This window comes from Puma concolor, chromosome A1 (assembly GCF_028749965.1).
Source record: "Puma concolor isolate L17-30 chromosome A1, mPumCon1.1.hap2, whole genome shotgun sequence".
Lineage (NCBI taxonomy): Eukaryota > Metazoa > Chordata > Mammalia > Carnivora > Felidae > Puma > Puma concolor.
Window position 1 is genome coordinate 102521534 of NC_141667.1, and position 72089 is coordinate 102593622.

At 44.1% G+C, this 72089-nt stretch overlaps 1 protein-coding gene and 1 pseudogene across 1 annotated transcript; both read left to right on the forward strand.

Annotated features, from left to right (window-relative positions):
- Positions 1-15830: 15830 nt before the first annotated feature.
- FOXD1 (forkhead box D1) lies at positions 15831-30858 on the forward strand. Its single transcript, XM_086698968.1, is given in 5 exon segments — positions 15831-15930; positions 20490-20835; positions 25051-25102; positions 25572-26849; positions 26851-30858. Coding segments are annotated over 2 exon segments (1431 nt in total). The 5' UTR covers positions 15831-15930; positions 20490-20835; positions 25051-25102; positions 25572-26051; the 3' UTR covers positions 27484-30858.
- Positions 15859-16162, forward strand: LOC112861002 (small ribosomal subunit protein eS27 pseudogene; annotated as a pseudogene).
- Positions 30859-72089: the final 41231 nt, after the last annotated feature.

The window sequence follows — 72089 nt, forward strand, 5'->3', positions numbered from 1 at the left end:
CAGTTTTCACTTTCAGTATGGCATTTAATAAATTACATGAGATCCTCAGCACTTGATTATAAAATAAGCCTTGTGTTAGATTACTTGCCCACCTGTAAGCTAATGTAAGTCTGAGCACATTTAAGGTAGGCTAGACTAAGTAACCTAGGATGTTCCGTAGGTTAGGTGTGTTCAGTGCATTTTTGACTTATGATATTTTCAACTTATGGTGAAATTGTAACTGGGACATAACCTTACTGGAAGTTGAAGATGTCTGTCATTCAGTACATGGCATTAGAACAAACTGGCTATTCGTTTGAAGGAGAGTTAAGTCTAGAATCCTTTTCCATACCTGACCAAAAAATTTTCACATGGATTTAATGTAAAAAGTGAGACATACAAATTATATATAATAAGGTATGAGTATATATTTTAAAAATCGTAGCATGGGGAACATCTCTCTAAAAATGACCCTGAACGAAGAAACCGTAGATGTGACCACATACAACCCCAGTGCTGCAAAAACCAGTCAAAATACAAATTGGGACAAAGTCTTTGCTTATGTATGGGAAAAGATGAATGTCTTAGTAAATAAAGGTCCTCATATATCAGTAAGAACCAGGCCCCAAAAGAAATTGGGTGAAGAAGGTGAAAGGGCAGGGCGCCTGGTTGGCTCAGTCAGTTAAGCATCTGACTCTTGATTTCGACTTAGGTCAGGATCTCACAGTTCGTGAGTATGAGCCCAGAGTCAGGCTCTCCCTCTCTCTGCCTCTCCCCCAGTCACATGCATTCTGTCTCTGGCTCTCTGTCTCTCAAAGGAAATAAACTTAGAAAAAAATGAAAGGGCAATTTGCAAAGGAAAAAAAATCAAATATTTTTTGGATATACGTGTTCAACCTCAACAGCGACTAAGGACATGCCAATTAAAATAACGAGATTTTTAGTTTTACTATTTTAATGGTGAAGACTTTAAAAAGAATATGGTGCTCAATACTGGCAGGGCTCTGGGGAAGCAGGCACTCTCGTGTCAAATGGGTTGTTCAGGCGCAGGTGGGAATTAGGATGGGGTGTGAGAGAAGGGGTGGAACAGTCATTGGTGGAGAGCACAGTGCCCGAAGAGGTTGGGTATGTTATTAGTCCTACCTGGCCTAGCTAGAGAGTTGATGAAAGTTCTCTTGGGGTAGGAAGGTGGACAGCAGGAGAACAAGGGAAAAACAGATCCCAGAAGGTTCTAGGAAAGAGTGATTTCTGATGCCATTACAGCTACATTTCCCTTCATAAATTCTTCTTTGCTCATGCCTTTGATTTTTACAGAGCATCCCAACAACTCATTACCCAGCACACATTTATACTGGTTTCTTTTAAAAAATTGTGTTACTTACTTACTTACTTATTTATTTAGAGTGAGCATGGGGGAGGGCCAGAGAGAGAGGGGGAGAGAGAATTCCAAGCAGGCTCCAGACTCTGAGCCTGACACAGGGCTCAATCTCACCATGAAATCGTGACCTGAGCCGAAACCAAAAGTCAGATGCTTAACCCCCTGAGCCGTGCAGGTACCCCTAAAATTTGTGTTTATTTTCAACATTTACATCAAGAAGTGTAATGCAGTGATAGAAAGAAGCCAGGACTGACATTTAAGTGTTGTGCAGATAGCACAGGCACCCCTTGTGGGCAGGGCAGGGTAACAGTGAGAGCTTCCAATCTCAATTTACTAGCTGTGGGGTTTCAGGAACATCATTCAGTCTCTCAATTTCTTTCCTATATGTTTGTATTTCTGTAAGAGTAATACCACTTAACTTTTTTTAAATTTTTTTTTTCAACGTTTATTTATTTTTGGGACAGAGAGAGACAGAGCATGAACGGGGGAGGGGCAGAGAGAGAGGGAGACACAGAATCGGAAACAGGCTCCAGGCTCTGAGCCATCAGCCCAGAGCCTGACGCGGGGCTCGAACTCACGGACCGCGAGATCGTGACCTGGCTGAAGTCGGACGCTTAACCGACTGCGCCACCCAGGCGCCCCATAATACCACTTAACTTTACAATGTTATTGGAAGGAAACTTATGTATGTAAAATCCTTAGAGTATGTGCTCAATGAAAGTAGGTTCTCTTCTTTGCTAAGAACAGCAGCAAAGGGGTCAGTTAGTTACAGGTGTCACTACTCATTTCATATGTGGTCTTTTTTCCATCCCAAACAAGCTTTGAGGCCTCATACTGCCTGAGGGTCTTGCTAACCCTTGATAAAGGGTTTTGGGCAAAAATAAATTAATTAATTTAAAAAATGAGCTGCTTCCTATTTTGTTGTTCTCCAGGCTGAGAGGAGGGCTGTGGCTCCTGGTGCAGCATTGATGGGTTCAGTCCAGCAGGGCCGCCCTCCATCTTCCTGGCTGCACAGGCTCATGTGCTATGGCTTGCATAACAACTGGAGATTATATGACCCCATCTGGTGAGGAAATGGAGAACAGAAGGCAGGCAAACAGGAGCCCCGAAGAGCCTTCTAAGTTACTTCAATCAAATTGGAAGGGCAGTCATCTACTAAATGCAAATGACTATTCGAATTTGGGAATTACCTGTGACCGTCATAGTAAGAACGCAAAACCACATGTTAAGGCTCTTCTAATGTTGAAAAAATTGTTGTGTCACACCCCCATAAGTCAGGGACCGTGTGTACATACTTCCCTCATTGATTTAAGCTATCGTCTTTATTATACACTAATTTTTTTCCAGTTTCTTTCTGGACCTTCTGGACCAAAAGGTCAGGAATGGAAGCCCACAGTCAGCAGGGGCATGGTGGAGGTTCGATGGTTCCATCTCACACTGAGACACATGGCATTGAGTCAGGTGGCTCCTGGCATGGCTGTTGCTATGTTGCTCTTGTCTTTTGAGAGGTACTGTGGTGTGTTTAAAAAAAGAAAAAGAAAAAAAAGATTGAGTGGTACCCGGGTGGCTCAGTCAGTTGTACGTCCAACTCTTGATTTCTGCTCAGGTCATGATCCCAGGGTCGTGTGATCGAGTCCCGTGTCAGGCTCCATGCTGAGCATGGAGCCTGCTTGAGATTCTCTCTCTCCCCTTCTGCCCCTCTCCCCCACTTATGCACTTGTGAGTTCTCGGTCTTAAAAAAAGTAATCGACATCAGAAATGGAAAATCAAGATCTTAATCACCCCACTGCTATCTTCCTGGTCAGAGGTGCCCAAACCTTAACCTGCCTCAAAATCACCTGGTAGGCTTGTTGGAGGCACAGGTTCAAGAGCCCCGCCCTCAGAATTCCTGGGGTATTCAATCCCTGACACTGTTTAAACTTTAGGAAAATCTGGAAAACGGGACAGGAAGGAAGGAAGGGCTAAAGGAATGAAGGCAACCCGCCCAGGCCTCACACCCAGATATTCTGACTTAATTGGTTCAGGGTAAGGTCCTGGCAGGAATATGTTTTACGAGCTCCCCATGCGACTCTAATTTGCAACCAGGTCTGAGACCTGCTGGTCTACATCAGTGGTTGTCAAATTTGCCTGCACCCTGGGAGCATTTGGGAAGTTTTAAAAAAAATACTGATACTTCTGTCTCATTTTCAAAGATTCTGATTTGGAATGGGCTGCAGCTTGGGCAGACAGAGTTTTTAAATCTTCTCAGGTGATCCTACTATGTCTAATATGCAGGTAAATCTATTCTGGATTTAACAAGTCAGATTGATGGCTTGGTCCTCCTCTCCAGACATTCTCTACCACACAGATTCTCAAAACGTATTCCCTCAGCCAGCATGAGCACCACCTGAGAACTTTTTAGAACTGCAGTCTTTAGGCCACACCTCAGACGCCCTGAATCAGTAATTGAGTTGTAACAAGCAGCAATCTGTGTTGTAACAAGCCCTCCTGGGACTTGGATGGACCCTGAACTCAGAGAAACACTGCTGTGTTATCCTGGCTGTTATCTGAAGGTTCTGTTTGCCATCCTCCCAGAGACCATCCAGCCTAAGAAGCAAGGACTTCAGTCCTCTGAATGTTGGGCAATACCAAATCCCCAGTTTCTAGATGAGCAATGCCAAAATTCTTGGTGTGACTGAGTTTTTATATAATCTGTGAAGTTTTTGTTGGCTGGAAATTGATGCCATCAAGTTGGGAGTGTCACTAACAGGCTGCAGCTGCAATCTTGGTCAAAGTTCTAAGCAAAGAAGAGCTAACTGGAGGCAGGCAACGTAAAGCAAACATTGATCCCTGTTGTCTGGGATGTGAAATAAGATCATGAAATATGAGGGGAGAGGATGGAACTCAAGGGTCTGTGCTAGGAGGAACCAGGAGAGCCCTGGTTTGGGAGTCTTTCCTTAAATGCTAATGCCCTTAAACGTCTTTATAGGGACTTGCTTGCTTGCCAAGGAAAAGAGCCTGTGTGTATACTGTGTTAAATACTGAAAGAATTGATCATGTCAGAGCCAGGCAGAGTAGCACACACACAGCAGCCTAACTGAACACAGTAACATCAAGGAGTTTGTACAAAGGAGACTTGACCTGCTTGACAAAGGACTTCTTTGTGTACTCCCATAAAACCAGTTTATTCTGATTCAATTCAGCCCCGGGTTAGATGCTGGGAATTCTAAGGTGGAAATGACATCGAACCTGCCTTCAAGTGGATCATACTCTCGCAGGGGAGAAAGGCAAGCAAGTATATTTCTACACTGTGCTGATTGCTGTTTGTGAACGCGGTGCAGCGGAAATGCAGAGAAGGATTAACACTGGATGAGGGTTGGCTTCATGGTCAGGGAAGCCTTCATGGAAGCAGACACTGGAGCTGGATTTTGGAGGGAAAATAGGTTGTTTGGCAGTCAAGGTGGGTGGAGGGTTTCAACCTGGGCAGGGTCTGAGGTGGGGGCTGGGGGGGAAGCAACCCACTGAGTATTGTTAGGGGGTAAATCATGAGATGGGGAGTGGCAGAGGATGTGACGGTGACTTGAGCAGAGGTGACAGCTTTTTAGGCTAAGCTTAAGGAACTTGAATCTGATCACACTGATCTGTGGTTGGCAGACCTAGCTGATGACCAGAATTACCTGGGGAACTTGGACTAATTCAGTAGGTCTGAGTGGGCCCTGTGATGTGTGCTGCCCAGGTGGGCAGGGAGGGAGAGGCTGACCAGGAGAAAAGAGGCTAGGAAGAGCAAAGTGGCAAGAGTGGGTAGTTCTGGAAAAGCAATTTGGAGATTAGCCCAGTGGATTGTGGAGTAACTGGGCGTCTTCCCCACTTTCAAAAGGAATGTTTAGATTTTCGAGACTGGTTTTTGTGCAATCTTTATTCAATACTTGTTGCAGAACATTTGCTGATGTGCATTGGGCCAGTAAGTGTTATCACCGCCAGTCTGGGTTTGTCAGAAGCCCCACCTGATTTTTTGCACTGTAGGTCAATTCACGTAGTAACAATAGTGGCAACAAATGAGGCGTGATAAGATTTACGGTTATAGTAGGCACTTATTAATATGTGTTTCCTAAAACTTGATAAAAATGCATGTTTAAATTTACTTTAAAATTACTACAAAATAAAATGGATAGGCATGAATTCCTCTGAGTGAAGACAAGATTGGTCAAGGGTGAACTATAGGCACTAATACTGAGTGTCTACTACAAATAAGCACATCAGTAAAGGAGCTTAAAGTGGAACAAATCCTTGAGCCAGAAATAATAATTTGCCGGAAATTCTGTTGGGAAGCACTAGTTTTTGAAGCACATGCCTTCATTGCCTTGGAAAAGTCAAGCCACAGATTTTCCAGGTGTCTTCTTTGGAACCAAACACTTGGCATTTGAGCTCTCTGACTGCCATAAAAATATGAAACACATGAAAATAGCTCTCCCCCAAATCATTGTTTTATTATGTCGTGAGCTGACTTACATGAAACGAATAACATAAACCATCATAGATTCTCATCATTAAGCATTATGTATCATGATGTGTTAGACTGTATTTTCCAAAGATGGTAGTAATAGTATCTCCCACACACACGTTTTATGGGGTGACTTTGGCACTCTGCCCATTGAGAGTTGGGGTCTATATTCCTCTTACAAACTAAATTGTGTTTCCCTCAAAATTCCTATGTTGAGGTCCTAATCCTCAGCACCTCAGAATGTGGTCTTATTTGGAGATGGAGGTCATCAAGTTAAAGTCATTAGGGTGGGTCCTAATCCAGTATGACTAGTGTCATAAAAAGGAGGAAATTTGGGCACAGGGGCGCACAAAGAGGGAAAGCAATGTGAAGAGACACAGAAGACGCCCATGTACAAGCCAAGGAGGGAGGCCTAGAAGAGATCTTTCTCTCACAACCTGGAGAGGGAAACAACCCTGCTGATACCTTGTGGACATCTAGTTTCCAGAACTGTGAGACAATACATTTCTGTTGTTTGAGTTCCAGTCTGTGATGCTTTCTTATGGAAGCCCTAACAAAGCAATACAGTTCTCCTTGAATCTGGGGGACTTGTGACTACTTATATAGCTTCATAGGCTAGATTACAGAAGGCAATAAAGCCTCCATTGGTTCTCTTGGAGACTGGTCAGCTGTGAGGATGTTCAGGCCACTTGGAAAGGTCACATGGTGGTGTTCTAACTGCCAATCCCAGCTGACAGCTAGCATCAGCTGCTAGAAATGTTAAATAAACGTGCTTCCAAATGATTCCTGTCCCCAGCCCTGGGTCACCCCAGCTTTCAAATTTTCCGACTGAGTCCCTGGATATTGTAGTAGAGACCTATGAACCCCTGTATGAATTTCTGACTTGCACATGTCCTGCGTATAATAAAAGGTTGTTTCAAGCTAATGAATTTTGTGGTAATTTGCTACATAGTAGTTGGCAACGTGTCTTTAAAATTATCTTTTTTCACAAAATGTTTGTACCTTATGTGGCTGGTATTTTATTGAAACCATTAGGTACCTTAGATTCTTCATGATGGTCACCACTTCTCTTGACCCTTCATGACATTAGGCTCAGATATTAGGAGCAGTAGGTGGCCCTGCCATAAGTCAATTTAATAGACCACGAATGAATGAGTTTCAGACGAACTGAACAGGACAGACAACAGTGGCTCAGGGGTGAGGGTAGGAATTTTGGAACAACTTCTGAGGTGAGTAAGAGTTTACTAGCAAGGTTAATGCGGTTTGCCTGGAGCAGAGAAGGAATCTTTGAATCCCAAAGGGCAACACTTTCCTCATCTGGGGCACAGAATCCAGGAAAAAATAAAGCAAAAGTGCCAACCTGTTGTGGGGGGCAGGAAGTATTGGCTGTTCCAGAAAAAGGAATTGGGAAGCAGACTGAGGCAGCTTGTGAAATCTCAACTGAACTAGGCAGCACTGGTAACCCACAAGTTACGTGTCTGAATACCTCATAATCAGGGTCAGAAAGGGAGGCATGGACCAACCCGCACTAAAGAGCTGTGTTTATTCAGGCTCAAGGTATCAAACATAAGGAAAATGCAGTTTGTAAATCTGCCCAATTATTTCCTGGCTTGCTCTTCTTCTCAGTTTTGTGCTTTGCTTTTCATTGTTTTTTTTTTTTAATGTTTGTTTATTTATTTTGAGAGAGTGCACACATGCATGCTTGTGAGTGGGGGAGGGGTAAAGAGAGGGGGCAAGAGAGAAGCCAAAGCAGGCTCCAGCTGTCAGCACAGAGCACAAAATGGGGCTCGAACTCATGAACCATGAGATCATGGCTTAAACCGAAATCAAGTCAGACACTTAACCAACTGGGCCACCCAGGCACTCCAACCTTTCATTATTTTTTGATAAAATTCATTTTGAGCAATTCTAAATTTTGTTAGGGACTGGAATTAAAAAAAAAAAAACAGCTTTATTGAGGAATAGTGGACATCCAATATAATCACATATTTAAAATGTACAGTTTGATATATAACCATTACCATAATCAAGATAGTGAACGTACCTTATTCCCAAAAGTTTCGTGGTCCTGTTAAGTCCCTGCCTGTGTCCTTTCAAGTCCTCCTAAGGGCTGGGGGAGTTTTATTCCCCACACTTAAGCCTTGCTTGGGAAGAATATTGCCCCTAGTGGTAATGGCCACCATGCTTGCTGAAGAAGTCTTCCAGATAACAAGAAAGAGGTTCTGTTTAATGGTGTGTGAGTGGGTGCGTGTGGGTGGGTGTGGGTGTGTTACAAGCCCTTTTTTGACTTCCCTGGAAAGACCTCATGAGGTTGTGGTTCTGTTACCTGAAAACTTCCTGAGTATAGTTTTTCTTTCAAGCACGTGCTCGCCCACACTGATAGGCATTGTGCAGGAGACACAAGGGATGAATTCCCACCTCATACCTGTTAGGATGACTATTAAAATAACAAGTGTTGGTGAGCATGTGGAAAAATTGGAACCCTTGTGCACTGTTGGTGAGATTTTAAAATGGTATAGCCATTATGGAACACAGTATGGCAGTTCCTTAAAAAACTAAAATCAGAATTACCATTTAATCTAGCAATTCGACCTCAGAGTATATTCCCAAAAGAATTCAGAGACTCAAAGATATATCTGTATACCTACATTCATGGCAGCATTATTCACAGTAGCCAAAGTGTGGAAGCACCCCAAGTGTCCGTCCACAGATGAGTTGATAAACAAAATGTGGTACATACACGCGATGGAATATTGCTCAGCCTTAAAAAGGAAAGACATTCTGATATATCCTACAACATGGGTGAATCTTGAGGATAGGCTAAGGGAAAAAAAGCTAGGCACAAAAGGACAAATATTGTATAATTCTACTTATGAGATACCTGGGGTAATAAAATGTACAGAGCGAGTAGAACAAGTGGTTACCAGGGGCTGGGGGAGGGAGGAAATGGGAAGTACTGTTAAATGGATGCAGAGTCTCAGTTTTGCAAGACAAAAAGAGTTCTGTGGGTGGATGGTGATAACCTTGACGCAACAATGTGAATGTTCTGCATGCACCCCCCCCCCCCAGCTGTACTCTTGAAATTGGTTAGGATGGTAAATTTTATGTTTATGTGTGTTTCACTGTAATTTTTTATTTAAAAAACGAGAGAAAAAGGAAAATTTTGTGTAGAATTTTTGGCCTGATCCGAAGGTTATGGTGAATTTGCTTTGTATTTTTGTCCTTTTCCTACTTTGAAACTAATACATGCAACAGGGGACTTCAGCCATAATGGTAATGTTTTCTTTTCTAAAATTTTTTTTTCAACGTTTTTTATTTATTTTTGGGACAGAGAGAGACAGAGCATGAACGGGGGAGGGGCAGAGAGAGAGGGAGACACAGCATCGGAAACAGGCTCCAGGCTCCGAGCCATCAGCCCAGAGCCTGACGCGGGGCTCGAACTCACAGACCGCGAGATCGTGACCTGGCTGAAGTCGGACGCTTAACCGACTGCGCCACCCAGGCGCCCCAATGTTTTCTTTTCTAAATCAAGCAGTGGATACTTGGGTGTTTTGTATTTTCAAAAAATATACATTTTGGGGGCACCTGGGTGGCTCAGTCGGTTAAGAATCGATTCTGTTTAAAAAAATTTTTTTTAATGTTTATTTATTCTTGAAGGAGACAGAGACAGTGGTGGGGGGGGGGGGGGAGGAGCAGAGAGAGAGAGGGAGACAGAATCCGAAGCAGGCTGCAGGCTCCGAGCTGTCAGCACAGAGCTTGATGCAGGACTCGAACTCACAAACCATGAGATCATGACCCAAGCCGATGTCGGATGCTCAACCAACTGAGCCACCCAGGTGCCCCAAGAATCTGACTCTTAATTTCAACTCAGGGCATGATTTCATGGTTCATGAGATGAAGCCCTGAGTCGGGGTCTGTGCTGACAGCTGGAGCCTGTTTGGGATTCTCTCTCTCCCTCTCTCTGCTCCTCTCCTCCCACCTGCCAAAATAAATCACTATTACGTTTAAAAAATATATACCTTTTTCATTTACCTAAAATACTTCATAATAAAAACTTTAGAAAGTGAAAATATCCATTCAACAATATTTTGGGGGTGCTTTCTCTGTGCCTGGCTCTGCTTTATCATTGGGATATAGCTGTAAACAAAGATGATACAATTCCTGCCTCCACAGAGCTCACATTCCTGTGGGGGGATTGTTTGCATAAAGCACCTTGAATATAAATGATTATTTCTTTAGAATGGATCCTTAGAAGTGGAATCACGGAGCAAACAACAGTATAGACACCCCGAGGCTGCTTCTACATCCTGCCAATTGCCCTTCAGTCCCATCAGCAAACCTCGGGAGTGCCTGTTTCCTCATTCCTTGCCAGCCTTACGTAACTTTTTTGCCCATTTGGTGGAAAAATAATATCTGCCTAATTTGAATTTCTTTAATTACTAGCCGTTAAATTATAAACAAGATGAAACAGTTTTCAAATGTTTATTGCCTATTTTTCTTTTAAGTTTATTTTTGAGAACGAGAGAGAGAGAGAGAGAGAGAGAGAGAATCCCAAGCTGGCTACCCACTGTCAGCACAGAGCCCAACTGGGGGCTTGATCTCAGGAACCGGTGAGATCATGACCTGAGCTGAAATCAAGAGTCAGATGCTTAATTGACTGAGCCACCCAGGCGTCCTCCTCCTCTACCTACTTCTAAATAACCCCTAGTTTAATTTACCTAGAATTTACTTTGGTATATGGGCAAAATACCTAATTTTTTTTTTTTTTTTTTTTTTTTTGCACTCGAGAGAAGTTAATCAGGCTATCCTATACCATTTACTGAATAACTCCTTCCTTTCCTCTCTAACCTGTGGTACCACATGTGAGTCATATACTAAGACTGTGTTCACAGTTTAGGGCTTGTTTGTGGACATAACAGTTTGCACCATTGCTTTACTCTGATGTGAGATCCCCATTATTTTGATTATTGCAGCTACTTAGTAATATCTGTTAAGACAAGCTTCAGTGCCACTCTTCTTTGCCAAAACTTCCTTGATCATTCTCACTCATTTATTCTTTGGTATAGTCTGAATGAAGTTTTAAAAAGCCATGATAATTTTTATTAAAATTGCATTAAACTCATAAATGTATCCAAGAAAAATTAACTTCCGTACAATAGTCATTATCCCCATCTAACTAATTACAGTTTTTTACAGCAGAGCCATTGATTTATCTGTATTTGTTTCATATCAGCAAAGCCTTGCGAAACATAGCATGGCCGGAAATGTGTTAAACACTGTATATGGATACAAAAATGGCTACTATATATCTTCTAAAATAGGTCACCTGTATCTCACCCAAGTCAGAACACTATGGATGCAACAGAACATGCAGAAGAGGGGCACCTGGGTGGCTTAGTCAGTTATGCATCTGACTCTTGATTTCGGCTCAGGTCACGATCTCACTGTGCATGGGTTTGAGCCCTGCATCAGGCTGTACACTGACAGTGTGGAGCCTGCTTGGCATTGTCTCTCCCTCTCTTTCTGCTTGGGATTCTCTCTTTTTCCTCCTCTCTCTGTCCCTCCTTGCTCACTTGTGCATGCATGCTCGCGTGCTCTCAAAAATAAACATTTATTTTATTTTTTGTAAGTTTGTTTATTTTGAGAGAGAGAGAGAGAGAGAGAGAGAGAGCAAGAGGAGCAGAGAGAGGAGAGAGATAGTATCCCAAGCAGGCTCCACACTGTCAGTGCAGAGCCTGATATGGGGCTTGAACCCATGAACTGTGAGATCATGACCTGAGCCAAAATTAAGAGTCAGATGCTTAACCAACTGAGCCACCCATGTGCCCCTACATAAATAAAAATTAAGAAAAAAAAGATTCAGAAGAGATGAATTTAAAAGATACAATTTGGCACATTTTGACATGTATACATCAGTGAAATTATCACCACAGTCAAGACAGTGAACATATTCATTACTCCCAGATTTTCCTGTGTCCCTGTGTAATCCCTGCTTCCATTCCCCCCACCATCTCTAGGCAGCTGCTGATATGCTTTATGTCACTCTAGATTTGTTTGCATTTTTTTTTAGAGTTTCGTGTACATGGAGTCATACAGAATGTAATTCATTTTTGTCTGGCTGCCTTCATTTGTCGTAATGATTTGGAAATGCATCCATGTTGTTGCATGTATCGTTAGTTCATTCCTTTTTATTGATGAGTAGTATTCCACTGTATAGATGTGCCACAGTTTGTTTTTTCATTTACCTGGTGATGGGCATTCGGTTTTGGGCTATTGCTGATAAAGCTGCTGGGAACATTCATATACAAGTCTTTAAATAGCTGTATACTTTTGTTTCTCTTGGGTACATAGCTAGAAGTGGAATCATTGGGTCATGTAGCAGGTGTACATTTGACTTAAAAAAATTATTTATTTAAATTCAAGTTAGTTAACATACTGTGTTGTACTGGTTTCAGGGGTAGAACCCAGTGATTCGTCACTTACATATAACACCCAGTGTGCATCCCAACAAGTGCCCTTCTTAATGCCCATCCCCCATTTAGCCCCCTCCCCTCACTCACTTCCTCTCGAGCAACCCTCAGTTTGTTCTCTGTATTTAAGAGTCTCTTATGGTTTGCCTCTCTCTCTGTTTTTATCTTATTTTGTTTTTCCTTCCCTTCCCCTGTGTTCATCTGTTGTGTTTCTTAAATTCCACAAATGAGTGAAATCATAGGATATTTGTCTTTCTCTGACTGGCTTATTTCACTTAGCGTAATACCCTATAGTTCCAACCACGTTGTTGCAAATGGCAAGATGTCGTTCTTTTTGATTGCCAAGTAATATTCCATTTAAAGATCCTGCCAAATTGTTTTTCAAAGTAGTTGTACCATTATACTTTCTCACCAGATATTCTAAAGAAATTCAGTACATATCCTGTCAACAAACAGTGCTGGGACAATTGGAGATACATACGTAAACAAAACAAAACAAAATAGAAATAAGCCTCTAATTGCATGCCACATACAACCATTTACACCACATGGATCACTGACCTAAATGTAAAGCCCAAAACTATAAAAGTGCGAGGAGGAACTACTTTAAAATATTGAAATTGAGTCCAGTTCCACTGAGAATGTGGCATTTGAGCCAGGCCTTGTAGCAGGTAAAACTGAAAGGACTTGGTAGCAAAGCGGACATTAAGAAGTGACGAAGGATAGGCGCCTGGGTGGCTCATTTGGTGGTTAAGCATCGCACTTTGGCTCAGGTCATGATCTCATGGTTCATGAGTTTGAGCCCCCATATCTGTGCTGACAGCTCAGAGCCTGGAGCCTGCTTTGGATTCTGTGTGTCCCTCTCTCTCTCTGTCCCTCCTCCACTCATGTGCGTGCTCTCTCTCTCTCTCTCTCTCTCAAAAATAAATAAATGTTAAAAAAAAAGTGAGGAAGGAGTCCATGGTAACTGGATGTCTTGACCCATTCTTGCTGGCACAATGGCAAGATGCTTAACAAAGAAGTGATTGGGCATACATAGAAGTAGGGGGTTCCAGAGTCAGAAAAGAACATTTGAGTTCCCAGCCCACAGTTCAGGTAGATATGTCCAGCAGACAGCTAGAAGCAAGACCCAGCAGAACATGAGAAGACTAGGAAGGGGATAGGAATTTTCAAATGACTTGATGATAGCAACAGATAATGCCATGAGGGTAGATGGTCTCACCAAGGCATAGAATATCGAATGGGGTAGAGTTGTAGACACAGTCTTGGAGAACGCCAACATTTAGGTGATGACAGAAGGTAAAAGAATTAAAAAAAAAAAAAAAAAGCTAAGATGGAGGGATATAAAAAAAGCCGCAAAAGGACCAAATGGGTGATTATCCTTAACGTCTGCATACAGGTTGTAATCAATATGTCAGGAAGTCATGTAGGCTCCATCTTCAGAATACATCCAGAATCGAGATACTTCTCACCACCTCTCTGCTGCTACCCACCTGGTTTATGCTATGCTGCCATTGGGTCTCACCCGCATTGCTGCAATGGCTTCCTAACGTGTCTTTCTGTTTCTTCCCTTGCTTGATACAGGATTTTCTTTTTCTTTTCCTTTTTCTTTCTTTCTTTCTTTTTCTTCTTTTTTTTTTTTTTTTTTTTTTTTTTTTTAAGAGAGAGAGAGCCAGGGGAAGAGAGGACCAGAGGAAAAGAGGGAGAGGGAGAGAGGGAGGGAATCCTAAGCATGCTCCATGCTCAGTGTGAAACCAGAAGCGGGGCTTGATCCCACAATCCCTGAGATCATGACCTTAGCCAAAATCAAGAGTTGGACGCTCAGCCGATGGAGTCACCCAGGCTGATACGGGGTATTCTTTTTTTTTTTTTATGTTTATTTATTCTTGGGAGAGAGAGAGAGTAGGGGAGGGGCAGAGAGAGAGGGGGCCACACAGAATCCGAAGCAGGCTCCAGGCTCCGAGCTGTCAGCAAAGAGCCTGATATGGGACTGGAACTCACAAACCGCGAGATCATGACCTGAGCTGACGTCAGCACAGAGCCCGATGTGGGACGCTTAACTGACAGAGCCACCCAGGTACCCCCTGATACAGGATATTCTTAACAGAGCAACCGGATGAATCCTTTACAGGATTTAAGGATGAATTCTAGCAGGTGACTGCCCTGTCAACAGCTCCTTGTTTCATTTAGAGTAAGAACCCAAGTCTTTATAATGGCTACCTACATGATCGCCTCCTCCCATCCCATACCCCTTTGACCTCATTTCCTATTCTATGATTTTGGTCCACTCCCCCCCCCCTTGCTCACTCCACTAGATTGCTCTGGCCTACTTGCCACTCCTTAAATATGACCAGGTATGTTCCTGCCTCAGGGCCTTTGCCCTAATCATTCCTTCTGCTTGGAATTCTCCTCCCCTAAATACCCAACTGTATCATTATTCCGGTCTTTGTTCACTGTTTTCCCCACAACATCTATTAACTTCTAGCATACTAGAGAAGTCATTCATTAATTCATGTATTCATTTTGTTTATTTCTTATGGTCTGTCTCTCTCCTGCTAAAATTACAAAGCGCCTCGAGCTAGAATTGTGTCCTTTCCAGCTGCTTTTGGGAGACTTCCTCACACTGATCTTCGAACCCAATCCATACTTCAGCTGTCTCCATTCTGCTATTTATTCCATCTGTTTGTTCTTTATTTCATCTATTGCATTCTTCATACTTAATGTTTCCACTAGGGTTTTTCGAAAATTATTTATCTTTCTTGCTTGATCTTACTAATAATTTCCCTTTTCTCCTTAAGATATCTATCCTGTTTATTTAAAATTCTTAGTGTCTGAGGGTGCCTGGGTGGCTCATTCGGTTAGGTGTCCGACTTTGGCTCAGGTCATGATCTCACGGTTCGTGTGTTCGAGCCCCACATCGGGCTCTGTGCTGACAGCTCAGAGCCTGGAACCTGCTTTGAATTCTGTGTCTCCCTCTCTCTCTCCCCCTCCCCCACTCATGCTCTGTCTCTCTCTGTCTCTCAAAGATAAATAAGCATTAAAAAATTTTTTAAATTCTTAGTGTCTGTTCCAATAGTTATGCGTCAGATGATATAAACTGTTTAGACTATAGTCTTTCTTTTACACTAATTATGCTCCTCAGGTCACAGCTCAGCAATTTGGAGATTGCTCATTGTGAAAAATGAGGAAAAGATAGAAAAGTACAGTATAAATACCAAAATAAAAATCACCATAATCCCACCTCTCAGAAATAACCAACTGACCTTTTATTGTATTTCCTTCCAGTCACACTATTTACATGTATAGCATATTTAAAAATTGGTAAGATATTATGTGTAATTTTCTATCTGAACTTTTCCTTTACCATTAGTCTTAAGACCTTTTCAAGTTATTAAGATTGTTTGCAGACCTAATGTTTTTATTGAAGTGTAATTAACAAACGGTGTTATATTAGTTTCAGGTGTGCACTTCAACAATCCTATACATTACTCAATGCTCATCAAGATAAGTGTATTCTGCCTTTCACGAAGGGACATCTTCCCCACGAAAACATGCCTCTCTCCAAGGACCTCCTCCACCCCTCCCCAGGAGAGGAGGAGAGGAAGCGGAAGAAGAAGTGCCTGGTGCGTAGCCCCAATTCCTACTTCATGGATGTGAAATGCTCATAAAATCGCGATTGTCTTTAGCCCATGCACAAACTGTAGTTTTGTGTGTTGGCTGCTCCACTTTCCATTGCCAGCCTACGGGAGGAAAAGCAAGACTTACAGAAGGATGCTCCTTCAGACGGAAGTAGCACTAATAACCCCCAGAATCAAGATGATGGGAAACCATCCCAATAAAAACATTTAAGTTTTATTTTTAAGTAAAATCTCTACCCTGAAGGTGGGGCTAGAACTCACAACCCCAAGATCAAGGGTCACGTGCTTCACAGACCAAGACAGCCTGGCACCCCCCATTAAACACATTTTGGATTAGAAAAAGAAAAGTATGTGCTCTTAATCCCTTTTATCTCTTTCACTCATTCTCCCATCCACCTCCCCTCTGGCAACCAAAGTTTATTCTCTCTATTTTTGAATCTGTGTTTTGTTTCTTAAAATCCACGTATAAGCGAAATCATATGGTATTTATCTTTCTCTGACTGACTTATTTCACTTAGCGTTATATGCTCGAGGTCCTTCCATCTTGTTACAAATGGCAGGATTTCATTCTTTTTTATGGTTGAGTATTATTCCATTGTACATATATACCACATCTCCTTTATCCACTCATCTATGGATAGACAGTTGGGTTGCTTCCATATCTTGGCTATTGTAAATAATGCTGCAATAAAAATAGTGTGTATATGTCTTTTTGAATTAGCATTTTCATTTTCTTTGAGTAAATACCTGGTAGTGGAATTACTGGATAATATAGTATTTCTATTTTTAATGTTTTGAAGAACTTTCATACTGTTTTCCACAGCGGCTGCACCAAATTGCATTCCCACCAGTTGTACACAAGGGTTCCTTTTCCTCCACATCCTCATCATCCTCATTTGTTGTTTCTTGTCATTTGGATTCTAGCCATTCTGAAAGGTTGTAAGGTGATACCTCATTGTGGTTTTAATTTGAATTTTCCTAATGATGAGAGATGTTAAGTATCTTTTCATGTGTCTGTTGGCCATCTGTATGTCTTCTTTGGGAAAATGTCTGTTCAGGTCCTCTGCCCATTTTTTAATTGTGTGTTTTTCTGATATCCACTTGTATAAGTTCTTTATTTATTTTGGATATTAACCCCTTATTGGATATATCATTTGGAAATGTCTTCTCCCATTCAGTAGGTTGCCTTTTTTGTTTTATTAATAGTTTCCTTCACTGTGCAAAAGCTTTTTATTTTTGTGTAGTCCCAGTAGTTTAATTTTGCTTTTGTTTCCTTTGCCTGTGGAGACATATCTAGAAAAATCTTTCTCCAGCTGATGTCAAAGAAATTACCACCCATGTTTCCTTCTAGGAGTTTTATGGCTTCAGGTTTCACATTTGGTGGTCTTTAATCCATTTTGAGTTTATTTCTGTGTAAGAAAGTGGTCTAGTTTCTGTTCACTTTTCCCAGAAACAAATGTTGAAGAGAATGTCTTTCTCCTGTTGTATATCCTAGCCTCTTTTGTCTTAGATTAATTAATTATATAAGCATGGCTTTATTTCTGGGTTCTCTATTGACCTAGGTGTCTATTTTCTTGCCAGCACCATACTGTTTTGATTACTACAGCTTTGTACTTCTTTCTCAAGATTGTTTTGGCTATTCAGGGTCTTCGGTGGTTCCATACAAATTTTAGTATTACTTGTTCTAGTTTCTGTGAAAAATGTTGGTGTTTTGATAGGGATTGCAATAAATGGCTTTGGGTAGTATGGACATTTAATTCTTCCAACCCATGAACATGGACTATCTTTCTATTTGTTTGTGTCATCTTCAATTTCTTTAATCAATGTTTTATAGTTTTTGGATTATAGGTCTTTCACTTCCTTAGTTAAGTTTATTCCTAGGTAGTTTTTTTTTTTGGTATTTTGTTATTTTTGATGCAATTGTAAATTTAAAAATTATTTTTATTTATTTAATTTATTTAATTTTAATTTTTATTTTTTAAAAAAAAATTTTTTTTTTAACGTTTATTTATTTTTTTGGGACAGAGAGAGACAGAGCATGAATGGGGGAGGGGCAGACAGAGAGGGAGACACAGAATCGGAAACAGGCTCCAGGCTCTGAGCCATCAGCCCAGAGCCTGACGCGGGGCTCGAACTCACGGACCGCGAGATCGTGACCTGGCTGAAGTCGGACGCTTAACCGACTGCGCCACCCAGGCGCCCCTAATTTTTATTTTTAAGAGAGAAAGAGTGCAAGCAGGGGAGGGGCAGAGGGAGGGAATCTTAAGCAGGCTCCACGTTCAGTGAGGAGCCCCACATGGGGCTCTATCTTAAGACCTTAAGATCATGACCTGAGCCAAAATCAAGAGTCAGATGCTTAACTGACCGAGCCACCCAGGTGCCCCAATTTTTGGTATAATTGTAAATGGGATTGTTTCCTTAATTTCTCTTTCTGCTGCTTCATTATTAGTGTGTCCAAATGTAATGGATTTCTGTATATTAATTTTGTATCCTGCGACTTTCCTGAATTCATGTATTAGTTCTAGTAGTTTTGGGTGTTTTTTTTTTTTTTGGTAGTCTTTAGGGGGTTTTATATATAGTATCATGTTATCTGCAAAGAGTGAAAGTTTTACTTCTTCCTTATCAATTTGGACGCCTTTCATTTCTTTTTCTTGCCTGATTGCTCTGATTAGGACTTCCAGTCACAGACCTAATTTTTAATGATTGCAAATGATGCCATTTTAAGGATATATAGTAAAACGTTGAACTCTTGAGCATTTAGCATGTTCCCAATTTTTTTCCCTTAAAAAAATCACTACAACAAACAATTTTGTACCTAAATCTTTGTTTATATTTCTGGTTGTTTTCTTAGGATGGAGCCCTAGAATGAATGATAACAGAGAGAATGGGCACTGAAGATACAACTGCCAAATTGTTTGCTAGAAGTTTTGTGTCACTACACTTTACACAGGAAGTGTATGATTGAGTTCTTACCATTACACCCATCATGTTCATGCTCTTTGCTAATTTGATCGAGGAAAATGGCATTTCACCTTTTTCCAATTTGCATGTCTTTTATTGCCAGTGGTCATTATTTTTCTTTACTCTTCTGTAGATTTTGGGTTCAGATCCTTTCTCAGTTTTTTCTGCTCTAGAAAGTTAGCCAATCAGAGCTTTCTAGTAAAGACAACTTGCTCACATGTTCCTCTAGTGGGAACTTTTAAGACCATCTTCTGCACAGGGGTCTATGTTTGTATTCCACGGCAACTAACCCCCCACCGCCACATTGGTGCCAGACTGTGGTGTGTGTCAGGTGAAGGGTTGCCCCTGAGGGTGGATATTGAGATCTTTTGGTGTGTTTGCATATGTAAAGCAGAGGGATGATAGTTCAGTCTTGGTTTAAGCCTGGACACCAAGCAATAGAGTGTATGTGTGTGCACGTGCATGTGTGTGTGTGCACGCGCGTGTGTGCGATAGCTACGGTTGGTCACTATGTATTTTAAACACACAAAAAATTGCAATAAGTGACAAGGCTTTCTGATGGTTTTATAAAGGATCCTTTTTATTTTCAATGCTGCATCCCTAAAATCACTTTAAAGAGCCCTATTCTTCCCAAGCAGAGAGATTTCTCTTCACAGAGAGCCCCTGGGTGAACTACAAATAAAAAATAATAATAAATGCATTCTTTCTAGATATGGTAATACTATTTTTAAATTCTTATGTAGAATTAAAAATAATATGTCTATTTCCAAGAAATTAACTTATTAAACAATGTAAGTAAACATGAGAACATTACAGAGCTACAAACATATTCTCTTTTTTTAAATGTTTATTTATTTTTGAGAGGGAGACAGAAACCAAAGCAGGCTTCAGGCTCTGAGCTGTCAGCACAGAGCTGGTCACAGGGTTTGGACTCGCGAACCGCGAGATCATGACCTCAGCTGAAGTCAGCCACTTAATCCATTGAGCCACCCAGGTGATGCTATGAACATGTTCTCTTCAGAGTGTTGTATTGAAGGTAACCCCCCAAAGGAGGAGTCCTCTCTGGAATGGAGATGTGTGTATTTTGCAGTTAAATTCCTGATAAAAATATCTTCTGAACTTTTCATTTTGGGATACAAAATTTAAACGTGCCGCCTCAAGCCACTGAGATCAGAGCTAAATAAGTCTCTGTGCTGGTGTGTGTTGGGGCAGGAGGGCTAGTCCAGGTTACCTGCGGTAATGAAAATTCCTGAGTCAGTATAAATAATTTTGCTGTTATAAAACAGAGATTTAGACCTTTGCTGACATTCTGAATTCTTGAGGATTTCTGAATCTTGCTCAGGACATGAAATGCTTGTTTAAGGAGCTGTTGTCCAAGCATAAGACTGCTTAATAAGACCCAGAAGGCCACTAAAATATCTTCTTCACAAAGGACTCTAACTTCCAACTACACTGCGTGAAGACCCCCATTTGAAACTGGATTACGACATTTTATCAAATGTTTTTTGTTAAAATGTACCTACCCTTAGGAGAGGTACTAACTACTCTCAGCCGGTAACACCTTGCCTTGAACTTATTTTCAGACTACATAACTGGCTCCAAAGAAGCAGATTTAGGGGGTGCAAAGAGTCTGGCCCATGGAGTCCTATGTTGGGAGAGGCTTCTGGAACTGCGACATGAAGATGGAGGGCTCCACTCTGCCTTCGTGGCCTCTGTAACAACTAGAGGCAACTATCCATGCCTGTTTCCGCAGCCATCATATGGTACCCACTTCACCAGTTGTTGTGACCTTGACATTAGCTCAGTGGCATGTATGAACCAACCCTCATGGAAGGAATATTAAACCACTAGAGAATGCTGAAGTGGAAGGACCTGGACAGCCAGAGAAACATTTCAAGGTCATCTGGGGCCTCCAAGGCTTTAAGACAGGTAAGAAGGCAGGAAAGGGATATAAAATGTAAGTGGGGGGTGGGGGGGGGGGTGGCGCGCGCGCGCATCAGGGGGAAATATTCACAATTCTGGTGGAGTCTTAACTCTTACTTTTTTTTTTTTAAAACTCTTTAAAATTGAAGATAATGTGCAGAGTGTGAATCTGAAAGTCTCAACGTTGGGGTGCCTGGGTGGCTCAGTCGGTTAAGCATCCGACTTTTAATTTCAGTTCAGGTCATGATCTTGCAGTTCATGGGTTCAAGCTCATCGCTGGGCTCTGTGGTGACAGAATATCTGCTTGGGATTCTCTATCTCCCTCTCTCTCTGCCCCTCCCCCGCTAGAGTAAATAAATAAACTTAAAAAAAGAAATCTTAAAAAAAAGAACGTCTCAAAATCGTGAGCAAGGTGAGGTTACAAATGTAGAAGGGTGTGGGAAGACTGTTGCTGTGACTTCACTAATGTGTGTGCTTTCTTAGGACAATGGGGTTCCTTTGAGGATTTCTGGGGTGAAAAAGGTGTAGGAAAATGACAAACCTTTATTGAATGCCCACTGCATGCATGGTGTTACAAAGAGCTAGGTGCATGGAGGTTTGAAAAGGAACAGAAAAGGAGAAAAATAACCCAATGTCCGTTGGCAGATGAATGGATAAGCAAAATGTGTATATATAGAAAAGAGTATTATTCAGCCTTAAAAAGGAATGACATTTTGATACATGCTACCACATGGATGAACTTTGAAGATACTGTAAGTGAAATAAGCCAGTCACAAAAGACAAACGCTGTATTTTTCTATTTTGTGAGACAGCCAGAATACTCAAATTCATAGAGAAAGTGGAATCATGGTTGCCAGGGGCTGGGGTTTGGGTGGGAGGAATGGAGTTCCTGTTTAAAAAAAATTTTTTAACGTTTATTTACGTTTGAGACAGAGAGAGACAGAACATGAATGGGGGAGGGGCAGAGAGAGGGAGACACAGAATCCGAAACAGGCTCCAGGCTCGGAGCTGTCCGCACAGAGCCGGATGCGGGGCTCGAACTCACGGACCGCGAGATCATGACCTGAGCCGAAGTCGGCCACTTAACCGACTGAGCCACCCAAGCGCCCCTGGAGTTACTGTTTAATGGGTACAGAGTTTCAGTTTGGGATGATGGAAAAATTCTGGAAATGGATAATATGATTGTTGCCTCAACGTGACTTAATGCCTCTGAATTGTATAAAGTGGTAAATTTTTACTACTGTGCTATGCCACCCATGTGATGTTTGTGTATATATTCATGTTATACATTACTTAATACATATAAGGCTCTGAGCCTAGTCACAAGAAAAAAAAAGTTAAAAAGTAAAAATAAAGGGTAAATTTTATGCTATGTATATTTTAACACACACTGGAAAACAATTTTAAAAAAACAAGTAAAAAAGACCAACGAGGAATAGAGTGCCCTTTGGCCTCCAGACGTTTGAGATTCCAGAAAAGGAAGATGCGTAGAGCCAGGGGGAAGGACAGTGTCCGGTTAAAGAACGGCTCCCAGGCACCGCTGTTGTGGCCGGGGGACTGAGAAACCACTTGTCATTGGGCCTAACAATTGCCCATCTACCTGGCTCCCCCACGGGACCCCTCACACCATGGACTCCAGTTTTATTCTTTCTCTCCAGAACCAGAGCTCTAGGCACAAAGTGGTATCTCAGTACAGACTTGTGGAATGATTCCAGGAGACACGCAGCCCCAAGCGTCCGCCGAGTTGGGAAACACGTTCGTATACACATTCATGGGTGAACTCTTGGGATGCTCTGGGGCAGAGAGAGCTGGAGTCCAAGCTCAACTCCCCAAATGGGGAGTTTGCTCCCCCAGGTCTCTGCTAGCCTTCACCCACCAAAGGAGGTTCTGTGAGGGGACCGAGGGCAAGGCGCCGAGCCCCCCCGACCCCCCCCCCCCCCAGTGGAAGGTCCCGCCACCTCCCCGATTCCTGCTGCCGCACAATCCCAATAACTGCTCTCTCGGGGGGGGGGGGGGGGGGGGGGGGGGGGGGGAACTTGTGGAGCGCCCAAACCATCCAAGTGAAAACAGCAGAAACCTGCGGTTCAGGGAAAGGCCTCTGCTCCTGCTCCGCCGCTCCCGAGAAGGAGAGGTGGGGCCTCAAGAAACAAAAACCCTGGCCGTCCGACGGCCAGTGGGAGGGAAGGCCCGGAGCCCACTAGCCACACTCCCAAAACGCCTGCTGCCTCCCAGCTCGGGATCCGGGCCTGCGGCGCGGTCAGCAGGGCGCTGCGCCGCCGCCAGGGGGCAGCCCTTCCCCACGTGGGCACTACCCGGCCAGGCGGGCGCCCCGCGCGTTCAGCTTGCACGCCAGCGGAGCACACGAGAGGGAGATCGCCGCGTCGCCCCCAGCCCGCCTCACAGACTAGTTTCTCGTCCCTTGTGCCAGCTTGAGAGCGTGGCGGTGGATATTCCCCAGCCGGGGCTGAGAGCTGGGAGCACGTTTGGGAGGGACGCCCGGGGGGAGGGGACGAGGCGCGCAAAGGAGGACCACGCGCGAAATGAAACACTTGGGTTTCCGCGCTCTGGGAATTTCAAGAGCCGGGAGCTACAGGCCGCGTACAAAAGTGTAGCTTCACTAAAGCAAACAAAGCAAGTGACACGTCCAAATCTGGGGCTCGAGTATAAAGCTCACCCAAATCTCTGTTAACACTGTCCCCGCAGCAATCCTCCTGGGTTGATCTTCAGCTCTGACCTTCTCTAAATCCTAACACTTATCCTTGAGTGGCCAGAAGATAATTTGCCACGTTTTTCAAACGTTTCCAGGGAAGATCCCTTTAACCCTTCGGGGAGGGAGCTTTGGACAAAGGTACAAACGGAACGCAAAGTCAATCTCAGCGCCCTCCTTGGCCAGACAAGTTCAGCATAGGGGAATGGAGGCTGATCACCTAAAGTAACTAATGGTCTGCGAACAAATTCCTCCCCTCCGTTTTACCTTCAAATACCTCGCCACACACCAATCCTCAGTCTAGTGCAAATCATGGTGTTTATTTAGCTATTGACTGGGTACTTATAAAACTTAAACTTCCTAATGTAAAAGTGAACGCCTTGGTAAGGAATCCTGGCTACATCAACAAAGCAATGTGATGCCTGATTAATAGTGCTGATTAATGTTGGCTCAGGTTAATGCTGAGCGCCTTACAATAATTAAATGGTTCAGTCATTTTTCAAACGAGACTCAATGGAAAATAATTTATTTACAATTTGAGGCGTTCTCGTAGATCTGTCAAAGATCTATGATGGACTTTATGGGTCATTTGTAAGTGTAACTGGTGGTTAGCTCTCTTAGGCAACAAAAACTCGATTTTAAAATAAGTCTTAGGTGGGGGGACAGTTTATTTTTGAGACTCTGTGATGGATAAGGGGAGTAATAAAACGTTTGAAAATGTGAAAAACCTGGTGGATAAAATGATATACACAAAGGTAGCTGATGAGTGTTCCTACAAAAAGCCATTGATTTTTGATAGTTTTTGTCAAGTGGTTATTTTAATCAGAAAGCTGTAATTTGGAGGCAGGTCCCTACTTTGAAATAGAAGTGTTTTAGGAAATGCAAATATCGAAAATGTATGGCTATGTGAGTGTGAATTCCACAAGCTATTGGGATTCTTACACCAGCCACAATGATTAGAGTTGATGACAAAGATGGGAATACTCAAAACAATGTCATATTTAAATTATTTCCACTACCTTGTGACCTGAAAAGGAAAATTGGATTGAAAAGAACTTGCATCTTATTTTAAAATATTATTTCGTTTCTTTTTCACCAGTAGCTATTGGAAATATTTAGATTTTCCAGAGACATTTCTAAAGCTGGTTTGAAAGTTTTAATTAATATAGTTCCTATTAAGCCTGAGTATGTGTATATGTTGTAGTTATTTAAGTATTTTGAGATTACTGTGAAGTGTTGATTAGAATGTTCCTCTTACTAAGAACTATAGAGTCCCTTACCCATTATGAAAGAGCTTTTTATGAGTTGCTCCTAGGGTGCAGTTTTTAAAAATGTATTTTGTTTTTCACTAACATTTTCTATTTCTTTTCTGCATTCAATGATTACTTTCTTTATTCCCATGAAATTTGTCAGATCCTCTCATTAGAGGGGCTTAGTTTAGCTGTCAAGTTTCTAGGGCATTCAGTTGCAGATAAGTGACTAAAACGCCAGCCTAACCACATTTTTATTAACAGATGGCGGAAAACAAACGTCTTTGGAGAAGAACCGAAGGGGACAGGTTAAAAGGTCAGTAAACAATTATTATTGTGCTTAAACTGGGGGGGTTTCTCTACAGATTCGATGGGGGAGCTGCTGGCCCAATCTGGGGGAGATGGGACAACCCAACAGATCTCAGAGCCATTCCCCAGGGACCACCTCGGACGATTGGGGGAGGGGAGTTACCTCTGGGCTGGACGTCTCCTACAGGCCATCTGACTGGTCAAACTGTCGCGTCACGGGAGTGCTTGTGAAGTTAGGATTGAGGGCTAATTGAAGGGAAGGAGCCTGGGAATTCCAACTCGTTCAGTGGCCCTAGGTCCAGAGCACCGCGGGCCAGCACGTAATTCGGGTCCCAACCCCTTTGACAAGGAGTAGTAAAGAATGGTGGGGTCCTCTCTCCTCCCCCCATGTTCTCAGTTGCTACTCCCTCCTACGGGCAAACTTTCTCTCCCGAGCAGGGCTGATTTCCTAGGCTTTCTTTCCCTTCCCTCGGTAGCGCTCTGACGTGCACACCATGTGACAGGCCTCCTGCTATAAGCCGAGGAAAGGTCCGCCCTCTCCTGGACTCAGCCCTCGCCTCGCCGAGCTCGGTCCCTAGACTCTCACCCGTCCCGCACCGTCCCGGGCGCCCGACACTCTGACTTGCTCGCCCGGGGCCTCGCCACCCCCTCCTCACTGATCGTGCGAGGCCCCGCTCCGCAAGGGGAAGGTCAAGTCCCCCCGCCTGGGACCGGTGCGCGCGGAGTCCAGCGAGTGCAGAGACCTTGCGGCTCTCGCGGCGGCGCAGGAGTTACAAAGTCGCCGCGCAAAAAGCCTCTGCCGCAGCCCGGCAGCTCCCGCGCAGCTCCAGCGGCGGCGGCGCCCCCAGCGTGGCGCCCCCGTGCCGGGCCCGCCGCCCGGGACCCGGGCTGGGGCGCGGCGGGAGCCCGGAGCCCGGCGCCCCTATGCGCCGCCTCGCCGCCGCCGCGCTACAGCTATGACCCTGAGCACGGAGATGTCCGATGCCTCCGGCCTCGCGGAGGAGACAGACATCGACGTGGTAGGGGAGGGCGAGGACGAAGACGACGAGGAAGAGGACGACGACGAGGGCAGCGGCGGCGTGTCCCGCCTGGCGGTCCCCGCGCAGCGGCGGCGGCGGCGGCGCTCCTACGCCGGAGAGGACGAGCTGGAGGACCTGGAGGAGGAGGACGACGACGACGATGACATCCTGCTGGCCCCGCGCTCAGTGGCCTCCCCGGCGCCCCCGGGCCCAGCCCCAGTGGCGGGGGCCGGGGCCGGCGGGGGCGGCGGCGCGGGCTCGGGCGCGGGCGGCGGCGGCGGCGGCGGCGGGACCGCGGGCGGCGGCGCCAAGAACCCCCTGGTGAAGCCGCCCTACTCGTACATCGCGCTCATCACCATGGCCATCCTGCAGAGCCCCAAGAAGCGGCTGACGCTGAGCGAGATCTGCGAGTTCATCAGCGGCCGCTTCCCCTACTACCGGGAGAAGTTCCCCGCCTGGCAGAACAGCATCCGCCACAACCTCTCGCTCAACGACTGCTTCGTCAAGATCCCCCGCGAGCCCGGCAACCCCGGCAAAGGCAACTACTGGACGCTGGACCCCGAGTCCGCCGACATGTTCGACAACGGCAGCTTCCTGCGCCGGAGGAAGCGCTTCAAGCGGCAGCCGCTGCTCCCGCCCAACGCCGCGGCCGCCGAGTCGCTGCTGCTGCGCAGCGCAGGGGGCGCGGCGGGCGCGGGCGACCCCGCGGCGGCCGCGGCGCTCTTCCCGCCCGCGCCCCCCGCCGCCCCCGCACGCCTACGGCTACGGCCCCTACGGCTGCGGCTACGGCCTGCAGCTGCCGCCCTACGCGCCGCCCTCGGCCCTCTTCGCCGCCGCCGCGGCCGCGGCCGCCGCCGCCGCCTTCCACCCGCACTCGCCCCCGCCGCCCCCGCCGCCCCCGCCGCCGCACGGCGCGGCCGCGGAGCTGGCCCGGACCGCCTTCGGCTACCGGCCGCACCCGCTCGGCGCCGCCCTGCCCGCCCCCCTGCAGGCCTCGGCTGCCAAGGCCGGCGGCCCGGGCGCCTCGGCGCTGGCGCGCTCGCCCTTCTCCATCGAGAGCATCATCGGAGGCAGCCTGGGCCCGGCCGCCGCCGCCGCCGCCGCGCAAGCAGCCGTCGCCGTGCAGGCCTCGCCTTCACCCTCTGCGGGGACCCCGTCCGCGCCCGCGCCGGGATCCGGCGGCGGCGGCGGCGGCGGCTGCGCCGCTCAGGCGGCCGTAGGCCCGGCCGCCGCGCTCACCCGCTCCCTCGTGGCCGCCGCGGCCGCCGCCGCCTCCTCGGTCTCCTCGTCCGCCGCGCTGGGGACTCTGCACCAAGGGACTGCCCTGTCCAGTGTCGAGAACTTTACTGCTAGGATTTCAAATTGTTAATAACGCTATGTTAGCGCGCTTGGGAAAGAGAAGGTAGGAATCCCGGCTCTTTTTTTTTTTTTCTTCTTTCATCTTGCTGGTTTGGCGTTTGGTACACCTCTCCCGGCGCGGCCCCTCCCGACCTCGCGCCCCCATTTTCGCCGCTTGGGACTCTCAGACAAGACTGAGTTTGGCAGCAGCGGGGACGCGCTTTTTGGCTCTGCGGGTCCCTCTATTTATGCAAAGTCGCCCTATGCTGCAGGCCCCGACCCGGGGTGCGGAGGAAGAGGGTACTGGTGGGGGCACTCCCTTGGCCTAGGCACAAGGGGCTTCCTTGACTTGTGGGAAACGTTTTTCTAAAAAATCTAAGCCTTTTTGAGGTCTAGAGATTCTCAGGTCCAGGCGTTAAAAATATCAGTAATGTTCAAAAGAATGATACACAAACAGTAAAGGTCCTGAAGAGTGCCAGCGAAGCAATAGTTTTTATTTGAGGACACTTGTCTGGTGTACTTTTTCATGAAAAGGAAAAAAAAAAATGATTAACATGTTTACACAAGGAAAAAAAGTCAAAATTATCATTTCTTATTTTAACCTGTGTTTTGTATCATAATAGACATGCGGATTTTTTATTTTGTACTTACTGCGTATTCTTTACAAGGAGTATTGTAAATTTTACTGGCAATTATTATTGTACTATTCTAATGTAAGATTTTTACACTTTTTCAGAAATAAAATGCTTAATTTTCAAAGAAAATCCACCAAAAAGTTGGCTTCAGTCGTCCCCTGCTTAGTTTATTTTCTCTTTTGTTAAGGAAATTTCTATGGGAGTTATGTAGGAACCCAATATAGAATAGGACATTTTATTTTCAAAGAGAATTTAACAAAAGCATCATGCCATGATTTTTCAGTTATACTTCCTAGGTCAAAGCTATTGCAAGAAACCAGAAACTACTTCTAAATGATTACAAGTTGAAGAAGTTACTTTGGTATACATTTTCAAATCTCATTCCATTCCATTTTGAAGAGCATTGAGGCTATTTAAAATTAATGCCACAGTTACCCTCAGATAATTTTATGGAACTTTAAATTTGTCAGTTTCCCACTTCCTTTGATTTCCACTCGCTTTTGAGCACAATATTGCATATATCTGTAAAAGCTCTGCAACACATTATATTGTAATGAAAGCAACACAAGCAAATAGGTAACTTTTAGTTAAAAATTTTTAGAGATGATCAACACTTAAGTAGCTTTGAAGTCCTGAATATTTACACATATAAAATAAATTGTATTTGAAAGCTCTAGGGTTTAAAGCCACCACTCTCCTGACAGAAGGGATTCCAGGAATTGAATAAAGAAATTTTTATTCTAAAAGGCAAACTTAACATTGAAATTCTAATTTAAATGTGTAACTTAAGGTATGTAAGAGAAATCTTCAATTTTAGGGTAGTACACACTAAGAATAAAAATGAAAATGTATCAGGTGTTTATTGAAGTATTTATACCATTTTCATGATTTAGGCTATCTTTTTTCAAACTTTAAGTGTTTTCAATAACTACTTGTTGCAAGCAATTTCTAGTTCTTTGAAAAAACGTGAGTCTCTAGTTTTGATGACTATAGATGTTATTGTGGGCTCCAAATAAAAGCAAAGCATATGTAATATGTAATTTAAATAATATTAGTGAGTTGCAGAGGAGGTTGAATATGCTTATTAAATTATTTTTCAAAAAATCTGGACAGGTATATACCTGAAGATCTGCACAACTAACCAATCAAGTTAACGAAGACTGACTTATAGGCCAATGTTTTTGCAGTGACATTCACTCTTGATGCCCTGTCCTCTTGTCCCCTTTTAGGGAGGGGAAAAAATGGACTCTCACGGCCTCAAAAATTAAGTTCTGGGTTTTTTCCTATCAAATATTTGGAATAGATTAAATAAGAGTTTAAACATACCCTCATAGTTTACTACTAAGTATATAGATACAAACTGAAATATTGTTAGATCAAAATCTTATATACAAAAGTTACGTTTGCCCTAGCACGGCTAAGAGAGAGGACTTTGGAACCGAGAACGTCCAGATGCCACAGCTGCCCGGGGTGGAGACGAGTTAGCAGGCGGAACCCAGACGGCCCAGGCACCGCTCGCATGCCTCGCAGCCTTCTGTAAGTCACAGATCTGAAACTTAGAGCTGAAAGTCATTATGAGGAGAGAGTGAAAGAACGGGGCCATGGGTATTATTATTATTTGCATGATACTTGGATGTCCCGAACAGCGGGGAATCCCAGCTACTCCTTCTCTCTGTTCAAATTCCCGCATCTCTAAAAAGTGCCAGGACGGACTCTACCCCCTCCCCCGCCCCCAGGATGTCCGCGCTTTTAAGAGAATGGTAACAAGGCACTGTGCAATCCAGCGCTGGCCTCCTTTGGCGTCTGGAGGTGGGGTCCCGCATCACCCAAGCCAGCTAGAGAGACCGCAAGCCTGTGGTGCGCCCCTGAGCCCTAAGAAAAAGTAAGCTCAACCGGCCTGCTCACTGTCGCGTTTTGCCTCATCACCTTCCGGGTTTGGGCTTCCACGGTAGGTGTTGCTGGCCCGGAGACGGACGAGATAGTGGGGAGCGAAGGCGGCGAGCCGGGCAGGGAGTGAGCGGTGGCGGACTACCGGGCGGCCGGGAACGCGGGGCTCGCCCGGTTGGCCGAGTGGACGAGCAGGTGCTGGAACAAAGGCCGCGGGGCTGCCGGGCTACGGAGGCCTTTGATGGGCAAGGACGTCTCCTCCCGGGGCTCCTCATTCGCATGCAAATCCAGCTCTGGTCCTCTTTTCTTTGAAGGCAAACAGAAGGATGTTTGTGTGTTTGTAAGGACGAAGCTTGCTTGAACAAGCCTTCCTCAATAGGCTGGGTCTCGAAAAATAAACCGGTTGGACAAACATTGGCCACCAGCTCTCCTCCTCCCAACTACAAAGTGTGGATTTGCTACAACTCATTAACCCGACGCTTTTCTCCCCTTCGCCTTGTTTCTCTGCTCATCAAACGCCCCCGTAGAGCCTGGAGACAAATGACCGAAGCTCAGTCGGGAGGGAATTGCAGTTAATAGGGAGAGGGATATATTGGGGCTAATGGTTCAGGCAGCTCCCGGAGAAGGACCACACAAAAAGGAGCCTCTCCATTCAGGGCTCTGTTGTGCTGCGGAGATTTACTCTGCAGCTAGATTTAGCCAAATGTTATCTATTGCCCGGGTAATGAAGCCCTTATGGATTGAATTGCTCCTTGTACCACACATGATGTCATGACCTTAGATCGTTTCTTGGTTGATTTCTTTTTTTCTCTATTGGGTAATTATTTTATTTCTTTAAAACAAGAAGCTAGAGCTTCTGCTCAACATCATGTTTCCTCTCCGTCCGCATCCTGTGCATTTATTTAAGAGCCACTTCCTTTCCTCTTAAGAAAAGAAAAAGAAACTGGGGAGGGGAAGGAAAAAATGATGAGAACCTCTCCCATTTTCTCTCACTGAGGCATCTGGATGTTTGCTCAGCTCTCCTTCCTGGTCCCCTACTCAGTGGGCCTTTCCTGCCCAAACTTTCTGCTGGTGGAACTGTATTTGGGGTATATTTACTATCAAAATTCTTACAGTGAATGTAATAAGCATCCATTTGGGAAAAGCTTCAGCCTTTCAGGTTTTATTATTTTTTTTTTTTGAAAGCCCACCATTCCTTCCTGTACCCTGTCCTCTGAGAGATCTGGGGGAGGTGTTTTTTCTGATGGAAGGTGATTATTTTGATGGACTACCAGCCTGTGTCATTTATTAAAGGCTGTCTGAGGCCAGTGGCTGTGCCTGTTTTGTTTTTCTCTCTCTGGCCCTGGTGGCTCTGATTTCCTTGCTTGACCGAAGACCAAGCTTGGAGCAGCTAACTGTGTTATTATAACTGCTATAGATGAGTAAGGATCAGATCTTAGTACCCAGAGCCAGGAGTTAACGACTCTAGTTTTCGTTTAAAATTTTTCTGCTGGCTACACATTTTGCTCACACTTATTTTTATTACTGGCTGAGAAAAGTCATGTGGGGACAACTTTAAGTTCATATCTGCATCAAACTCAATCCAAATCAGAAATCTGCCCAGCAGTCACTCTGGTCTCTCTGGGATCCTTCAAGGGGATGACCGCAGGACACATTGGCGTGCCAGGGATCCCCTGCCCCCTTTAGAACTGAACCAGACAAGGAATGGCCTGGGAAGCAGAGGATAAGTAAAGTGGGCCCGGCATTGTCAGCATCCATTCCTGTCTCTCCCTGTTTCCTGGTGTTGCAGCTGGGCCACACGCACTCACGCGCACACACGCACACACATGCACACACACACACACGCACACACACACACACACACACACACACACATACACAGGCATGACCGCTCATTGCCCATCAGCTGCCACTTGCCTCTCTTCTCCCCTATGATTTTGTAATTAGGCATATGCTTTTTGTTGGTAAATGTGTTTGATGTCACGGCCAGTGAAATGTGGACTGTTTATAGGGCCACGAATGTAAATGTGTAAATATGTTTAGTGTAAAATCTGGCCCTTCGACTTTAGCAATAAATACCCTGCCAATTTGGATACGATTACATTTGACAGGAAGATGGAGAATCTGATCATGACCAGCTGCTCATGGCTCTTTGGGACTTGTACTTTCCCAACTGAATTCACTTTTCAGATAATTTCTTTGCATGTCACATCTCTCTAATCACATCTTTCCCTTGACGTGAACAGCTTGGGCTCTTTTCTTTTTATTGTTGACCGCTCTGGCACGCAGGAAGCTTCCTGGTTTATTCCTCTTGCTTCTTTACTAGGAAAACACTATTCAGTAACAAGTAAACACACATAGAAAATAATGGATTATTATCATCAATCCCCTTTTTGAGTTCTGAGCCTCCAGGTGTGATAAGATGGCTCAGAAGAGAAATGAGATAAAGCCTCTGAGTTTCTGGCCCACACTTATAATTTCCTGCTCTTTATTATCATCATCCTGACTTTAAAAGCCATTTTGAGCTATTCTCACTTTTAAAAAGTAAACGTTTTAGGAAGTACAATACACATACAGAAAAATGCACAAATCTCAATGACTTTTCACAAGGCAAACATACCCTTGCAACCAGCATCAGATCAAGAAGCAGATATTACCAGTTCTTTAGGAACCGCCCATCTATTCCAGTCATTACCCTCAGCACACATCAGCGTTTAAAAAGGATTTTCATTAATATTTCTCTCAACCACACTGAAATAGTGACAACAAGAATTATTACTGATCTCATTTTACAAATAAGGATATTAAGGTTGAAAAGATATGAAATGACTTGCCCAAGGTCACAGCTACTGGGACTTCAGTATTTAAATCCCATTTTATGCCCTTCACATCACACTGCCACTTTGTGGCCGTCATTGTGATTTATTAAACGCCCACTGTGGCAGGGCAATTGCCTTAGAGGTCACTGTGTAGAAGAGCCATTTGTTTTTTATTCACTTTTTGCTTCCTTGCTAGATCCTCCTCCCTCCTTCCTCTACTCAGGAGATACCCCAGCCCCTTCATGTAGATACATTTGCAATCTCTAGTCAGGTTATTTCAGAAATGTCAGCTTCCTCTACCTAGTGCCACATGACAGCACTCTTCCAATCTTTTGTGCATTAGCAATCTCCCTTAAAATATCACACACATACACACACACACACACACACACCCCTACCTCACCTTTTCACCTTTGTACTATTTGCCCATTTCCTCTGCTTTTCTCCCTAATTTCTAATGGTTGAAATTCTGCCACACTGACAGAAATTTTGCTAAGCAGGTCTTTAGAACCACACTTAAGGTCATATTGTCTCTAAGTGGAAAAAAAAAAAAAAGAATATGTAAGAGTCAGATCAACTGATTAAACATTTAATGAGAAAGAAAATCACTTTTCTCAGAATGTACCCTCTCCCCTCTGTTCAGACACACTCTTGAAGATTTTTCTGTCTTTGAACAGCTGTGTATGATGTGGGCTAAGCCAGTCCTTTTAGCCCTTGCACAATTAATCCACTGCATTGGAGCCTCCCGAGGGACAATCCCACCTGGAGCTCAGAACTGGGTGGCCAGAGGTTTCCCTAAAATGCTTAGGCGGGGAGGGAATTCCAGACCACCTGCTGGAATCACATCTTTTTCTTGATGCCAAAGCATCCTTGCCAGTTGCCACCAGAAGCATTATTAAACCCGAGCCTCCTTGGGCAGTTGTTGGGGCCAATGCTTTGTCCCTTATGAGAACATCCAAGCTGGAGTCAGTGCAAGGATTGTACCTAACAGTGAGCTGCAGACCGTAAAGGACAGTGTCTATAGTGGTCTTTTCAAGGGACAGCGCTTAATGGAAGGTAACATTGATTTTCTAGAGGAGTATTTTTGTAAAACCAGAAACAGTTCTTCTTTTAGATTTTACACTGTAAAAGATAACAAAATCCCATTTCAGGAATAAAAGCAGGCAGTTAATATCAGAAACAGTATTTAGAGAACCTGGAAAGTTCTGACCCTGAATTTGAAATCAGGAGACAGTTTGGGAGATTATTTTTCTGTTATTTTTTTGAAACTGACTTGATTTTTCAATGGGGTGTTTCCCTGCATTTAGGATCTTACAGTTAAAGGAGAATCTGTCTAATGTGTTAAGAATGCAAGCTATATATGGAATGTGTCCATAGGCCCAGTGAGTCTGTTGAGCACCAGGGGAGGTTCTGGGCAGGCCCAAGGTGGTGGATCAGAGGCCCTGGGGCCTTGCCTGGCCCTCTCTGTCCCAGAGGGAGCCAGGCACAAATTGAGGGTTCTCTCTTATTTGCAACTACTGACTGATTAATAACAGACTAGTAAAGACAAAGCAGTGGCACATATTAGTTATGGCCGAAAGCAGAAGCCTCTGTATACACTTGTTTCGGAATTCCCATTAATATAAGTAAAAGGCAGAGATTTTCAGCAATAAAAGGACACACCACATTTTCTGAAATGTCAACAATGAAGTATTATTATGAATGAAAAACAACTTGGTTCTCTATTTCTACTTCGTACCATTTTAATGCAAAGCTTCATATATATGAAAATGACCATGATGAGATTTTTTTTTAAATAATTGACTATGAAGTGGGGGGGGGGGACACAAACCAAAAAATTCTCCAAATCCCACAACAGAATAAATAAGACTAGTTTGAAACTAAATGTTAGATCAATTTTTACACTCATTTGTAGTTTTGGGGAGCTTGGGGATAAGTTGTGAGACTACAATAAGACCATTTATGGGAACATATTTTGGAGAACATAAAACCTATACAATTGTATAGAATGATGATTCCTCTAAGGCTTCTTTCCGACCTCCTTATTCTTCCCGGAAATAAAAAGTAAGACTTCTAAACTTTGGAGGAGACCCAAATTCTTAAATTAGTTAAGAGAAATCTTTGGCTATCTGTAAAAACTCCTCTTTCTTCAAAATCCCCTCTCTATGTATGAAATCAATTGTTACCTAAGCCTTTCTGGAAATAATGAGAAGAGATGGCCTTGTGTTTTCTCTTCGGCCAGTTGTGTATTTGTAGAGATGACTGTCTCCTCCCTTCTAAAATAAACAAACCAGTAGTGCTTTAAATCCACTCTTCTAGTCTCTCGCTCTATTTCTTTTCTCTAGTTGCGTATCTACTGATCATCCCTTTAACCTCTAAGCCTTGGTAAAGTGGGATTAGTCTGCAGTATTTATTGAGCACCTGCTTCATTGCAAATCCCTTTATTCCCACGTTAAATGAAAGAACTCCGGCCACCACGTTGCGTCCAGTAACATAAGCATACACTCGTGGAGCAAGAGGAGCAAGCCAGTGCAGCAGGAAAACAGCAAGGTGGAGGGAAGAGTAGGAAGATCATTTTCTTTCAGTTTTTTCACTTACCGTAACTCTTTCAAGCTTGGTAGTCTGTAAACGAAGCAGAGGTTGTCTGGTTATTGACAGTATCTTTCTAGTTTGGCAGTTTACTCACAAAACACCTAAAGCACATTAAGTGTCCATGTGGTTTGGAGTGCCAAACTCCTCCGTGCAGATAAATATAAATTTGAGTTTCCTCCCAAGTTTTTAAGGCTTTTTACTAATAGATCACCTAGTAGTGGTGTCCTCAGCCACTATTTCTTCTCTGTGAAGAGAAGAAGAAGTTAAAGGGAGGAGGCGCACATCACAAAATGCTCATAGTCCTGTGAACTGAGACTGTGACCTACATGGAATGAGTTTATGTTCACATGGGTTTGTGAAGAGTTAAATAGAATCACAGTGAAAAACCCTCGGACCCTTTTTTTTCCACATGCTTAACCATTTTATTACAAACCAAAGAAAATTAAAAAAAAAATAAAACACAGTCTATTTTTCTCGTATTCTTTTACAAACTTTAAAATAAATATTTTTCCACTTGCAGAAATTGTAGACACATCAATATGCAAACCCAGAGACTCCAGATTCCGCACCACTGGGGGTGCCTAGGCACCCCAGAGTTTTTCCGTAGTCAGTTCAAGCATTAACCTCACCTTTAAGTTGTCATCACCAAGGAACTGGGAGGGCAAGTCCCCAAGTTTGGGTTTTGTTTTCTTCTTCAAAAGTAACCAGGGGTAGAGAGGATAAAAATAAAATGCTGAGGCACTCTGTGTTCTGTTTTCCTATGTCAGGAATTTAAGATTTCTTAGCTTTCCTCCTCTTCCCCTCCATCTCCCTCCCCTCCCCCAATACATAGCAGGGCTCCAGCAAGCCATCCCCCACACTTCTTTAGGATTATCTGGGAAGGGATCCCTTATTTTAGGGAGTTGGTGGGTGCGAGTTGTTATTGTAACTCTATTCTGTAACTAAAGCTCTGGCATGTAATAAATCTCTCCCCAAAGACTTTTGGATCTTTGATTTGAAAAATCGGATTCCTTTTGTGGAAACAGTTGACAGGAACCTAAAAGGATTAGTTGCATTCCACATAGGATAATTTTTACTGGCAACATTTTGAAACGATTTGGTCCCTTTCAGACTTTAAACAATGTCCAGAAAAACGATCTAACGAGACTTGTATTGTTTTCCTTTGCCTGTGAATCCGTTTGCTGCTTGTGCCAACGTCTCGATAAGGTTTTGACAGGGTTTTGCTCCCGAGCAGTGCACCGAATTAATTTTTGATCGGTCTTTCTACTTGGTGTGTTACCTCCTTGGGCCAGGGGCGCGGCAGTGTTTTCCCAACGTCAGTCGTTGAAATGAAGCCGGGGCCGGTGGCTCGTCTCCCGGTGGCGCCGCGTCTGGGAGGGGGCACCCGAGACCCGTCGTCGATCGCACAGGGCCGCGCCTCCGTCGAGCCACGGCCAGGCCCGCGGTTGCCGACAGCTCAGGCACCCGGACGTAGCGGCAGTCGCTGAGGCAGCGCGCACTCCCCAAACCTTCACCGTCTAACAGTCCCGGGGCCCTCTGTCCACTAGGATGCGATGCTGAAATCCAGAGGGCGAGAAGGGAGAGAATTTTGCTTCTCCTTCCTCCCTAGCCCACCCGCCCCCCCGCCCCGCCAAAGCCCCAGACAAAAACCAAGAGAGGCCTGCTTTCCCCTAGCAGACAGCCTCTGTGCTGCTGCGCGCGGACCGCGGCTGACAGCGCTCCCCGCCTCCCCGGCCCTCTCCACTGTTTATTTTGTTGTCAGCGGACTTATCAAGATGTTAGTTTGCTGGAGGTTCTGACCTGCCCGGGCGCTGTGGCTGCTCGGCCCGGGCTTTCCCCTCTGTTTTTACACCTGCACAAACTCCACCGCACTCCCCTGCCTGATTTATAGCCCAATTAAAGGTTCAGTGTTCTTGAAGCCACCCGCACTGCTCCCTTCCCGGCCTCCCGCCGTCCGCGCGAGCGCAGGAATGCGCGGGGCCGGGGGGGCCGGTCCGTGCCCGGCGTCCCGGGCGCGCGCGGCCGCGCCCAGGACCCCGAGGGCGGCGGCGCGGGTGAGGGGCCTGCTTCCGGAGAACCGCAAGGAAACCTCGGACGCACACCGCCCGGCGCCCGGCAGCCGCGCACAGTGAAGCCTCGTCCCCAAAGTTACTTCCTTCTTGGGGTGCCGGCTTCATCGGGATGAGGCGTTTCTCACACGACACGCATGGCCGGTGGCGGGAGGGCGCGGGAGCGGCCACGTGGCGCGGCCGGACGCAGAGGCCCCGCGCGGAGCTTCCAGTCGCTACCCTCTCGTGTCCCGCAGCTGCGCCACGCAGGCCGCGCCTCCGCACGGTTTTCCCGGCGAGGAAGGGGTGGCCGCGGGACCCGGTGGGGCCGACAGGCGCCGTCCTGAGGCGGGAGGCTGTGCGCCGCTCGTCCGCAGTCCTTCTTTCCTCCGGGTCTTGCGCGGCGGAGGCTGGAAGGCCGCGGCTCTGACGCGCTCCTAAGGGAAGCGGTGGTGCCCGCTGCGGGGCTCCGGCGGGCGGTGGGCGGGAAGCGCGGGGTCAATGACCACCCGGCCCGCGGATCCGGCCAGAGCCGAGCCTCCGCGCGGGCGGGCGGGCGGGCGAGCTCCGGCTCCAACCTCCTTTTTTGCGCTCTTTTCTTTCCGGAGAGAATAAGCGACGACCCAGCCGAGATTGGCAGCATTGAGCATCTTCCTAACCCAACTCTGTCTTCCTTCCATTTATCAATCCACCTTTCTAATTAGACTAATTAGGAGCGCTCTGGAGTGTCGCTAGGCCCGGGGACTGAAACGCTTAGAGGCTGTGAAAAGAACCCTGAATGGCCACGCTGGGGGCCGGGCGGGAGCCTTTGCGACCCATTCAGCACAGAGTAACAGTGGCTACATTTATCCCTGGCCATTGAAAAGAGGCTCGATTAAAACGTTTGGGAACTAATGCCACCCTGCATCCCTTCTCTAATTAGAGAAGCCCGGGGTGATGGCGACGACGCCCGGGACCCCGCAGACTCAAGTCCTGCACGCCACTGCTTTCCGCCCTTTCAGCGCAGCCGATTTCCTTCCCGGAGACAAAAGTCCACCACGTCCCCACCTGTTGCCCGGCCCTGCTTTCCCACCCGTCCCTAGCCCTTTCGCCCGCGTCCCACGCCGAAGGCTCAGCCAACTGCGTTAGAATGCGCAGCACAGCAGAGAAGTTGGGGGCAGCCAAGTGGAAAGAGGCTCCTAGTTCCCTCTTCCCGGCTTGGAAAGCACCCCTGTGCTTTCGGTAAGCTCCATATTTTTCTCCCCATCTGTCTCTCCTTATTTCTCACATTGCCTATGAATAGCTTGGTCTTATGTCTCCCCACCCAGTTTTTAAACATGAAATTTCCAAGTCGAGCATCTGGGAATGGGGGTGTCAGCTGCCCTCCTGATCCACTGTCTTGATCTCACACTTTGCTGTAACAGTTCTTTACTTGCATAAATAATTTGTATTTGTTTGTCACCGGTCTTTTTCTAAAGAAATATGTATTGAGCACGTACTACGTGCCTAGACAGATTCTTCCCCTACTTTTCAGCCTTCTTTCTGCCCTCTTTGCCCATCTCCAAATATTCTTTAAGAAGTTAAACCTGAGGGGCGCCTGGGTGGCGCAGTCGGTTAAGCGTCCGACTTCAGCCAGGTCACGATCTCGCGGTCCGTGAGTTCGAGCCCCGCGTCAGGCTCTGGGCTGATGGCTCGGAGCCTGGAGCCTGTTTCCGATTCTGTGTCCCCCTCTCTCTCTGCCCCTCCCCCGTTCATGCTCTGTCTCTCTCTGTCCCAAAAATAAATAAAAAAACGTTGAAAAAAAATTAAAAAAAAAAAAAAAAAGAAGTTAAACCTGACTTGGCTCAACTCCTTAAGCAAGCGGTTGATTCTATCCCTATGGTTTATATGGAAATTCTTTTCTTTATTTTTTTTTTTCATGGATTCAAGCACAAGAAATTAGGGAAACAAGAGAAATGAGAAATGGAAGGTATATTGCAACTACAGGTTGTGTGTTGTATGTGTGTGAGGTTGTTTGTACATTTTGTTAGACAGTAAAAAATGTGATACTTAACAAAAAATTTGAGACACATTCTGCCCTAGAATAAAGGTGACCAAAATGGTTAGATTTCCTCACTCCCTTCCTTCCTCCCTCCCTCTCTTTCTCCTCCTTCCTTTCTTCCTTCCTTCTTTTCTTCCCTTGGTCCCTCCCTTCCTTCCTCACTTTCTCACTTTCTCTTTCTTTTGCTCCCTAATCCTCCTTTTTGGAAAAGAGCCAGATGTACAAAGAAATATCAGGTCACTGTTCTTGATCTTGTTAATTTAGAAAATGGAACCTCAGCTAAAGATGCTATTAACTAAATGCCAGCCCACAGCATGCAAAATTCCTTGGATCCAAACTTCAAAAAGAGGAATGAAAGATGTCATGTGAGTGAAAGGAATCATGGAATTTTTAAAGGCCTAAACGGATCTTAATAGAGTTTTATTGCTTCCACACCCCACTTCACAATATTTTAATTTAACAGTTACAATATGCATGACTTAGCAACATAAATCTAACTAGTTAAGAAGCTGGGAGAGGCAGAAAAGAAGAAAGAGATGAGAAGCATGGCTCCCTTGCATTGAGGAAAATTATAATTTGCAAAATTAAAAAAATTTTGGAGTCTTTGAAATGAAAAACCAAAATCTTTTCTGTGATTTTTATCATCAAGCCTCTTATTCTTTCATTTCAGTTGCTAATTTATGTTTTAATTAAAGAATTCTGTAGTAAAGTGCTCAAGTCCTAAGCATTCAACTTGGTGAAGTTTGTGTGTGTACGCACGTGATTGCGTGCACACACACACACACACACCTGTGTAACCACTACTTAGATCAAGTTGCAGAACACTTTCACCATCCCAGAAAACTTCTCCATGCTTGCTTCCAGTCAATACTACCCTATCCCCACCCACCATGCTCATTCCTATCACCATAGGTTAGTTTTATTTATTTATTTTTATTTATTTTATTTTTTTAAATTTTTTCTTTTTTTTTATATATTTTTTAATGTTTATTTATTTTTGACACAGAGGGAGACAGAGCACGAGTGGGGGAGGGGCATACAGAGAGGGAGACGCAGAATCTGAAACAGGCTCTGGGCTCCGGGCTCTGAGCTGTCAGCACAGAGCCCGATGTGGGGCTCGAACCCACAAACTGTGAGCTCATGACCTGAGTTGAAGTCGGACGCTTAACCGACTGAGCCACCCAGGTGCCCCTTAATTTTTTCAATATATGAAACTTATTGTCAAATTAGTTTCCATACAACACCCAGTGCTCATCCCAAAAGGTGACCATAGGTTAGTTTTAAATGTTCTCGAACTTATCAGTGGAGTCACACAGCGTATAGTGGTCTTTTGTTTGGCTTCTCTTACGCATCAGCAAGTTTTTGAGGTTCATCTGTTCAAACTTTTATTTATAAGACAATATAAATGGTAAGTCAAATTGCATAGGTCAGGAAGCGTGGGCAGACTAGAAAGTTTTACCCTACTCTGAAATTAAAACCAAACAAAATTAAATTAAAAACAAACACTCTTTCTTCCCCAAAACTCCCAACCGCCACCAAAACACATCATTATCAACCAGCAGAGGTAATTTTACGATTACAAGGAAGTAAATAAATATGATGAAGTGTTTTAACTGGAGTAACGTTCAGGTACGTAATTTTCAGTGTGCAGTTGTGGGTACGTGTAAGGGAGCAGAAGCCATGTGCTGCTTTTGTGATTGGATTCTATTTCCTACTTGCTGTTTTAGCCCCTAATACTAGTAGTAAGTACTTTGGGCCTCTTCACAAAGAATGGCGTGAACTTGAGGGGAAAAGTGAATTACATCTAGTTTGTTCTACCTTAGACAGGCAAGTGCTTAATGAAACAGCCTGTCAAGTGCACTTTGAATTCTGTTTGAAGTAAAGTGTTCATTTTGCAACTAACTTAGCAGTCTATACTCTTTTTTTTTTTTTTATGGATCATTATATAGGCCAGTTAACGTTGAGCAGCGAAAAGCTGTTCTCTGGAAATGAAGGAAGCACAGCAAACCTGCAGAATTCTGGTTGTCTTGCTCTCTCCCAGCACCCCCAGCAATCCAGCCACAAAGCCAGCTCTCTCATGAATTCAACCAGAGGCAACCAGTGCTCTCCTCCCCCAGTAAAAGCAAGACAGTGCAGCTAGTAGGATTTTTTTCCCAGGAAAGACAGCATTTTTAGGTGTGGGTATGTTTGTGCCATGGGAGAAATTACGAGACCAAGTGCAAGTGACTGAAGTGAGGTTTCGATTGCTTATTACTGGACACAGGTAAATTTGAAGTAGAGAAAACATATTTTTATGATCTTAAATCTAAAAATTAATATAAATATAAAATGAATCTAGAAGTTCATACTCAGGAAGCCATTTTGAAGACAAAGTTATCCCTCCTGAATTATGATAGTACCAGTCATATAAACTGGACCAGTAATTTCTGAAAATGAGAAAGAGAACTCCTGGGGCGCCTGGGTGGCTCAGTCGGTTGAACCTTCGACTTCAGCTCAGGTCATGATCTCACAGTCTGTGGGTTCGAGCCCGGCATCGGGCTCTGTGCTGACAGCTCAGAGTCTGGAGCCTGCTTTGGATTTTGTCTCCCTCTCTCTGCCCCTCCCCCACTCACGTTCTGTCTCTCTCTGTCTCTCATAAATACCAAATTTTTTTTTAATAAAAAACTAAAGGGAACTACACACTTAAAGTAAAAAATAGCAGTAATATCAATTGCTGGTGAAGATGCAGAGAAATTGGATCTCTCATACGTTACTGGTATGAATATACCATGGTACAGTTACTCTGGAAAATAGTCTATCAGTTACTTACAAACTAAATATGTATGTACTATACAGCCTAGCGCACATACTCTAGGGCATTATCCCAGAGAAATGAAAGTTTATGTTCACAGAAAAATCTTTAAAAATGTCCATAGCAGCTTTATTTGTTATACAAAAAAATAAATAAAATAAAGACAATCTACATTTCCTTCAATGGGTGAATATCTCTGGGATGTTCATACAATGGAAGAATACTCAGCATCAGAGAGGAATAAAATGTTAATGCATGCAACAAACTGGATTTCAAAGGCATTATGCTTAGTGAAAAAGCCAATGTCAAAAGGTTACTGTATGATATGATTTGTATAACATTATTGAAATGACGAAACGGTAGAGAGGGAAACAGATTGGTGGTTGCCTACAACAGGGAAATTAGGGAAGGGTCCATATATAAAAGGGTGGCAAGAGGGGGTTCTTTTTGTAGTGATGGAAGAGTTCCGTACTCTGATTATTGTGGTTACATGAATCTGTACATGGGATAAAATTGCATAGAACTACACACACACGAACATCATAAAGTCTTCTTATATAACCTACTTAACAGTGTTACACAGCATCACTTTCCTGGTTTTAATAGTGTACTGCAATTACATAAAATATTGCCATTGGAGAATGCTGAGCAAAGAGAATATGGAACTTCACATGCTATTTTCGCAAATTCTTGTGAGTCTATTACTTTTTTTTAATACAAATTTGAAAAAATCAGTACAAAATAAGCAATCAGTCAGTATTTCATTAATAAAACTCTCTGGGTGTGGCAAGAGCTTTCATTGCTCGATTTCTCATAATTAATTATGGCAATGAATTTGGCCCTGTCCTTCCAACAGGTATTTTACATGTGATGTTTAAAAGACTGATCATTTTAAAATTGTATTTTCTATTGATAGGCCCAATGCTGAAAACTTTTTGGAACAGAAAAGTTCTTGCCTGATGGGCACCTAGGTGGCTCAGTTAGTTGAATGTCTGACTCTTGATTTTGGCTTAGGTCATGATCCCAGGGTTGTGGGATCGAGCCCCACAAATGGCTCCACAGTGAGTGTGTGGAGCCTGCTTAAGATTCTTTCTCTCTCTCTCTCTCCCCCTCTTCCCCTCTCCCCCACTTGTGTGCTCTCTCTCTCTCTCTCTGAAATAAATTTTTAAAAAATTGCCTGTTTGTTAGGCAGACTTCATTCTTTGAGGGTGGATTTGATTTTTTCAATTAGCCAAATGTCACTGACAGTCAAATACGGTGAATAAAACAGATGACCAAGTTGGGTCAGATATATTTTTTTGGCAAAACAACAAAATGTCCCTGAAGATTTACCATCTTGAATAAACTAGTTACAAAAGGAGATTTCTCAAAAGATTCTTGGGAATGATAGCATCATTGGTATTGATACGGCCTCCCAGAGTGATTGCTTAGAGGGAAACACTCATTTGCATACATGAGTTCTCTTGAAGGTTTATTTTATTTTATTTTTAATTTTTTTTAACATTTATTTATTTTTGAGACAGAGAGAGACAGAGCATGAATGGGGGAGGGTCAGAGAGAGAGGGAGACACAGAATCCGAAACAGGCTCCAGGCTCTGAGTGGTCAGCACAGAGCCCGACGCGGGGCTTGAACTCACGGACTGCGAGATCATGACTTGAGCTGAAGTCGGATGCTTAACCCACTGGGCCACCCAGGCGCCCCTCTCTTGAAGGTTTAAAAAATTTGGCTTAGGGGCGCCTGGGTGGCGCAGTCGGTTAAGCGTCCGACTTCAGCCAGGTCACAATCTCACGGTCCGTGAGTTCGAGCCCCACATCAGGCTCTGGGCTGATGGCTCAGAGCCTGGAGCCTGTTCCGATTCTGTGTCTCCCTCTCTCTCTGCCCCTCCCCCGTTCATGCTCTGTCTCTCTCTCTGTCCCAAAAATAAATAAACGTTGAAAAAAAAAATTAAAAAAAAAAAAAAAAAAAGAAAAAAAATTTGGCTTATTTCTAGAGTCAGGCTTTAAGGATGGTTCTTGGAAATGTGTGCCTTATTTTGGAAATAGTATGTTAAACAAAGTATTGAGTGTTTAAAGAGTAGCACTTATTAATGTCTTTCTAAGCCAAGCAGGACACATTACCTTACCTGTTTTGTAATTTTGAGCTATTGCAAGTGAGATATTTGTTAACTCTAGACATGGTTGCAATTCTCTTACTCCCCCTACCAAAGCATAAGGGGGACTCAACCAATTCTGTTGGTAGTTCAGTTGTTAAAAGTCCCCATTGACAATGTGTTCAGCAGTCGCATAATTAACAGCACAGTCTTAATGCAGATCCTGGCCAGGAGGTCTGGCCTGCCTATCTCTAAGTGGACCATGACATAAAAGCAATCTAAATTCCTACTGTAAGCAGACCAAATCATGAGTGATTGGGTTTCAGACAAGCTTTGAGTTCTGATGCCAATGTTTTAACCATGGTACTTGTTCTTATTCTTGAATGCTTTACTGCTTTATTATTTTATTTCCACTAGGAATTGTGGAGTTCTAAATATTATTAGTGGTTTACCACTTTTACACACATGTATCCTATTATTTTTGGAGATCTGTATGTGGAGAGAGAGACTGGCTTCTTTTACTCACCCATTCATCTACCTGCTCACATAGATGGGCCTCTCGCTTTTTAAATAAGCCAGAAGGGACCACACAGAATCGAAGAGAGCTGAGCAGAGGAACCAGATCATGGGTGTCTGATAAAAATCTGGGTGTATCATAAAAAAAGTCTCTAGTAATTAATATTAATTTTTTGTTCACTTTTTGATTTGCCTGCAGTTTATCTTAAAGCAACTTAAAACATGTTGCTTTGCTCAATTTGTTTTTTTTATATTAAATATAATTTATTGTCAAATTGGTTTCCATACAATACCCAGTGCTCATCCCAACAGGTGCCCTCCTCAATACCCATCACCCCCCCTCCCCCCCTCCCCTCCCTCCCACCCCTCATCAACCCTCAGTTTGTTCTCAGTATTTAAGAGTCTCTTATGGTTTGCCTCCCTCTCTCTCTGTTACTTTTTCCCCCCTTCCCCTCCCCCATGGTCTTCTGTTAAGTTTCTCCGGATCCACATATGAGTGAAAACATATGGTATCTGTCTTTCTCTGCGTGACTTATTTCACTTAGCATAACACCCTCCAGTTCCATCCATGTTGCTACAAATGGCCTGATTTCATTCTTTCTCATTGGCAAGTAGTATTCCATTGTATATATAAACCCAAACTTCTTTACCCATTCATCAATTGAAGGACATTTAGGCTCTTTCCATAATTTGGCTATTGTTGAAAGTGCTGCTATAAACATGGGGGTATGCTTTTGCTCAGTTTGAACAGAAGTTCGTTTTTTTAAGTTTATTTATTTTGAGAGAGAGAGCCAGCAGGAAAGAGGCAGAGAGAGGGGAAACAGAGGATCTGAAGTGGGCTGCGTGCTGTCAGCACAGAGCCCAATGCAGGGCTGTAACCCATGAACCGCGAGGTCATGACCTGAGCTGAAGTTGAGCACTTAACCAGACTGAGCCACCCAGGTGCCCCTGAACAGAAATTCTTGAAAAAATTATGAGCATTTTTATTTTAAATTCAACAAAATACACGAAAAATTTATAACAAACTAAAACCACCTCCTATGAAATGCCTTTAAAGTGTCAAAACTTGGGAATTTGTTACCAGATACTTGGGCCTATATTGCAGTACAGGCATAAAATGGCATAAGATTTGAAGAAAATACAAATAAAAATCACATTAAGATATGATATTGTAACCAAAACAAGTGATCAAGGGAAGCCAAAGATCTATACCTGATCATTCATTCATTTATTTATCCTGCATTTGGTGGGCATCTACCGTGTCCCAGTCATGGCGCAATGTGCTGTGGATACAAAGAAGAAGAATGTATCTGGGGAGGGGGGTGAACAAAGATATATATATTAATTAAGTATTATGTGATGTGCTTTAATAGAAGTGTGAACTGATTAGTAGAAGATCACAGAGAAAGAAATAACTGTGTGGAAGGGTCGTGGAAGCCTCTGGAGAAGTAATGCTTGACATGAATCTTAAGGAAGAAAAATTATATGTACATGGGAATAGAATGTATTAAAAATAGCAGCATGAAAGGGCAGAATTTTTTCAGTGAGCAGGTAAATGAATACTGGAGCCTCATCACACGGAGTCAGCCAAATGCATATAAAGTAACCAACAGACACTCCTTGTCTGATTACCAAATCTGAGGTTTCTTTGGCCGTGCCTAGAACCATTTTGGATGTAAAGAGGAAGGAAAAGGTGGACTAAGGGTCTTTTCAGTTGAGTTATGTGGTTAGCTGTTGAAGCATGTTTCAGCATATTTCTATTATATTGACTCCAAAATGGGAAAGTTCTGTGGGAGCTATAACTTTCTGAATGGTGAAAGAAGAAGAATGGTGGTTTTAGAGACAGGTCAGACATCTGCAGACTGTTTTTAATTTCCATCCTGATAGTGGTGGAAGGGGATAAAGAGGTAGAAGGCAAGACTGCCTTCTGGGGCCAGTTGGGAAAAGTGAAGAAGATAGTGAATGAGGCACAAGGGGAACAAATTCCGATGGTGCACCAGGGTACCACGTACAGACATCTTCTCCATGCTGTGGTACTAAATTCTCAACTTTGGCTAGACCGATCCACTTAAAAGCCTCAACCTTTACTTCTGTAAGATCAGCATCATTCTAGAATTGGCTTCCCTTCTTGACTGTTTTGCTTCCATTCATAATACTCCATTTTCCTATTAATCCAGGCTTACCATTTTCAGAATCATCGTTTATTCTGCCATCACCTGAATTCTCCCACCCAGTTATTCACCACACTTGATCAATCCTTCCTTTGCAAAGACTTGCCTTTTCTCCCTTATCCACTCCCACTGTTACAATCAGAGATCAGGTCCCTATTGCCCTGTGTCTATACCACTGAAATACTTTTTCCACTCTAGCCTCCTTATTGCCAGTATCCCCATTGCCCAATATACACTGCAGATGAACTTTACAAAGTCCTCTTAATCGTGTCGCACTGCTGCTCAAGAACTGGAAGTGGCTCTTTATTGGTTCTGCAATGAAGTAGTGAGTTTGCCTTTTGTTCACGACCTTTCACACCTGGGCCGTACTGTCCCAGCAGACACAGTAATTTTCCTGCTTTTCACACTATTGATAATATCATTCTCCATAGCTGTAATATCTTTTTCTTCTTCTCTCCGTAGTCTCCATCCTATGACCCTGCTGAGTTGTTTCTCCTCTCCATGAATACAAATACTCCATGAATGAATACTGTTACTACCTAGTTAATCCATATGGTGCACTCTGTGCTAAGTGCTTTGCTAAATATATTATGTAACTCATCTCGTTTAATTCTCACAAACATCCTACAGGAGGACACCCCTGTTTTTCACAGAGGAAAACTAAAGTGTGGAAAGTTTAAGCGATTTGTCATTATCATATATTGTAAGTGGATGAGCTAGGATAAGGTTCTGATTCTAGAATCTGGGCTCCATTACTCTTCCTTGCCTTCAGTGAAAGATTTATCTCTCCAAACTTGAAGAGTTTATTATTAGTACTACTAATACTAATACATAGTACTATTAGTACTATGGAATTGTATTAATTCCATAGGAGTTTTTATGAAGTGTCGACTATTAAGTATCCACTGTGTTTTAAGTTGTTTAAAAGTATGGCTATGCCTTGTAACTCTTCGTTTCCCCATAACACCTCGCACATAATTGGCATTCAATAAATATTTTTTGACTTATGAATAAGTTGACCAATCTACCAGATGAATAATCTAGGTAAAATAATTTGGAGTTGGTGGGCAAACCAGTAAAGGTGAGAGACTGCTCTAACCATAAAATTTAGCTTAACGGGTCTACACTGTTCAACTAGAATGGAAGAGTTATAATAACCTATACTCTCGGATATCTCACACTTGTACTGCTATGCTGGATGCCTATTGATTAGTCTGACCAAAAGTCATAGACAAATGTAGATGTATCTATAATCTCTATTTACTTGACATGAGGGAAGACCTTATTTTAGTTGCTGGCACATGATTTTTTAAGGCCTTTCCATTCAAACTGAGTATACTTTTCTTCATGCTTTCATTTATTTGCTTCCCAGAAGTTGATTTCTATTAAGAAAGCAAAATTTACACCCATACATTTACAAATTAATCATTGAAAACTAGTGAATATATGTCTTTGGGACATTATAATACTTTAAAGTTCTCTATAAGGCAGGGAACTGATACTACAAGAACTTTTTTTTTTTTTAATTTAAGAATATTGTAGAACTGGACTAGAAGATTTGCCATATTGTATTTTCTTTTATTTTTATCACTTTGGCGTGTGTGTGTGTGTGTGTGTGTGTGTGTGTGTGTGTGTGTGTTTACTGATACAACTAACTTATGGTAAGTCAATAGGATTGGAATAGCTGTCATTTTGGCTTTTTCTTCAGCATATGGCCATAGCGTTGCCCAAATAGGGCCATGCTCTTCAAAATTAGAGTATATGTAGGGGGGGTAAACTCAGTTATATCCATAGAAATCTGGGAAAGAGGTGTCAGGTGATAACACTGGAGCTCATTTCCCATATTCACCACCCATGTCCAAGGGAGCGGTTGAGGTCTTAGACATTACTACATGGAGGTGTCATTAGACGCATTATTACTCTGCTGTATGGAGTAAGACACTATCACCGATACAATTACATAGGGTTGTTGAGTTAACTATTCACATTAATAAATTAACACATCATATAAACAATCAGAATGATTCTTTAGGCGCATCTCCCCTACAAAGATATTAAGAATCTGCTCACTCTGTGCATCATCAGTGGACTAGTACATTTGTTGGCTAACTGTGTGCTTTACTGTCTACTTCCTGAAAATGCCCAGCCTGTCTGAGGACACAGCTCTGGATTCTCTAACATTTATGGAAAGCCTAAGATGTACAACACATTATGCTAGGCACTAAGGGGAAGCAAAGGGAGGTGAAGGTAGAATAACATTTATTATATACTTGCTATGTTCTGGGAACTTTTTGTATCCTCTCACTTTTAATTTATACGTTAAACCAAGGAGATAGGTGTTTGGCCTCTTACATTAGGAAATAAAGGCTCTGAGAGGTTAAGTAATTTGCCTGAGATCACACAGGTACTGAGTGGCAGAGCTTAGATTTGAATCCAGATCTTCCAGGCCCATAGTCTATATTCTTTCCATAATGCATGGAGGCCTCCCAAAGATGATGAGTTTGAGGGGATGTTAGAGAAACCAAATGGACACGACTGGGGAAGAGTGGAGATTTTGCCACAGCAGTCCATAGCTATGATGCTCACTCACCTCAGAGATTTCACTCCTACTAGGAGTACCCAGAATATAGAATTAGCCTTCTTAACCTCCTCAGACTTTAGGAGCACACCTGTGGCCACTAAAACATTTTTCTTTTTGAGAGTAGGTACAGAGTTTAAGAAGAACTCGCTTAGAGAATCAACGTGCTTGAAAAATCTGGTGTTTAAACAACCAGATGAGGGTTTTTTTTGGTTTGTTTTTCGTGGATTAGCTGTTGTGAAGCTTTGTTCAAGTGGGCCAGTTCCCCGTGGTTCCAAAACCTACAAAGTACCAGCCTGTGGGTTAGGTGCAATACATTGAAACACTGAAATCCAAGATAAAGAAAAACCAAAAGAACTCTTCTGGCTAGGCCATTTGCGGTACCTTGTAAGGTGTCTCCTGGTTTATGTTGCAAATCACCATCATTACAAAACCATCAGCGGCTATGAGTATGCTGACAATGTGGGCAGACCTTAACATCACTGAGATCTAGGTCTTACGAGAGAGAATTTGGGAGGTCCAAATGAGCTCTGCTTCCTTCATTTTAAAGGCAATGCTTTTCACACTTTAGCGTGCTCAGAATCATCTGGAATCAACCAGACTGTTTGATGCGATAGGACTGAATCAGGCCTTAAGGATTTGTAATCGTAACAAATTCCCAAGTGATGCTGTTGGTTCTGGAGTCACACTGTGAGAACCACTGTTCGACACTATAAAGCGGGGCCTAAGATACAAGCAAAGTATACCCCTAATAGTCACCAGGAATATGTCCAGAGCTTCTGACATTGCTCTCAATGATGTAATCTCCCAAGTGACGCGCTTCCATCAAAGGGGTTGCAGCAAAAGCGATGGGACGTCACTTCCATGCTCAGGGTATGAGACTGTGTTTTCCATCTTGCTGGCACTTTTTCTCTCTTGCTGGCCCTCTCTCTTGCCCCCTTGCTTGCTGACTCTGCTGAAGCCAGCTGATATGTTGTGACATGCTTAACAAAGAGGCCCACACGGGGAGGAACTTAGGGAGGCCTCAGTCCACCAATCAGCAAGGAACTGAATCTTGCCAACAGCCCTGTGAATGAGCTAGGAAGTGGATCCTTCCCAGTTGAGCCTGGAGATGATTGTAGCCACGTGAGAGATCCAGAGCTAGAGGGTCCAGTTAAGCTGTGCTCCGAGTCCCAACCTATACAGACTGCAGGATAATAAATGTTGTTGTTTTAAACTGCTAAGTTTGGAGGTAATTTGTTATGCAGGAATAGATAGCTAATACAAGTGACCTCCTGCCCTTCCATGAGGTACTAGCTGGGCGGAAGGACAAGAGGTGGGAGAGAGACTGTGCCTTAACATGAGTGATGAGAACCTTCCTGTGCACAGAGCTGTGCTGGGTCTTTACAGAGTCACTTCAAAAGTCTCTAGTCCCATTTTTAAAATGATTTATTTTGTAGTTAGAGTATCAGCTTTAAATGAGAATGTTTATTCAGATAGTCTATTGCTAATTCTCAGAAGTTGTCTTTTTGCACTCTAAGAATAGCTATATGAAAAAGAAAATGCTAATGGAGTAAACAAAAAATTTCATCTGCTGGTTTGTAATGTGACCGCGTGAGTATAACACATTTACACCCCTTTGAAGCTAATACCTAGAGGCAGATAAGAGCTAAAAAAATTTCTCATGTCTAACATAACATTTGCATGTAAAGTAAATCACCGAAAGGAATATTTCAAAATCACATGGTTGTAAATGGTGCTGTGTATTATTTAGGTAGATTTTTATTTTTTATTTTTTTTTCCATAGCAGAAAAACAGATCAAAGGAAATATTCTTAATGTTTTCCATTTTGTCAACATAACTGGAGACTATCTATTAATACAAGTCAGTAATAGAATTCTATCATAAAAGACAAATAGATTATAGGTTTTTTTTTTCTTTACAATGGCTACATGACTTTTGTGGATTAAAATCAGGATGATTTAAATATTAATAGATTAATTTATGTGGAGGAAAAGTTACAAATCATTCACTTAAAAATTGGCCTTGTGCCCACATTCTGGAGGCACACTAGGGAGAGTTGTAGCTGCACAGCTAATGTCTACACAGAGTGGATTTCTGAACATAATTTATGTAGATGAAGTGTGCAGAATGTTTTTATTTGTTCTACATCTCAGTGTCTCACCTCTGCATGAACTTCCCAAACCCAGATCTACTCCAAATACTCTCACTCCCCTTCTCCACACTTCCCTCCAACGTGTTTGCTTTGGCAACTTTCATGTTCTTGCAAACAATTCTCCCAACGAAATCAATCACTCTTGCACCCAAAGAGAAATACTGTGCACTCAGTGCGATGACAAAATGAAACATGTTTGAGGCAAACCATGTGTTCCCGCGTGTCCGGAATTATGCTATTTGCTCAAGGAACATGTTCCTAATGTGTTTGGCTTCTGTTACCCCTTGTGATTGCAACTTTCATTGTCTTTGGAATTTATGATTTCAGAAGCAACTGCTTGGGCTCATTTAATAGGACACTTTCGGAATGTGAAGCTGGGGGGATTCACTGGGCAACGTCATTCTGTTCTCCTTTCCAAGCAAGCTTGGCCCACATAAGGGCACTTGGTGTTGGAGGAATTCTGGAGGATTGATCCTCTTTTCTATTTGGAGCCCTAGACAAATGGCATATTTGAATGACATGAATCTGTCCTGATGTGAAAGCTATTCAGTTCACCAATCACATTATTTAGGAAGAAATACTTTCTGGTGATGGAATGAGACGTCATCATTTTAGAAAAGAATTTTTCCATGGTGCTTTCCTTGGAGGCCTCCAGGGTACTTGACCAGATTTACCCCTCAGTTTGACAGCATATTTATTTAGAAGAGAAGCACCAGTCTTACCAGTTCCATTTTATAGACGTGAGACCCATGAGCTAATCAAGACCCATTCTTTTTTCTTTTTTGTCTGATTGATGGTTATTCAACCCTTACTCCAAGGACTGTTATAGTAGGAGGTCATTCCCAGACCCATTGGGCATTTTAACTGGGTTTCTGCACTCTCTTCCCTTGGAGCTCTTCAGGAAGCCTTGGGTTCATTTCCTGCCCCGGTCCACCTACCTACTGGGGGCCTTGGGAAACTCAGTTCCATGTAAGCCTAATTCTTTTTCTGTATTTCATCAGTCTTAAATTTTTTAGGATGACAAATGGGGTAAGTAAATTTTCCCACCAGTCTGGTGTTTAATACATTTAAAAATTAAAGCTATCAATCACTCATTGCAGCAAAACAGAATGACGCAGGCTCAGGGAAGGTGCACAACAGAATCAAGTCATGTGTGATGGAAAAATACCTTAGTTTAAAAAATAGGAGGGAACAAGAATTAATATGTTGTAGAGACTGGAAATACAGTTTTTTTTTTCTAAGTAAGGAATGAGTCAATATCCCCAAATTTTCATTTTTTTTTTTAATCTCAGGGAAATTGAAATGAAATATTACATTATCACCCTCCAGAAACATTTGGTGGGAGCACTGTGTGCTTCAGAAGGGGCTTAGGGGCTCCTGGGTGGCTCAGTCAGTTGAGTGTCCAACTCTTGATTCTGGTTCAGGTCCTGGTCTCAGTCATGGGATTGAGCACTGCATGGGGCTCCTTGCTGAGTGTGGAGCCAGCTTGAGATTCTCTGTCTCTCTCCCCCTCTGCTCCTCCCCGACTTGTGCTGGCTCTCTCTCTCTCTTCTTTCCCTCCCCCTCTCTCTAAAATTAAAAAAAAAGAGAGAGGGGGTTTATATGACAGTGCATTGGTTAAGAGCTCAGGCTCAGGAGGCCAGTGGTTTGAGATCCAGCACTGCCACTTACTAACCTGGCGAATAAGCTATTTAACCTCCCCAAAACACAGTTTTTCTCATTTGTGAAAGGGCACTAATAATACCTACCTCATAGATTTATTGTGAAAATTATATGATACGATGCATGGAAAGCACTGGCACAAGAGACAGGCCTAGTCAATGTTAACTACTGTCATCACCATATCCCTGCTGTTACTGCTATAACATTCCATTTGGGGCCATGTAATATCACTCATCAAAAAAAAAAGAAAAAAAAAAAAACTAATCCAAAGTAGCTTATGCTGGGAAATAAACAAGGACGACAAAAATAAGTGCCATAAATATTTTAAAAGAGGAATGAGGGGTTCAAAAAGGAAGACAGAGAAAGCTTCAAAGAGGGAGGTGGACCCTTTGTTGGGTCTTGGCCTGTGCCTTGAAGGTAGGGTGAGATTGCCAGCCTGTGCCCCATCCTGCCAGTTCTCCAGCTGCCCTGTAGAACTTTAGATGAGGTCATGAGGAGGGGGCCCCCTGTGATGGGTTAGTGTCCTTATAAGAAGAGAAAGCGACTGGAACTCACTCTCTATGTCCATGTGGAGACACAGGGAGAAGTCTGTAAGCTGGGAAGGGGGCCTTCACCCGGAACTGAATCCACTGGCACTTTGATCTTGGACTTCCCAGCCTCCAGAACTGTGAGAAAGAAATATCTTTTGTGTAAGCCACCCAGTCTATGGTGTTTTGTTATAGCAGCCCAGTCTGACTCTCATATGGAGCAGAAGGGGGCATCAGAAGCCTCAGCTTGGGCATATGAATATGCCACTTTCCAGATAGGCAGTCTCCTTGGCTTACTGGACATCCAGGCACTGTATTGATGTCTCTTTCTTTTCTTTGTAAATTTTAGTGAGAGAGAGTGCACACTGGAGTGGGGGAGAGGGGCAGATGGGGGGTGGGGGTCAGGGGAGGAAGAGAGAGAGAGAGAGAGAGAGAAATCTTAAGCTGGCTTCACACTCCATAAGGAGCCTGATCCTCGACCACAAACCTGAGATCATGACCTGAGCCAAAATCAAGCCACCCAAGAGCCCCGATACCTTTTTATTGACTGGCAGGAGCAAAGTGTCCTCTTTTGGCTGGGGTCGTTGAGTAAAGGAAATCTGAGTTGGAAATACTGAAACCCGTTCACTTCTTTGATTCTGAAGAATTTAAGTTCCTCAGCTACAATTTTTTTTTTCTCTCTGAAATTTCCTTTCCTTAGTCTCTTCATCTCTGCCAACCAGTTTCAAAATACTCTAAAGTGCAGGTAATTTTTATTAGTGCCGTCTTCCCATTTCTGTTTAAAATTCAGGGCCATGGATCTCTTTGATCAAAAGAAGCCACAGGCTCTTTTCACACTTCTTGGAGACATAGATGATTCTACTTTGATTTGGTGAGTATTTGGCCCAAAATTAGGTGGCAACTGTCATTAAGTCATTAAGATCAGGACACTGACACTTACTGACCAGTGTAAACCAAGCCAGTGAAAGAAGTAGAGAAGAGAGAAGGGAGATAAAGGAGACCATCGTTGTTCGCCAAATCTCTTTGGTTGTGGCTCCCCAGACTGAGCAAGAAACTCTAATACAGAAGAAAGGGAGACGTGGGTTGTTGGTTCCTAACAGTTTATTTTGCTTTCATCATCCCAGTACTATGTTTGCTTCTGAAAACTACCAGATTGCATTGGCAAGTGATACTTAACTTAGGATCTCTAGAACTTTTCAGATATTTTTCTTCTGTATATACATTCCAACCAGTCCTCTGCCATCCTGCACTTGGGAAGTCGTCTTCTTCATGACGGGCAAATTTCCTTTCTGCTTCTCTGATCCAACTTCACGTAAATCTGCTCATTTATACTTTCTGCAGGCACTTTTTGGCAGGGATTCCCTACAGGTCCCCTTCCAGAAGAACCTCTGCCCAACTTCCCGGAGGCAGAGCCACTGAGGAGTCTTTTCGAGGAAGCACTCTCAAATGCATTGTTAAATTGTTCACGTTAACTATTAGGAGTTCGCGCAAGAGCAGCCTATTTTCTTAATTGTAAGTCCAATTTCTTTATTACTGCTATGAAGTAGGAGATTTCAATCCAGTTCTCAGCCAAGAGCATTTAAAAAAGTATGGTCCAGTACTTTTGCAGATATCTTTGCCATTCAAGGCTGTGTATGTACTATGAACCCTCATTAGTCCGTTTTCAAACTTGACTCACCTCAACCTTTCATGACTTCTCCCGGATAGTGGCCAGTCGCTCTGCAATGACTTGAATGAAGTAGATGGCTTAATCAATTTTGACTAGACTCAACAAGTTTACTTCAGTAAAGTGAAAAGTGAGTCTTGCTCGAGTATTGGGAGGAAGAAAAAGAGATGGGAAAGATTAGCACATTAGAGGGCTGTATTGAGGTAGACGTGTTGTGTTAATCCACTTGTGTTTGTGTTTGCACTGGAACCTCTGGCCATTGGCTTTACTTTCTCAAGGCTGGGACATTTCCCTCTGTTTCCCCTTTTGTTGCTTGGCTAGGAAAGGGCGTGCATTCCTCTTCTCATTCAGCCCAAACCTAATCCACGAAGCCTCCCGTGCTTTGGGAGACATGTGGTTGTGTTCTAAACGCCATCTGCAGAAAGACGGTCTTGGGAAAGCTTCTTCCCCAGAACAGGGAAACATCTCCGGCGCGAGTGATCTCTGGCGCGCAGATTCAACAAGCCCAACCGCACTTGGCTGCGGCACAAACCTAATACGGCAGCCCATATTGTTGCTCTGGAAGTCTGCAGCCAAACTGAGTTCTTGTAAAAATAAATACTCATCAGCAAATATTTTGATTAGTTAAAAATGTTCTAAACGGCTAACCCCTCGCTCCCCTGCTCCCCACCGGCGCGAGGGCGGAGAAGAGGCTTCCCCACCCCCTAACCGCGCTCCGGGGGCGTGGGGGGGGGGGTGGCCCGCGCGGCTCTCCTGGGCCCGCGGGTCCGGTCCCCGCGCCCCTGCGCGCCCAACCTCGGCCGGGCCCGGGGCTCGCTCAGCCTCTGGATCGCGCGGAGCCGGGGAGGGCCTGCGGACCGCGAGCGGCTGGCAGCAGGCGGCCTCGCCCTCCCCGGGGCCCGCGGGCGCGGCTGGCTCCGAGCCGCCACAACCCCGCTACCCTTCCTTGCCTTCAGCTCTTTATTAACTCCCCGGAGCAGCGCGGCTGCGGCCGCGCCTCCTGCGCCCCGGTGGTCTGGCTCCTCCGCGCGGCGCACATGCTAAACAGATTAACATGCCTTGGCTGACCCACGCTTCGCAACCCGCGGATAGGGTTTCTGCAGCTCCATGTGGAAATTAACCTAGCTGTACCCGTGGTCAGCTGCGCCCGGCCGCTCCTGCGCCGGCCGGGCAATCCAAACAAACCCGGGCCGCTGGCTCCCTTTGTTACTCTTGGCTCCCCTCCCCCCTTGCCGGCCAAATATTTATTGGAAAAGAGGTTCTCCTCCTTGGCCGAAGGTAGGGCACATTTCTGAGGGCTCTTTATTTGTAAATGATTTTTGGCAGGACCGGGCACCCTTAGGAGGGGGTGGCCGGGAACCCAAAGTCCACGACTGGAGGTCGTCTAGGCCCCGCAGGCAGGGAGCTGTTTATGTTTGCACAGGGCACCCTAGTCCTGGTCGTTAAAAATACACGCGCTGTCTCTCTTTCGCTTTTATTAACAGCCCCTCTGTTTAATAGGGTTGTTTGCTTTGTTCTGGGCTAAGTTTCTCCCCTCGCCTCCCATCCTTGCCTTCCATGCACACCCAGTTAGCAAAGTGAGGTGATTGTTCCAGGTTTTCCTTCCTACGCAGAGACTGGTGGGTACCAGCCTGACGTTAAAACCGGGTCATGGCATCTGCCTCTCAACCACTACCTCTTCTATGAATTGTGGGGCACTAAGGATGACTAATGGACCTTTGGTCACTTGTTAAGCACTTTTTCCCTTTATCCCCTCCTATTCCATATATACGGTTTGGCTTTCACTAGATAAAGAGTGAAGGTGTCTGTGTCGGTTGGAGGAGGTTGCTCTGGTGAATACTGCAGCCAGGAAGACAGAGGGGGGCTCTTCACATTCCTTTCCGTCTCGTATGTCATGAAATGTCATGACATTGTTTGGGAGCCTCAGATGGCTACTTTCCGGGACTGCTACTATTTGTGATCTGTTATCCACGATTGCTGTGCCCATTACTCAACATGGGCTCGGGTCATTCGAGGTCGCCCACTGTGCCATCAGTCCCCTGGCACCTAGCAGTGTTGCATCACTCTGCCGAGGTGGTTTGGGCATGTCCCTAAGTGCTGTTTCTCAAGGCCTGTGGCAGCCATCCATCCCATTTTCCATTCGGCCCTCACCACAGGGCCCTTCACCATCGGAGCATCAGTCAGTTGGGCGACACTCTCAGGTGGCACCGATCAAACTGTGATGGTAGCATCCACGTGGCAGGGCCAGAGCGGGCCCACCGTCGTCGAGGACGTTGGGCATGGTTGCCCTTCAGCAGAGTACCATTTGCCAACCCAGTGAGTGACAATGCTGACTGTGTTGATTCATTTTGTCCTTTCAAGTAGTGTGTTTCTTGGATGGAGAGCACGTTCCTGAGGTAAAAAGCTTTCAGAGCTGCAGAGCTTCCAGAAAAGCAATCAGGAACCAACTGGCAGCACATTTGAGGGGTTTCAGTCTGACATCGAGGAGATGAACTAGAATTGGCCCTGATAATACGCCCACAGCTAAGTGCTGCATTGAAACTAAGCTATAAATAAATGTACTGAGGAAAAGGGAAATCATGGTCCCCCCCGAAATAGGCCTTGCCATGAGAAACCTGCTAAGGCAATAGAAACTGCTGAGCTTGAGAAAAAAAAAGAGAAAAAAAAAAAAAAAAGGGCTCAAACTCCAAGACAACACAAAGCCTAAGTCAGTCAAGAGCTGATAGGTCCTTTTTCTTCTGCTTATGGATAACATCTCAGAATTCCTTCCAGCTCTGGAAGTGTGGTGTGTAATCAGAGGCTCACACTGAGCCCCTGCATTGCTCACAAGGCAGCTGGCATCTTGATTTCTGGGAATCCTCTTTTGTTCTTCCTCAGCACCTATACTCGATATTGTCCATATGGATCGTGCGTGTGGGAACACACAAATTACAGCAACTTTTGTCTTTTGTCGTGAAGGGCTGACAGGGCAGTAAACACAGGCAGCCTCCCTCCTCCAGGAATTCCTCCTCCGCCCTGTGTGGCTCTAGCCCTGTGGATAATATCATTACAGGACTAAACAAATAAACAGTCGGTCCGAATCAACCGGGAGGCACGAGGGACTACACAGTTCCTCTCTGCAAAGATGATACAAGTAAATTTACACTCACAGCTTGGAAGTGCTCCAGCCGCTATGAATAGCCGTTCAGTTCTGTCGGGCTGGGGAGGAGGTGGGGCCCTGGCCTGACCCCCCAGCGCCGTCTTTGCTTCACTCAATGTGAGCTTTCAGGGCTCTGTTTTCCTTACTATCCTCGACTGGGAACATCAAGGACCAGTAACACTTCTTATGAACCCTGAGCTCAAAGAAGAAACTGTCACTACAAAGTTAACGTATTAAACCCGACGACATGGACGAAAGGTTAACACACTTGTGCCAGCCCAGAGCTTCCCCTTCAGATGTGACTTCCTGTGTTCAGACAGCGACAGCCCTGGGCTCTGCCATGGCCCTATCTGACAAGCACATTGACCCTTAGAAGGGGCATGTTCCCCGCCAAGCCAAAGAACCGAAGCTGGCTATATAGTCAGAGCCATGGCTTCACTGAGTTTTATCCTGACCAATGAGCTGATTGATACCGTTTTTTTTTTTCCACTGAGAAGAGTCAGTTACAATGATAACATGAATACCACCTGCTGTTTCCTTATCCGAGTTTAAAAATGAAGCTTTCTCATTTCCTATCTTTATACCTGTGCCAACAGTTCCTGGGATGTGCCAGCCTCTTTTTCTGCCTGTTCTTGACCTGAGACTTGGATTCATTCTTAACTATCACTTTCCCTGAAACTGTATGATAGTTCTGTGTGTGTGTGTGTGTGTGTTTAAAAAGATAGAAAAGAGGGGCACCTGGGTTGCACAGTTGGTTAAGTATCCGACTCTTGATATCGGTTCAGGTTGTGATCTTGCGGTTGAGAGAGCCCCACATCAGGCTCCACACTGAGTGTGGAGCTTGCTTGGGATTCTCTCTCTCTCTCTCTTTCTCTTTCTCTCTGTCCTCCCCCTCTCTCTCTATTTCTAAGAATAAATAAATAAACTTTAAAGAAAGATAGAAAAGAAATACCCTAAAACATTAACAGTGGCGGTAGAATTATATTTTAAAGACTCCTTTATATTTATCTCCCTTTTCTCATACACCCCAGTCCCCTAATTTTGATCTAAGAAGCATATGTTATTTTTAGAGTTGGATGAGTAAGTATTAAAAGGTTTTTCTAATACAATATTGATCCTCTTGAGGTAAGCACTAATTTCAACGTATCAGGGCCCATACTCAGTAAAGGTAGCCCCAAGGCATAGTGTTACAGGCTTTTCTGGTCTCTGTGTTCAAAACCTAGGGATCAGGCATTCAGAGGGCCTGTCTGTATTTATTCAGGAAGGTGGAGGTGGGCCAATGGAGGGAAAATCCAAGTGAAACAGAAAACAGTAAAATACAAACATACACACACAAATAAGACAGCATTACTTTCAACAGGTGCTTTCTGATACTCTGGGACCCCATAGAAAACAACTTGACGTTCTTCCAGGGCCCAAAGGCCTTCACAGGTGAGCCCAGGCTTGGGCAGTATCTGTTTTTACATCTTAAAGTGCAAGGGTTCTGGGTGAGCACACAGGAGTGGTCCAGCATCTGGGAACTGAGAAGAGTCCCATCAGACTCTGTGGTCAGGAGAGGGAGAGTGGGGGCCACTTGTGGGCCCCAGGTGAAAGCAGCCTCCCATAGCTTCCCTGAGGTCTTCGTTCTAGTAAAAACGAGTAGAGGAGCAAAGCAGTGAGGAGTGGGGTGAAGCACAGACCTGGCTGTTCCCCAGGTGCATCTCTGCCACTGAACGGCCATGAGAGCCTGGGAAAGTTACTCCTCATTCTCTGGGCCTCGGCTTCATTCTTACCAAGTGAAGAGGTTGGTCTGCTGATCTCGGGTGGAGTCTGAGTCAGCCCCTGTTTTCGGAGTGTGTGGGGACTCCTGCTTCGTGGACATGTGGTTGTAGAACTCTGATAAGCAGAGTTGTCCAGGTTATGAAGAAGGAGCTTTTCCTAAGAGAAAGGCCCTGCAGTGCTCCAGAAGTGGGTGAGGCAGCTAACTCAAGTCATGAAGCCCGTCATCACAATCCCAACAATTTGAGAAAAGTATGGCCTTCGGATCTGAAGCTGGAATTAAGTGGGAAGACTTTGCTCTGATTGCTTGTATGAGGAAAAGTTTGGAATTTCCTCCCAGGAGACATTACATTGAACCCCAACATGTGCCAAGTACTATGTTGGGCAAGGGGACAACAAAGAAGAATAGACTCTACCCTCTGCTAATAGCGAGTGTTCATGGAACCCCCCAGTGCCCGACTCAGGAGACTAGTGTCTTTTGTTTAGTCTTTAGAAGCTCCACTTTGGTAGGAGAGGGCCAGGCTCCCGGAGGTTAGGACACAGCTATGCCCTGAGCTATGCCTTGGCAAAGATGGTCAGGACACTGGACAGGAGGGTGTTTTTGATGTAGTGTTAGCACCCCCCCCCCCCCCCCACTGTTATCCATGTTGACTCACAGTTCTCTGCATGCCTTGAAAACCTGACTATGAATGATGTTGCCTATATTCTGTTTGGGTACTCCCATCATATTCAGCTAAATCCTTTCTGAATGACAGCCTGTTCTTACCTGCATGAAGAGACACTGAAGAGACAGGGTTTACTTGTGCCCCGGCTGAATTGTAAAGGAGAAACAGAGTGCTCCAGGGATCCAGACACGGCAAAGGCTGTTGGAATCAAAGAGTGATACTTCCAGGAGAAGATGCAACTCTGGAGATGTCTCGGGTTTGGAGACAGAGATGGAAATGAAGATTCACTTAGACAATCACTTCTTTCACTGGGAGAAATCTCCTTCCAGAAAGTCTCTCAGTTCACACTATGTTTAATAAGATACACAGTACTCTTGCAAGATACCTTCCAGTTCTAAGATTCCACAACCACTCTGCCCACACAGCAAGCCTTCAGTGCCTCCCTGACTCATTGAACGCTTCCACATTCCAGGGGCCAGAGCACAGTTTGGGGAAAAGGGATATTTTCTTCCTTCCTTTCCCTTTGTAGCTATATGGTGGTTGCAGAAAACCTGATCTTTGAAAATCTGGATTTTCCCTTAGTTATTATTTTCAAAACAACTGTTCACTTTACAAAATGAACTTTCCCACTTAGAAAAGACTTTCCCACTAGGCTACAACTCTGACAGAGACTGTTAATCGTCTCACACTGTCTGCTGCCTCTGAGATTTGTCTCTTCCTTTCCATATTCACAGCCAAACCAAGTCCAAATTCCAACCACCTTATGCCCAGGTTACTAGAAAACATCCTAAATGTCTCCCAGTCTCAAGTACAGCCACATTCCTGCTTCATAATCTTCAGATAAATCCTGCTCCCGATAAATCTTCCCCAGACATCAGTTTCTTCACTTCATTGTTTCAGACACTCCATAGTTCCACTGAACCATATGAAATTCCAAACAATGGGCTGAACTGCCTTACAAACAAGTGGAAGTTTCGTATGGTCAACCTAATATTTCATCTGGTCTTGGAAGAACTTCACTCCTTGCGTTCACGTTTTTATTTGCAGTTCCAGCTCTACCAAACGATCTCTTTATGCAGTCTGTCCAGATTTCCTACAGCCTTCTTTACACCTGAGCCTTCTTGCTGTGCATTTGCTTGTATAGCTCACTCTCCCTTGTAAGTTTCTCCTCGTCTTGTCAACATCATCCTGGATTTCCCTCAAGACTAGGTTCTAGACTATCTTCCTTATTATGGTTCCCAGGAGCAATCATACTCTATGATGAAGTATAACTTCATTTATATGAAGGTGAAATGCCAGAAATCGATACTTGTTATACTAGGATCTTGTTATTTTTCTGGATAATGTTTAAGAAATTTACCTTTAATCTTGTTCTGTTAATATGAGGAGTTAACCTTTTTTTAAATTAATAGAGTAAAATTTTCATGTCAAATTAGCAAATACCATTTACATGGCATCTTTCATTTGTGATAACTTGAATTTCTATAGCATTCTCTAATAGTACAAGTATCTTCTTTCCTAAATAAACTGTAAAATATTCAAAAGCTGATGGTGTCCTCTAATTTTTAAATCAATTCTTAATTAAAAAAAATGTTTTGCTCATAACGGGTGCTTAATAAATGCTTTCTGGCTTGAATAAGCCATTAAAATATTAACTTTTCTAGCCAGACTAAAAAAGACCCTCTCAGTAAAATGTCACAATTGTCTGTAGAATGGGAAATATGTGAATGGCACTAGCTTAGGTGATCTGACCTCCGCCCACCACCCCAAACACACACAGGGGCTCACTTGAATCATTTCTCTTCCCTGGTGAATGTGGTTTTAGAAGAACTGAAAAGCACTTGCTATTTTCCTCCTTCCCCCTAACTCTTCGAATTTCTTTCTTATTTGGAAATTCCCATATTCATAGTACATGTTGGAACCCTGGTTTTACATGTCTAAATTGTGAGTACTCAGGGGGATGTTGATGGACGTTGGATGAATGCATATGTGGATGGGCAGCCCAGAGTTCTATTTCTTTGTTTATTTTTATTTTTATTTTATTCATTTTGAGAGAAAGAGAGAGAGTGCGGGAGGGGCAGAGAGACAGAGGGAGGGAGAGAGAGAACCCCAAGCGCGGTCCTCACTGTCAGCGCAGATCCCAATGCGGGACTCAAACTCACAAACCATCATATTATGACCCGAGCCAAAATCAAGAGTCAGGCGTTTAACCTACCAAGCCACCCAGGCGCCCCCTGGAGTTCTGTTTCAAGTGAGAGCAAAATTGAAGGCTGAGAAGTAGTAGGTTGTCACCAGTAGACTTTTTCAAACCTTCTGGCTCCAGCAGAATCAGAATGCTGTGCCTGGCTCTCCCCGGGTGCTATTTTTGTGTTACTCAAGAAGAAATGACCGGTTCTTAAGACTTGCCAGAGCTCCACTTCGGATGAAAAGTTGCCTTTGTCTCCCCGGTGACCCCCTTTCCCAGGCTTCCCGCCTTCATCTCCTCCTGATGCCCCACCACAGGGCTCAGAACACAGACAGCCCATACGCTGGTAGGTTTGTTTTCCCACTCATAAAATTTGACACAAAGGGCTGACCGGAAGGAAGGAGGAATTAGAGGCAGTCTCTACTTCGTGGGCTATTAATACTCCCTGTTTTCATGGCTAGAAATAACTTTGAATAGGATGGCTTCAGTGTGACTCTTTGGGCTTCAAATTCTTCTAATCTGAAATATGAAATAGTGGTAGCTCTTTCCACGGCCACAGGCATTGTCTGTGATTCTGGAGATGATAGGAATTTGACCAGAGCGTGTGGATGAGTTCATGATTGGAGAACACATCCTAAAGGAAGATTGTTTGAGTTTGTGTTATTTGGTTTCATGGGGGAAATAGGAATGAGAAGTACCTTTAGGATGGTGTTCAACTATTAAAAAAAAAAAATTGTTGACCAGCTGTTCTCAATTTCACCTGAAAAGAATGAAAAAAAAAAAAAAGGAATGAACTTAAGAGGCACCATGGGGAACGTAAAGCAGACTTTTCTGACACTACAGATCAGTGGTTCTCAAATTTTCGTGTGCACAAAACCCTTGGGAGCTTGTTTAAAACGCAAGTTCCTGGCCACTACACGTAGCAGTTCTGACTTGGTGGCTCTGGGGTGGAGCCTAAGCGTCTGCATTTTTTATCAGCCCCTCCCAAAGTTGAATTGGGCCAAGCAGTCCCTACATCACACTTTGAATGTGATGATAGGGTGGATGACTGAATGGAATGGATGTGTAGGGGATTCACTGAGCTTTTCTTTTGTGGAACACCTCATAAAGGCATTTTGGTTTTATTTTACTTCATTTTATTATTATTTTTTTTTTTAAATTTTTTTTTCAACGTTTTTTATTTATTTTTGGGACAGAGAGAGACAGAGCATGAACGGGGGAGGGGCAGAGAGAGAGGGAGACACAGAATCGGAAACAGGCTCCAGGCTCCGAGCCATCAGCCCAGAGCCCGACGCGGGGCTCGAACTCACGGACCGCGAGATCGTGACCTGGCTGAAGTCGGACGCTTAACCGACTGCGCCACCCAGGCGCCCCGATTTTACTTCATTTTAAACAGAAGAGATGATCATTTGTTTAGGGGGATGTACTAGGTTGAAAGTGTCCCTCTGTGGCACCTGGGTGGCTCAGTTGGTTAAGCATCTGACTTTGGCTCAGGTCATGACCTCGCTGTTCATGAGTTCAAGCCCCGCGTGGGGCTCTGTGCTGACAGCTCAGAACCTGGAGCCTGCTTCGGATTCTGTGTCTCCCTCTCTCTCTGCCCCTCCCCTGCTCATGCTCTGTCTTTGTGCCTCAAAAATAAATAAACGCTAAAAAAGTTAAAAAAAAAAAAAAAAAAAAGAAAGTGTCCCTCCAAATTCATGTCCTTCTGAATAGACCAGCATCTTGATGTCAAACTTTGAGCCTCCGGAGCCAGAACCGTGAGAAAGAATGTTGTTTAAGCCACGCAGCTAATCATATATTGTGATAGCAGCCTGGGCAAATTTATATAACTGGTCCTTGGGGTGCCTGGGTGGCTTAGTGGGTTGAGTTTTCAACTCTTGATTTCGGCTCATGTCGTGATCCCAGGGTTGTGGGATGGAGCCCAGGGCCTGAGCGGGGGGCCTGCTTGGGATTCTCTTTCCCTCTCCCTGTGCCCCTCTCCCTGCTCTATTTCTCAAACACACAGACGCACACAACTGGTCCTTGTAAATAGAGAAGAGACCCAGGGAGAAGGCCCTGTGACGAGGGAGGCATGGATTGGAGGGATACAGCTGTGAGCCACGGGGTGGCAAGGCCGGTCAGTTACCCCTGGAGCTGGAGGAGGCAAGGGAGGGTCTGGGCCAGAGCCTTCAGAGAGCATGGCCCACAGACACCTCGTTTTGGACATTTAGCCTCCGGAACTATAAGAAAAACAATTTCTTTCTTTTTTTTTTTTTTAAATTGTTTTTTTTTTAACGTTTATTTATTTTTGAGACAGAGGGAGGCAGAGCATGAACGGGGGAGGGTCAGAGAGAGAGGGAGACACAGAATCGGAAGCAGGCTCCAGGCTCTGGGCCATCATCAGCCCAGAGCCCGATGTGGGGCTCGAACTCACGGACTGTGAGATCGTGACCTGAGCTGAAGTCGGACGCTTAACCGACTGAGCCACCCAGGCGCCCCAGAAAAACAATTTCTATTGTTTGAAACCATCCAGTTTGTGGTACTTTGTTACAACAGCCCTAGGCAACTAATACAGGAGTTTAGATACAATCCTGCCATTAGGCAGAGAAGTGGATGAGTTCTCAATACAGGTATTTATTGTTTTGTAGACTTGTTTGCTCCTATGTTGAAGGATATTGGTATTCAAATATTTGGCATTGTCATAAACTAGATGATGGTTGTGTTAGTGTTTATAACATCCTTGCCCTAAACTGTCCCTTAAAACAGATATTGAATATTCGAGACAAAAGGGCTTTTGATTTTTATATAATTAAGAAAAAAGTAAATGTACTTATTTTTTATCATAAATAGAATACCGCAAACTTTGTTTTTGTTTTTGTTGTTTTCCCAAACGTTAACAGCAAATAAATTTATCGTGAGGTTCAGTTGTCAGAATAGATTTGAAGTCACTTTCTCCTCTTAAAATTCCACAAGTTAACTTTTTTGTTTTGATTTTCTTTTAATTATTGAATTTTTTTAAATTTAAATTTGAGTTAGTTCGCCTATAGTGTAGTCTTGGCTTCAGGAGTAGAACCCAGTGATTCATTTCTTACACATGACACTCAGCGCTTATCCCAAAGAATGCCCTTCTTTGATGTTTTATTTATTTTTATTTTTTTAGTGTTTACTTCTGAGAGAGACAGAGAGAGAGTGAGCATAAGCGGGGGAGGGGCAGAGAGAGACATGGAGACACAGAATCCAGAGCAGGCTCCAGGCTCTGAGCTGTCAGCACAGAGCCCGACATGGGGCTCGAACTCACAAACTGTGAGATCATGACCTGAGCCGAAGTCAGACACTTAACCGACTGACCCAGGTGCCCCTAAAAGTGCCCTTCTTCTTTTTTTCTTTAATTTTTTTAAATGTTTATTTATTTTTGAGAGAGAGAGAGACAGAGCATGAGTGGGGGAGGGGCAGAGAGAGAGCGAGATACAGAATCGGAAGCAGGCTCCAGACTCCGAGCCGTCAGCACAGAGCCCGATGTGGGGCTCAAACTCACAAACTGTGAGATTATGACCTGAGCTGAAGTCAGCCACAACCAACTGGGCCACCCAGGTGCCCCTAAAAGTGCCCTTCTTAATGTGTGTCACCCATTTAATCCATCCCCCCACCCACCTCCCTTCCAGCAACCCTCAGTTTGTTCTCTGTATTTAGGAGTCTCTTATGACTTATCTCTCTCTCTGTTTTTATCTTATTTTTCCTTCCCTTCCCCTATGTTCATCTGTTGAGTTTCTGGGGTTTTTTTGTTTGTTTGTTTGTTTTGTTTTTTTGTAAGAGAGAGAGAAAGAGAGCAATCGTGAGAGGGGGAGGGCCAGAGGGAGAGAGAGAATCTTAAGCAGGCTCCACACTCAGAGCAGAGCCCAACATGGGGCTCAATCCCACAACCTTGGGATCATGACCTGAGCCGAAATCAAGGGTCCGATGTTCAGCCAACTGAGCCACCCAGGCGCCCCTCTACAAGTTAATTTTAAGGAATAAATCTGATTTTTCAGTGATTTGAAGTAATGGTGAAATTTTGTATGGGGAGTTTATCTCCTTGGCTGATACTTCAGTCTTTTGAACCTAGCTGAAAAACTCCTGCAAGAAAACAAACTTCTTTCCTTATAAGATGTTAAGAGAATCCCCTCTTTTTTGGTAGTTGCTTGTTAAATTATATGAGTAGATTTCACTTCTCAGTGCTGTAAGTTCTATCTGTTTTATGGTTGGCATTTTAGTGAACTAATATCTGAAAAGTCATTGATTTGGGAGCATTTAATTTGGAATCTCCTACTTCTCAGATAGGTGCTATGTTATGGTGTAACATGATAGAGAAGGGGCAGAGAACTTGGATTGTTGCTGGTGTATCAGTTCTTTCCGTTAATAAAACACTCAACTGAGTCATTTTCTCTGGCCACTTTTCCATTGTAAAAAACTTAAATCAAAGAACATGACTGCTTTTATTGGCAAAACAGTAGATAAATCAAGGATATAAAAATGCGAGAAGGATTCTGTACAAGCACTATGCAGGCAACTTGCTGGGTGAAAGGTTTACTCTGTCAATTTTCCTCTTGAGACACTTAGGTTTAAGGAAATGTTTGCACTGCTCTAGAGAAAAAGTTGGCTGTGTGTTTTTCTTTTGTGTTTAGGCCACTCTGGAAGTAATTCCTTTGGGCACAATTATCTAACATATGGTGATTTAGAAAAAGCCCGAAGCAAAGGTCATTTGGATGTTTTAGACAGGAAAGAAGAAAATCCATCTTGGAGAATAAAACGAAGTCAGGAAGGGCTGAGGTACAACTTGTGGTCAAAGGAACATAAAAAGTAAAAGTGAGATAGATTTCAAGCAAAAAAATGCAACTCAAGGTTTTTGCTTTTGCTTTTTTGTTTTGTTTTGTTTGTTTTTGTGTTTTTGTTTTTGTTTTTTGCATGAGGACTGTGCACATGGAGATTAAAAAAAAAATGCCTTGATATCGGAGAAGTTAGGTGCTGGACAAGGCCCAGAAAAAAATCAAGGCCAGCTTTGACCTGTGAGTGTGACCTCTTTGGTCAACCCGGCCTCGTGCGTAGAGGGGCCCTACACTTGGTTTAATACTCTATTGTTCTCTTGAAAGTCTTAATCATTTTTGGACATTAGGCCCTATATTTTCATTTTACACCAGGACCTGCAAATTATGTAGCCAGTGCTGCAAAAGAGGGTCTATTCCAAACCCTTTGTGTTTTTTCCAGATGACAAAATAAGGTCCAGGGAAGTTCCATGACTTGCTTAGTGGAGCCAGGAATAGAACCAGCTCCTCTGGGTTGAAACTACAAAATGAATTCACATTCAGGGTGTCGAAACACAGAGAAATGCTTTTTCACTTTCGTATTGAAAAGAAACTTCTTCATGCATCATCCATGGGCCAAAACAAATTTTAAAGAATCCAAAAGGAAGAAAGTTCTGGACATGCTTGGGACACAAATAAGGAAGAGCTCACACTGATTTTTCAACTCCTTTCTTTTTTTCCCTTTTTAAAATTCAAGTTTGTTAACATACAGTGTAGTCTTGGCTTCAGGAGTAGAACCCAGTGATTCATCTCTTACATATAATACCCAGTGCTCATTTCTAAAAAAAACACTGGCAGGGCGCCTGGTTGGCTCAGTCAATTAAGCATCCGAATTTGGCTCACGTCGTGGATCTCGCAGTTTGTGAGTTCGAGCCCTGCGCTGGGCTCTCTGCGGTCATTGCAGAGCCCGCTTGGCCTCTGTCCCCCCATTCTCCCCTCTCTGCCCTTGCCCAGCTAGCATGCATGCTGTCTCTCTCAAAAGTAAATAAACATTTAAAAAAATAAATAAAAAATAAAAATAAAAAAATCACTGGCTGCCATATTACTTTTCCTCACTTCTGCATTAGCCCTCAGCTCTTTTGAAGTCAGGGCATCCTGGTGCACATGCGTTGTTTCCTATCCCAAAGAGCCAGGTCGTTAGTACGTCTCAGCAGAGAGTCAACCTAAATCCCCTCTCTTACGCTGTGACGAACCGACTGTCCTGCTCTATGCACCTTTGTCGTTGGTGCTGTCCCAGTGATAATGGATTAATTTTAACAACTGCACTTTTCTTCTTGCGTGGCCAAGAAGATAATTAAGATCAGTTCAGCACCAGCCAAGCAGCAAATAATACTACACATCAGAACTGAGCACAGGCAGTAGGGGGCCATTTCTAAGGCTTCCAAACAGGCACAGTTTTCAGAGGAAACCAGCTCAAGGAGCATTCTCACTAAACTGGCAAACATCCTGTGTTATTGTGATGTTCTGTATCTTCAGGCTGACGTGGCCATCAGGATTCATACTTCTGGTGGATTTTAGATGAAGAGAGCTATCTTCAAGAGTTTATTATTTTTTTTTAAATTTTTTTTCAACGTTTATTTATTTTTGGGACAGAGAGAGACAGAGCATGAACGGGGGAGGGGCAGAGAGAGAGGGAGACACAGAATCGGAAACAGGCTCCAGGCTCCGAGCCATCAGCCCAGAGCCTGACGCGGGGCTCGAACTCCCGGACCGCGAGATCGTGACCTGGCTGAAGTCGGACGCTCAACCGACTGCGCCACCCAGGCGCCCCATAAAGCACTTAATCAACATTAAATAAAATGTTTTATTTTTTTTTGAGAGAGAGAATATGAGTTGTGGCGGGAGATAGAATCTCAAGTAGGCTCTGCAATGAGAGCAGAGAGCCCAATGCAGGGCTTGAACTCACAAACTGTGAGATCATGATCTGAGCTAAAGTCAGATGCTTAACCAACTGAGCCACGCAGGCACCCCTGGTTGGGATATGCTTTTAACCACTGTCCCTGACCAACTTCCCACAACTTCCCGGTGATAAATAACATCTATGGAAATAAAAATGTAGGTTTGCAACTCTGCTCACAGGTTGTCACCTGAAATTCTGTTGGGCCAGAATAGGCAAAGGAATTCTCAAAGCACACTTTTTTTTCCCCCACGAGAAACATCCTACTTCAAATTCCCTTGATGTAAACCAGAGATAGATAGGCTGGCGTCCATCTCCTGGTCCACAGAGAAAAAGATGTCTAAGGTTACCGAATTTGATACAAGATTGAAGGAACCTGATGAGAATCAGCTATCTTCCAGATGCAATGCTTATTCCTATGATTTGAAGAAGTGGGAGGGATTTTACTGGCAAAGGGGAGTCAACTGTGTAGAAAATACCGCTGAAGCTCTTTTAAAAAAGAAACATGCCAGATTTTCTCAAGTGTCTGGCGAGGGCGAGGAAGGGTGAGGCATCAGATATCTTCCGTGTGTGGAACAAATATAGAAGAGGGAGGTGTGGACATACAAGAAAACAAACTTAAGACATTTGTCTTGGCAAGAGTTTTACATCATAACATCTTGGAGCTGAAAGACCTTCTAATCCTCCACTCACAATTTATAGAAGAGGAAACTGAGGTCTGAGGAGATGACAAGTTACCTGAGGTCGCTTGGCCATTTGGAAGCAGGAATGGGTCACTGAGTCCAAGCGCAGGCTTCTTTCCCAGGGTGTGCACGTGTGGGGAGGTTCTGGGAAAGGCAGGGGGTCTCTGGTCAACCTTGAGGCCCAGTGGCACTATTTGCTAGCACTGACTCCCAGTGCCTTGGGGGCCCCAAACGCACACCTTGGGGCGGTGTTTCTGAGCCGGCCTGGGTTCGGACTGCTACAGCAGCCGCGGAGAACTCCAGCAAATCACCTTTCTCCGATCGCCCCGCACCAAGACCACGGCTGCAGACCGCAAAAGAAAAAGAACTGATGGCCCCGAGGCACGTCGAGAGTCTGGGCCACCACACCACAGAAACAATAGCAGCAGCAGTAATGCTAATAGAGGTCCGGACCCGCTGTCTCTGAAGAGTTCTGTTTCTGACAGCTGGACTTCTTTTTTGACCTCTGAAGCCTCAAGCCCCCTAATCTCACCATGTCTGGATGAACAGCTCAGAGGAAAAGGCTGAAGCGACGCAATCAAGCAATCGTTACAATCGTGTAATGCGGAATCAGCTTTTGCAAGGTAGCTGTCACAGAGCAGGTCACTGTGACATACGAGAATCTGGGAGGACACATGGATCCCCTCCCACCAACACCGTAGTGGTAGCAGTTGCTGTTTTTTCCAAGGCTTGTGCTTTTCTTGAGTCGGTTGAGGAGTGAAAGTGATGATGCTAGCTGTGGGCGTCCGGCTGCCTCTTGGGCCCGGCTGGCTGGCAGAGAAGGCAGCCTTTCAAGCAGCACCAACTCACAGGAGGAGTGCATTGGTTAGTGCGGTTTACCATCTCCTCGTGGTCCCAGAACTTCCTGACCTATAAAATTTGCTTTTGAAGCTCTTCTCTAAAACATATATAAAAATTAGCTAAACCACCATTAACCGTTACCACTTGCGTGACTATAATAGCCACGTCTCATGATCACATGCAGGTTACTTCCAAAGTTCAGTTCTCTGCACAGTGAGAACACGAACCGCCCAGGTCCATGCTTCTCAGTTTTCCATTCCTCTTCTTTGGGTTCACATCTGAAAGTAAACCCAGTTAAAAAAAAAAAAAAGTCAACCACCTGCATGGAAAGCAGTGTCTCAAACTCTGCTTTTTTATTTATTTATTATTATTATTTTTCAATATATTGTCAAATTGGCTAACATACAGTATATACGGTGTGCTCTTGGTTTTGGGGGTAGATTCCCGTGATTCATCTCTTCCATACAACACCCAGTGCTCATCCCAACGAGTGGCC